Genomic DNA, 59,315 nt, shown 5'->3' on the forward strand with positions numbered 1-59,315 from the left:
GAACGCCGGTCCTTTAATTGTGGCAGCATATATTAAAGGGTTAGATCCAGATATTGCAAAGGGGATTACAAGAGTAGTTTTGGGATGGGAAAACAAGCCCATTAGTGAGATCATTGCCGCCGCAATGCATTTTGAGAGAAACAAAGTGGACAGCAGAGAGAAAGCAGAATTTTCACATGTTAAAGAGCAAAAATTACTGATGAAAGCTCAAACTGCATTCTTCCAAGGAGCAGAGACCAGGGAAGAGGGAAATCAAGGTGGAGAGGATTACAGGAGAGGTTATCAGACAAAGGACAAGGGTAATCAAAGACGAGTGGAGGAGAATATTAATCAAAGAAATGGTTACGCAAGAGGTTACCAAGGAGGCAGGAATGAGGGAGGAAGAGATAATGGGAGACAGGGACAGGATTGGAGACGGGATTGGAGACAGGTGGACTGCTATAATTGTGGGAAATTGGGACACATAGCTAGAACTTGCAAAGCAATTAACAAAGATTATCACAACAGATACATTCAGCAGAGAAACAGAGACCACCCTAGGCAGAATCACCACAACAATTCACAGGAACAAAGACACCAAATTTACACATTAGACAATTCTGATGATCAGGAATACCTGGATTACAACCAAGGGTATTCTAACTGACATGAGGATACAGGGCACGAGGACTTTATAATACAGCTACCTTCTATACTAGTTGACAGTGACGGACCATATATTACAGTAGATTTGAACGGCAGAAAAGAAGAATTTCTTTTAGATACGGGAGCGAGTCGCTCTGCGATATCTAAAGAGACCTCAAAATATTTTAAGATTAGCACAAACAAACCCGTAATGGTCCGAGGTGTTGGAAACACGGTGATACCTCATTTGTTATCCATTCCCTTATCTCTTACTATCGGAGACACTAAATTAACACATGAATTTCTCATGAGCCCTACATGTCCTGTCAACTTATTAGGAAAAGACCTTATGTGCAAAATGCAGTTTTCAATAGATTGTAAACCAAACGGAAATGTTTTTTTAGAAATTCCAGGACACATACAGCCAATTGTAATGTTTTGCTGCCCTCTAGAGGAAGATGCCTGTGTGTACAATTTAACTACAGAGAATCATGAATACATTTTGGAAGATCTGCCTTCCGATGTGTGGGCATCACCAGGCCATAGCACAGGTTTTATTAAGTCAGCGGAACCAGTGCAAGTTAAATTAATCCCAAATGCTGTATTACCACGTATCAGTCAGTATCCTCTTAGTAGGAGTGCATTAGAAGGAATCACCCCTGTGATAGCAGAACTTCTTCAAGAAGGAGTTATAATCCCAACAACCAGTGTTTGTAACACTCCAATTTTACCAATTATTAAGCCCCATTCAAATCCTCCCAAGTATAGGTTTGTACAAGATTTAAGAGCAATCAACAAAATAGTACAACCAATATTTCCAGTGGTTCCTAATCCAGCAACCATTTTATCATCCATTCCTCCAACAGCATGTTATTTCACTGCAATTGACCTATCTTCAGCATATTTCAGTTTACCAGTACATAAAAATAGTCAATTTCTCTTCGCTTTCACTTTCAAAGGTAGACAATATAAATGGTCAAGATTACCACAAGGTTATACCGAAGCGCCAAGTTTATTCTCACAGATTTTGCAACGAGATTTACAGGACATTTGTCTGCCAGAGGGCTCAGTCCTAATCCAGTATGTGGATGATTTGTTATTAGCTTCTCAATCACTGGAAGCATGTAAAACAGACTCTGTAGCTTTGCTGAGAGTATTGGCTACAAAGGGACATAAAGTTAATAGACAAAAGCTACAATTATGTCAAACTAAAGTGCTTTATCTAGGCCAGATTGTATCACTAGGCCAAAGATCCATTAACCCTGATAGGATCACACCTATTCAAAATACACCCAGACCACAGACACAGAAACAAGTAAGAGGATTTCTGGGAATGGCAGGATACTGCAGACAATGGATTCCCAATTTTTCACACATTGCAGAACCCCTACAGCAATTAACCCGCAAAGGGGTTACTGAACCAGTCCCTTGGACTGAAGAGACAGAACTAGCTTTCTGTACTCTAAAACAGTGCTTAATGTCAGCTCCTTCACTAGGGCTGCCTAACTATGCATTACCCTTTGCACTGTACTGCCACGAGAACAAAGGACATGCCTCAGGAGTTTTAACTCAAACTCATGGCAGCAGACAGCGTCCTGTAGCTTATTTCAGCACTAAGCTTGATGCTGTTGCACAGGCATTCCCGCCTTGCCTTTGTGCCGTAGCAGCTGCTGCAGTTCTTGTTGACACAGCTCAACCTCTTGTCCAGGGTCATACTTTACAAGTGTATGTCCCACATTCAGTATCTACATTACTTCTACGCAGATCCACACAAATAACAAACAGCAGACTTACCAGATATGAAGTTATATTACAGGGCTCTGAAAATATAACTGTTCACCGATGCATTACACTCAATCCAGCTACACTTCTTCCACTGCCAGAGGAGGGTGACTCACACCACGACTGTATAGTTCAGACGGACACAATCACTATGATTAGAAATAATCTTTTTGAAATTCCCATTGAAAATCCAGACATGGAAATTTTCGTGGATGGTTCATCTTATATTAATGTTGAAGGAAAAAGATGCACAGGTTATTCTGTAGTTTCCAACAAAGAGATCTTGCTCAGTAATCCTCTTCCGTCTCATTATTCTGCTCAAATAGCTGAGTTATGTGCCTTAACTGAAGCTTGTGTCTTATCAGTGGGAAAGAATGTAAATATTTATACTGACTCACGCTATGCTTTTGGTGTTGTACATGATTTTGGCGCTCTCTGGCGACTCAGAGGATTTATTACGGCTACTGGTTCACCAATTCATAATGCGAAACATATTGCAAATCTATTAGATGCTCTTTAACTTCCACAGTCATTAGCTGTCATCAAGGTGGCTGCTCATACAAATAAGAAAGATGAGATATCCAAAGGCAATGCCTTTGCTGATGCAACTGCAAAGCAAGCAGCCAGACGTCCATATGTGCAGGCATATGTTCTTAAAACACCTGACCCAGACACACCCATTACCATACCACTTGATTTAGCTTCTTTTTACAAGCAGTTAACCGCAGATGTTGTCCAGGACTGGACAAACAAGGGATATCAACAAAAAGGGGAATTTTGGTTTGGAGGCCCTGATGACAAACCAGTTTTACCTCCTTCTTTAGAGCCATATATAATTCGCATGGCTCATGGGTTATCACACATTCACGCAGGAGGGATGTTGCTTTCCATCAGAAATGATTGGTTTGCACCACATATAGGCCCCAAGATAAAAGATTTTTGTTCTTCATGCCACATCTGCCAATTACATAACATTGGAAAACATGTTTCTGTTGGCCCAGGAAAAATCTTATGCCCTCAAGGTCCATTTCGCAACTTACAAATTGATTTCATTGAAATGCCACGTAGCCTACACTATCACTATGTTTTGGTTGTTGTTTGCATGTTCTCAGGATGGACTGAAGCATATCCTTGTCAACACGCAGATGCTCGCTCAGTGGCTAAGAAGCTACTACATGAGTTCATTCCTAGATATGGAATTCCTCAGCATATTTTTTCAGATCAAGGCACACATTTCACTGCCGCAATAGTTCAGGATCTTGCTAAGGTCCTAGGTATTATCTATCATCTGCACTGCCCCTATCATCCGCAGAGCGCTGGCAAAGTTGAGAGGACCAATGGGGTCCTAAAGAATAAAATCAGTAAAATTTGTGCAGAAACAAAATTGCAATGGCCAGATGCTCTTCCATTAGCACTAATGGCAATCAGAAGTACTCCTCAGGCCAAGACTAGATTAACTCCTCATGAAATAATAATGGGTAGGCCAATGGTTTGTGCCGGCACTTTAGAATTAATGAAGCATGATCATGCACTCACTGATGACTTAATCAGCGTGTATTGTATAAGATTAATGAAATTTCTTAAGTCTCTTCACTCACAGGTACAAGCAGTGCAGCAGTCTACCAAAGAAAACACAAAGCAGCATCATCTCCAGGAAGGCGATTGGGTAATGGTTAAGCATTTCCTACGTAAGCACGCTCTTCATCCCAGATGGAAAGGCCCTTTTCAAATTCTTCTCACCACCAATACAGCAATTAAAGTGGCAGAAATTTCTTCCTGGATCCACGTAACACACGTGAAACTCATTCCAGCTCCACCAAAAAGCAAAGACATCTAAAGCACAGCCACATCAAGTTAACATTTTGACGAGTCAAAACTCTGACTGTTAACCAACGAGTAAAATAAAATACCAGGCCTGGTTTTATCAAAACATTTCAGTTTTTCAAAGACTAAAAAACATTCTATTTTTTCAGAGACTCAATATTCCTGATTTCTATCAGAACATTTCATTTTTCAGAGACTGAATATTTGTATTCTTTTATAGTGTGTATAAGTTAGAATTTTAAGATGTACAGACCATTGGGTTTGCGAAAGTATAACCCACAGAGAGATGACAGGATTGTCATGATAATGCTCTGCGGAGCTTTGTCAACAATACTCATCTGCCTGTGTTCCTTATACATCGCAGATATCTATCACCATGGTCAAGGTAACACTACACAAAGCATTTCACCCACAAACATCACAAAGTCCACTGGTACATCCAGAAACAAACGAGACTTACATTTAACCCCTTGGGAAAGAGATAATAAATTTATGGACACATGCAGAACAATATACCAGAAATCTGGTATTAACGAATCATGCTGGGTATGTGGTTATGTACCTCATAATCAGGAGTCACCCTGGATTGGCATTCCTTATACCCAGGAAGAATTAACTCCTGCAGCAAATGACACACCAAGATTACCAGATATGTTGACTGGACAATTCTCCAAAGAATTTAACAGGGTGCCATTAATGAATAATATTCCAGTGGGAGGTTGTTACATAAGCAGTACAAATGGAAATGTTTCCATAGGTGAAGTCCTCCCTCCCACATATGACACTTGTTTTCAACTACAAATATATGTAAACAAAGACCGAAGATCAATTTCCTATTGGTACAAATGTATAGATAACAGTACACTGAATCAGACGCAGTATAGAGCAAAACAAATAGCAGCAACAAAATACATAGCTGCAAACACATCTTTATCAGTAGATGCAATTTTTCGTGGATGCAGAAACTTTACTCTACCACGTGGAATTTATTGGCTCTGTGGAAAGTGGGCATATAGAATCTTACCTTGCAATTGGATAGGATCTTGTTATTTAGGGAAAGTGGTCCCCGCATTTACAATCACCAAAGAATTACCTGCAGGGCGTCTCAGAAACAAGAGAAAAACACCAAACACTGCCGGACTGAAAAGTAGTTTATGGAGAGAACAATTTTGGGCTAGTTTATTTCCAAATGTAGGAGTTGGGTTACTATATGACAGGCTTAATACATTAACAGATGTGTTAGATGATGTCCTCAATCACACCACTACAGCTATTGCATCACTAAACCAAGAACAGGTTCAGATCAGGCTTATGGCCTTACAAAACAGAATGGCTTTAGATTACATTTTAGCATCAAAAGGAGGTGTATGTGCCCTAATTAAAGAACAATGTTGTGTTTTCATCCAAGATCAGAGTGGCAAGGTACAGCATGAGCTAGACAAGATAGGAGAAATTCAAGAAAGACTTAGGAAGGAAGGTGACACAGACTGGGACCCTTTGGGGCTGACTGGATTGGTAGGATCACTAGGAGCGAAATTTTTGAATGCGGTAATGTGTGTGATTGTGATACTCGTTGTCTTCTATGTTTGTGTTATGTTTGTCAAAGGCATGATCCACAAATGTGCCACCCCCTCTGCAGACATGATGCCATTGTTTGCTGAACCAATCTACAGCAGTCCCTTGAAGAAAGAAGATGCCAAGTACAATGTTCTAACTCTGGAAAAGAATTTGGCTATAACGCCATACTACGAGACTCTGACTACATTTGGCAGGCACCCTCGTGCACTGTCCTACACCCTCAAGCAGCATTATGAGATGATGGAGCACCCTTGTGCCTCCCAACGTGTTTCTGGACTAAAATCATACCAATAATTCTCAAAAACAATGTTTTAAAGAATCAGAGGAGGGACTGACAAAGTTGAGACATTAGGGGGTCTGGCATAACAACATAACAGCATTTAGGATGAAGTCATTTTGTGTGAATATTGCAATCCTCCATTTTGTCTTGTCTTTGTGAGTCTAATTTCTGTGTTTCGTTTCTGTATAAACAAATGTGTAAAGCAGACAGGAATGTTTTCGCTCCTAGCAAAATTTTATTGATTCTTCCTCATCCAATCAGCTTCAAATTAAAAGAGTAAACAGGCTAAAAGTTATGAGAACCCATGAGATAAGCTTAGATTCTTGCAGTAGACTTATTCTCATAACATATTGCTAGGCAACAGAATAGGCACATCCCATTTAACCCCAGAATGGTTTCTAGCTGACAGGTAGTTATACAATATTGTTATGTATTACAAAATGACATCAACTTTAATATTGTTATGTATTACAAAATGAGGTAATATTAATGACGCGCAAGCCCCCATTGAGGGAGGACACTTTTTAGGATTTAGGGTATAAATATATGGCATACCATGTTTATTATTTAGAGAGCTTTTTTTCAAAAGCTGTCTCCGTTGTGCACTTGACTTGAATAAATTCACGTGTTATTCTGTTTCAAAATAACCCTCAGATTCTGTTTCTTATTTATGCTTTTCACAAAGGTTACTATAGGATTCACACATGATATAGTACATACCCTTTTACAGAGAGTTCACAGTGAATTACTACGTATTGATTTGCACCCAGGTGATTTTCCCCAGTGGTTAACTACACTAGGTGAATCATTGAAAACTTTTTGGCCAATGACAGGTAATTTTTTGACGAAAATAGGCACTAGCCTACAATCTACTGGTAAAAGTATTTTTAGTGGACTAGGAAATGCGTTTGGAATCCTAGGTTATTTGAAACCACTATTGTTTTTTATTTTAGGGATAATAATCCTTGTTATTTTGCTTCGTATTTTCTCATTTCTTCCGAAGATGAAGATGAAGAGGCGTTCAGCTTAATCACATTTTGCTTTATAGCATATATTCTTATATTTTTACCTAGATACTAATATACTGTTTTAAGCACACAGGTCAAATCTAACCTGCTGCAGTATGCTTTGTTGCAAGGACACAGACGAAAAGAAAGATGCTTCACAAATCTTGCGTCTACCACGTTCCTATCAAACTTCCATGAGGATGTACTTAGATGAACTGGTTTTGCCACATCGGAAACCCCGCAAAGTGCATGCAGTTCACGATACAATGAAAGACTTTATGTATCAGGACTCTCTTGCTTCCTCTGGACCGTTTTCTGTTTTGACACCTAATGGGACATTGCTACCGCGTAGCTTGCTAATGTTATGTAATTTTTGGCAAGTGAAATCTTTGCTATCTCTTGGTGATCAACCCAACTTCAAGTGTAGAGACATTCACCGTCAAATATTTCAAATGTCTTTTTATACAATTGAAGAAGGTCATATCAGCATTGTTAGCCACGGGTCATATAATTGTACCACTTTGTTTGCATGTTCAGGTAATAAACATCAACATTGTTTTGGTGCCCGTTGGAATACTACGCTCTTGAGTGTGTATGAAAGCCAACATCAACCCGCTTTACAATTGGGTGATTTTTACAAATTGATACCTTCCCATCGTGGAATAACTTGTGCACATATGCGCAGTTGTGGGTGTTTTGGCGATCAGACACATACTCCTGTGAGTTCAAGCTCATCAACATCAGAGAGCTGTGACACTGTCTTCCAAAAGTACACATAATTAATATTTTCTGCTTTGATAGTTTTTTTTCTGTATTTGCTAAAATATGATAATTATGTGTAGGAGAGGGTGTTATGGATTACAGGTATTTTCTGGCATATAATGCATAATGAATACAGGTCACAGGTACATATATATATAGTATCATTGTAAGGCCTAGTATAGCTTAGAGTATACTGTTAAAATCCTGGTTTTCTTGTAATAGAAATAATAGCTTGTTTTGCTCAGAAGTGGCAGGATATTGGGACAGGTTACATAGACATAAAAGGGGAACTTACGTCGGTAAACACGCCGTGGTTTCAACAGTAACTTATGAAATATCATGGGTCACTAACTGTAAGTCCTGAGATCGTAAACATCATACGTCACTAACTGTAAGTCTTCTGACTCGTAAACATCATACGTCACAAACCACAGAGTATGGACACATGACACGTGACACACGTACGCAGTAAACAATACACTCTATAATAGGTTGGCCCGACTCCATGTTAGATCAGAGAGAGAGAACCGAACTTAAGTGTGAAGTCACACAGATGAGACTGGGACTGGCTGACCTGACGTAATATCTTTTGGTTTGTGAGTATTGACAATGCATATCTAGTTATAATCTCTGCATAGTTAGAAATGGATTGGTAACATACTGTAACTGCTAGCCATTAGCTTATAAGAAGCTTGTTCTGATATTTTTGATATTTCTGATATTTCTGAATATTGTTGTGATACAATAAATGATAAACCTTTTCTTATACAAACTCTGAGTACCCTTTCTTTATAAATAATAATCTCACAATACCCTCCATATCTTAATATGTGAGAGTGTGGCCGAGACTTTTTCAAGTGCAACATTTTGGTTTGTGTTCTCTGCTTAGCGCAGGATATAACTCACCATAAGGCGACACTTGATAAAGGAAGGTAGGATTGAACCCAGATTACCTTCTCCTTCTGATAGGCTCTGGCTCTTGAGCCCCACCCTCTCCCTAGCAGTTCACCAATTGTATCTACTGTAGTAACTGCTCAGTCAATCACAATGCAGGAATACATTTGTTTTTTTTAAACAGCAGCTTGAACTGCAGCTTTAAACGTAATGGATTAAACCCGACCTTTCTCGTTTTGCAGTTGCCAAATCTGGGATCATACACCAATACCCTCTTCTATCTTCGGGAGGAGGGACAATGCGAAAAAAGCAATGGTCGGTAAATAAGGTTTGCCTTACCGAACGCTTCCACCCATGAACGTCAGGTGAACATTTGTAAAAATCATAGTTCGAAATGAAAAATTCATATATTTCTGATAAAGTCGCCAGCTTATCTGTTGCAGCATTAATTGCAGAACATATTAAAAATGCATAACTACAGTCAGGTTTCTTATACGTGTACGGTGTACACATGGTGTCTAGTTCAGTCAGCAATTGTGCAGGGATAAGAATGTAGAAAAAAGCCCACAGCATTGTGTTGTAGAGGTTTTTATTATGCAACGCCTAAGTTTGATAACGTCTTCAGCGTCTTTAAGGACCAAGATCGATTCACAATGGACCACTGTGGTTCTGTAGACTTGGCTTTTATTTGTTTTTTAAACACCTGCAAATTGACACAGTAGCACAGTACTGTACACATTAGTATTCATTCATTTCTGCCACCTGGCAGATACGCGAGGAATTGCACCCAAAGAAATCAGAATCCAGGTAATTAAAGGAAATCAACCGCGGTAAACAAAGGTGTGACTGGTGTGATTGGTGGCAATATTCATACAAAATACCAAATATTTACTACCATAAAGGCAAATGTGAACAAAAAATAAATATATTTGACCATCCCATCTGGTGTCGCGCATGCACCACTTATTAGCCTTTTAATGTTTTCTTCGTCCACTTCTTTTCTGGATGTTAATTAATTGTACAAAAAAATAGTTGAAGTCCAAAAAGATTTATGTTACACTTCATAACTCTGGAGTTTTGATGCTTACAAAATTAGCCTTTATATAGGTATGTCGTCCTTGCCAAAAAGTTAAAATGATTCCGAGTTGAGTCACTAGGAAGTCATCAAAAAGAGATAAAACAAGCACAAACCACATACATATATCAGCACGCAAAGATGATTTCATAATAATGTTTTAGTATTTAAAAATAGCAACACCTGCGTTGGTCGGGAATCAAACCCGGGTCAACTGCTTGGACTGCAGCTATGCTCACCACTATACCACCAACACTGTATAAAGATAGCATAAATGGCAGTTATAAAAAAGAATTAAGACTGGAAAAATTAGGTGCATGTGTGCATGTTTGCATGTGGAGAGCAAAGACGCCACCAGTGAAATGGTGTCTGTCTAAGTATTAGAAAAAGGAAGTTATGAGTGCATTTATATATTGAGGCAAGATTTTCAGGAAGAGAGCGGAGCCTCTGTAAGCTCCGTACCCCCCATAAATACTCAAGGGCCCCAAGTTTGTGCACCCCTGCCTTAATAAACCATTTTTATAGGAATAATAGTATATAAAAAACAACACATTTCCAAAGCTCTAGTGCTGTATTAAATTATTCTTCTCGCTAAATAAGAGAAATCTAATGGGGAATCAGAATCTGATCAAAGTAAAAACGCTCGTTCTCTGCCACATGACATGAAACACTAAATGATCTAGTACTCCTCTTTGGTACGGATATAGTGCAGACGTGTGATTACATCCCGTGGCTTTGCTAGGTCAAGATTTTTAGGTCTAGGAAGCCTGTGAGCTCTGTCCATCATGAGTTTATCTACCAGTGTTTCTGGTAGAAGGGACGTGAAAATCCAGGTAAGATATGTGTCTAATTTGGCATTGTCCACTTCTTCAGGCATCCTCTGATCAGCAGATTGTTGTGTCTTGACCAGTTCTCTGTGTTCTCCAGTTTCTCAAAGATTATTTTTACTTGGGGTTATGGCTCATGGACTTCCTGGGCCTGGGTTTCTTGAGCATGAGCGGTTGTAGCTACCTTCTCTTCCAAGTCCGCAATATGGTCTCCTATAGACGCTATTTTGTCTTTGAGACTGCGGTGGATGCTGTGTATCTCAGAGTGACAAGAGCTCTTGATATCCTGAACAAATACCAGCATTTCTTTATGAGTGAGTGGGGTATCTACTTCCTCCTTGGAGTCTGGTTCTGGGTCTGCGTCTTCACCCGCGACCAACGCTTCTTGATCTTTAGTTCCCATACTGTGTTTTTAAAAGACAAAGGAGGCATCCCGTGGGGTCGTCGCATTTTGTTGTTGTTTGTTGGATGGCATGAGCGTACTGTAATTGGTCAATGAGTTTTTATTAATATTTACAAATATTTATAAAAAACAATACTTACATAAAAATGATACAACAATATTCATACAAAATACAAAATATTAACTACCGTACAGTAAATGCAAATGTGAACAAAAGGAAATACATTTGTATTAAAAAGTAAATGAAAAGTAATGCCCCATGTGAGGATCGAACTCACGACCTTCAGATTATGAGACTGACGCGCTACCTACTGTGCTAACAAGGCATATACTTTTAGCTATGAAAAAGAAATTAACAAATTGCCAGAATCAATAGTACATTAAAAAAGCTGTTTTTACGCACACTGTAACTATGTCCTATATCAGCACGCAAACATGATTTGCTAAATAATGGTTTAGTATTTAAAAATAATAACACCTGCGTTGGCCAGGAACCCGAACCCAGGTCAACTGCTTGGAAGGCAGCTATGCTCACAATTATACCACCAATTAGCTTTCTTTTCCTCGTTTTGAAATATTTGAGCATTCACTGGTATTTTATTGGTAGTAAAGCAGTAAGAAAGATTGCACAATTGAAATTATAATGAAATATCATAAGAAACTATGGCATCCTAACCCAGGGATTGTAGGTTCGAGTCCCATCTGGGTTTTTTTTCCCCAATAGTAATAGAAATAACATTTTTAAATAAATTGGTTCTGTACTATGAGAACAAACTTGTAGCATACATTTTTTTTTTAAATGTTTGAAAGACATTTTTAATGTTTCTATTGTACTGTAGGAAGCGTTTCCAAAGAGACAGCCCCCTTCTCCTTCTGATAGGCTCTGGCTCTTGAGCCCCGCCCTCTCCCTAGCAGTTCACCAATTGTATCTACTGTAGCAACTGCTCAGTCAATCACAATGCAGGAATACATTTGTTTTTTTTAAACAGCAGCTTGAACTGCAGCTTTAAACGTAATGGATTAAACCCGACCTTTCTCATTTTGCAGTTGCCAAATCTGGGATCATACACCAATACCCTCTTCTATCTTCGGGAGGAGGGACAATGCGAAAAAAGCAATGGTCGTTAGTTAAGGTTTGCCTTACCGAACGCTTCCACCCATGAACGTCAGGTGAACATTTGTAAAAATCATAGTTCGAAATGAAATATTCATATATTTCTGATAAAGTCGCCAGCTTATCTGTTGCAGCATTAATTGCAGAACATATTAAAAATGCATAACTACAGTCAGGTTTCTTATACGTTTACGGTGTACACATGGTGTCTAGTTCAGTCAGCAATTGTGCAGGGATAAGAATGTAGAAAAAAGCCCACAACATTGTGTTTTAGAGGTTTTTATTATGCAACGCCTAAGTTTGATAACGTCTTCAGCGTCTTTAAGGACCAAGATCGATTCACAATGGACCACTGTGGTTCTGTAGACTTGGCTTTTATTTGTTTTTTAAACACCTGCAAATTGACGCAGTTGCACAGTACTGTACACATTAGTGTTCATTCATTTCTGCCACCTGGCAGATACGCGAAGAATTGCACCCAAAGAAATCAGAATCCAGGTAATTCAAGGAAATCAACCGCGGTAAACAAAGGTGTGACTGGTGTGATTGGTGGCAATATTCATACAAAATACAAAATATTTACTACCATAAATGCAAATGTGAACAAAAAATAAATATATTTGACCATCCCATCTGGTGTCGCGCATGCACCACTTATTAGCCTTTTAATGTTTTCTTCGTCCACTTCTTTTCTGGATGTTAATTAATTGTACAAAAAAATAGTTGAAGTCCCAAAAGATTTATGTTACACTTCATAACTCTGGAGTTTTGATGCTTACAAAATTAGCCTTTATATAGGTATGTCGTCCTTGCCAAAAAGTTAAAATGATTCCGAGTTGAGTCACTAGGAAGTCATCAAAAAGAGATAAAACTAGCACAAACCACATACATATATCAGCACGCAAATATGATTTCATAATAATGTTTTAGTATTTAAAAATAGCAACACCTGCGTTGGCCGGGAATCGAACCCGGGTCAACTGCTTGGAAGGCAGCTATGCTCACCACTATACCACCAACGCTGTATAAAGATAGCATAAATGGCAGTTATAAAAAAGAATTAAGACTGGAAAAATTAGGTGCATGTGTGCATGTTTGCATGTGGAGAGCAAAGACGCCACCAGTGAAATGGTGTCTGTCTAAGTATTAGAAAAAGGAAGTTATGAGTGCATTTATATATTGAGGCAAGATTTTCAGGAAGAGAGCGGAGCCTCTGTAAGCTCCGTACCCCCCATAAATAATCAAGGGCCCCAAGTTTGTGCACCCCTGCCTTAATAAACCATTTTTATAGGAATAATAGTATATAAAAAACAACACATTTCCAAAGCTCTAGTGCTGTATTAAATTATTCTTCTCTCTAAATAAGAGAAATCTAATGGGGAATCAGAATCTGATCAAAGTAAAAACACTCGTTCTCTGCCACATGACTTGAAACACTAAATGATCTAGTACTCCTCTTTGGTACGGATATAGTGCAGACGTGTGATCACATCCCGTGGATTTGCTAGGTCAAGATTTTTAGGTCTAGGAAGCCTGTGAGCTATGTCCATCATGAGTTTATCTACCAATGTTTCTGGTAGAAGGGACGTGAAAATCCAGGTAAGAAATGTGTCTAATTTGGCTTTGTCCACTTCTTCCGGCACTCCTCTGATCTGCAGATTGTTGTGTCTTGACCGGTTCTCTGTGTTCTCCAGTTTCTCAAAGATTATTTTAACTTGGGGTTTTAGCTCATGGACTTCCTGGGCCTGGGTTTCTTGAGCATGAGCGTTTGTAGCTACCTTCTCTTCCAAGTCCGCAATATGGTCTCCTATAGACGCTATTTTGTCTTTGAGACTGCGGTGGATGCTGTGTATCTCAGAGTGAAAAGAGCTCTTGATATCCTGAACAAATACCAGCATTTCTTTATGAGTGAGTGGGGTGTCTACTTCCTCCTTGGAGTCTGGTTCTGGGTCTGCGTCTTCACCCGCGACCAACGCTTCTTGATCTTTAGTCCCCATACTGTGTTTTTAAAAGACAAAGGAGGCATCCCGTGGGGTCGTCGCATTTTTTTTTGTTTGTTGGATGGCATGAGCGTACTGTAAATGGTCAATGAGTTTTTATTAATATTTACAAATATTTATAAAAAACAATAGTTACATAAAAGTGATACAACAATATTCATACAAAATACAAAATATTTACTACCGTACAGTAAATGAAAATGTGAACAAAAAGGAAATACATTTGTATTAAAAAGTAAATGAAAAGTAATGCCCCATGTGAGGATCGAACTCACGACCTTCAGATTATGAGACTGACGCGCTACCTACTGCGCTAACGAGGCATATACTTTTAGCAATGAAAAAGAAATTAACAAATTGCCAGAATCAATATTACTTTAAAAAAGCTGTTTTTACGCACACTGTAAATATGTCCTATATCTGCACGCAAACATGATTTGCTAAATAATGGTTTAGTATTTAAAAATAATAACACCTGCGTTGGCCAGGAACCCGAACCCAGGTCAACTGCTTGGAAGGCAGCTATGCTCACAATTATACCACCAATTAGCTTTCTTTTCCTCGTTTTGAAATATTTGAGCATTCACTGGTATTTTATTGGTAGTAAAGCAGTAAGAAAGATTGCACAATTGAAATTATAATGAAATATCATAAGAAACTATGGCCTCTTAAGCCAGGGATTGTGGGTTCGAGTTCTATCTGGTTTTTTTTTTCCAATAGTAATAGAAATAACATTTTTAAATAAATTAGTTTTGTACTATGAGAACAAACTTGTAGCATACATTTTTTTTAAATGTTTGAAAGACATTTTTAATGTTTCTATTGTACTGTAGGAAGCGTTTCCAAAGAGACAGCCCCCTTCTCCTTCTGATAGGCTCTGGCTCTTGAGCCCCGCCCACTCCCTAGCAGTTCACCAATTGTATCTACTGTAGTAACTGCTCAGTCAATTACAATGCAGGAATACATTTGTTTTTTTTAAACAGCAGCTTGAACTGCAGCTTTAAACGTAATGGATTAAACCCGACCTTTCTCATTTTGCAGTTGCCAAATCTGGGATCATACACCAATACCCTCTTCTATCTTCAGGAGGAGGGACAATGCGAAAAAAGCAATGGTCGTTAGTTAAGGTTTGCCTTACCGATTGCTTCCACCCATGAACGTCAGGTGAACATTTGTAAAAATCATAGTTCGAAATGAAATATTCATATATTTCTGATAAAGTCACCAGCTTATCTGTTGCAGCATTAATTGCAGAACATATTAAAAATGCATAACTACAGTCAGGTTTCTTATACGTGTACGGTGTACACATGGTGTCTAGTTCAGTCAGCAATTGTGCAGGGATAAGAATGAAGAAAAAAGCCCACAACATTGTGTTTTAGAGGTTTTTATTATGCAACGCCTAAGTTTGATAACGTCTTCAGCGTCTTTAAGGACCAAGATCGATTCACAATGGACCACTGTGGTTCTGTAGACTTGGCTTTTATTTGTTTTTTAAACACCTGCAAATTGACGCAGTTGCACAGTACTGTACACATTAGTGTTCATTCATTTCTGCCACCTGGCAGATACGCGAAGAATTGCACCCAAAGAAATCAGAATCCAGGTAATTCAAGGAAATCAACCGCGGTAAATAAAGGTGTGACTGGTGTGATTGGTGGCAATATTCATACAAAATACCAAATATTTACTACCATAAATGCAAATGTGAACAAAAAATAAATATATTTGACCATCCCATCTGGTGTCGCGCATGCACCACTTATTAGCCTTTTAATGTTTTCTTCGTCCACTTCTTTTCTGGATGTTAATTAATTGTACAAAAAAATAGTTGAAGTCCCAAAAGATTTATGTTACACTTCATAACTCTGGAGTTTTGATGCTTACAAAATTAGCCTTTATATAGGTATGTCGTCCTTGCCAAAAAGTTAAAATGATTCCGAGTTGAGTCACTAGGAAGTCATCAAAAAGAGATAAAACTAGCACAAACCACATACATATATCAGCACGCAAATATGATTTCATAATAATGTTTTAGTATTTAAAAATAGCAACACCTGCGTTGGCCGGGAATCGAACCCGGGTCAACTGCTTGGAAGGCAGCTATGCTCACCACTATACCACCAACGCTGTATAAAGATAGCATAAATGGCAGTTATAAAAAAGAATTAAGACTGGAAAAATTAGGTGCATGTGTGCATGTTTGCATGTGGAGAGCAAAGACGCCACCAGTGAAATGGTGTCTGTCTAAGTATTAGAAAAAGGAAGTTATGAGTGCATTTATATATTGAGGCAAGATTTTCAGGAAGAGAGCGGAGCCTCTGTAAGCTCCGTACCCCCCATAAATAATCAAGGGCCCCAAGTTTGTGCACCCCTGCCTTAATAAACCATTTTTATAGGAATAATAGTATATAAAAAACAACACATTTCCAAAGCTCTAGTGCTGTATTAAATTATTCTTCTCTCTAAATAAGAGAAATCTAATGGGGAATCAGAATCTGATCAAAGTAAAAACACTCGTTCTCTGCCACATGACTTGAAACACTAAATGATCTAGTACTCCTCTTTGGTACGGATATAGTGCAGACGTGTGATCACATCCCGTGGATTTGCTAGGTCAAGATTTTTAGGTCTAGGAAGCCTGTGAGCTATGTCCATCATGAGTTTATCTACCAATGTTTCTGGTAGAAGGGACGTGAAAATCCAGGTAAGAAATGTGTCTAATTTGGCTTTGTCCACTTCTTCCGGCACTCCTCTGATCTGCAGATTGTTGTGTCTTGACCGGTTCTCTGTGTTCTCCAGTTTCTCAAAGATTATTTTAACTTGGGGTTTTAGCTCATGGACTTCCTGGGCCTGGGTTTCTTGAGCATGAGCGTTTGTAGCTACCTTCTCTTCCAAGTCCGCAATATGGTCTCCTATAGACGCTATTTTGTCTTTGAGACTGCGGTGGATGCTGTGTATCTCAGAGTGAAAAGAGCTCTTGATATCCTGAACAAATACCAGCATTTCTTTATGAGTGAGTGGGGTGTCTACTTCCTCCTTGGAGTCTGGTTCTGGGTCTGCGTCTTCACCCGCGACCAACGCTTCTTGATCTTTAGTCCCCATACTGTGTTTTTAAAAGACAAAGGAGGCATCCCGTGGGGTCGTCGCATTTTTTTTTGTTTGTTGGATGGCATGAGCGTACTGTAAATGGTCAATGAGTTTTTATTAATATTTACAAATATTTATAAAAAACAATAGTTACATAAAAGTGATACAACAATATTCATACAAAATACAAAATATTTACTACCGTACAGTAAATGAAAAGTGAACAAAAAGGAAATACATTTGTATTAAAAAGTAAATGAAAAGTAATGCCCCATGTGAGGATTGAACTCACGACCTTCAGATTATGAGACTGACGCGCTACCAACTGCGCTAACGAGGCATATACTTCTAGCTATGAAAAAGAAATTAACAAATTGCCAGAATCAATATTACATTAAAAAAGCTGTTTTTACGCACACTGTAACTATGTCCTATATCTGCACGCAAACATGATTTGCTAAATAATGGTTTAGTATTTAAAAATAATAACACCTGCGTTGGCCAGGAACCCGAACCCAGGTCAACTGCTTGGAAGGCAGCTATGCTCACAATTATACCACCAATTAGCTTTCTTTTCCTCGTTTTGAAATATTTGAGCATTCACTGGTATTTTATTGGTAGTAAAGCAGTAAGAATGATTGCACAATTGAAATTATAATGAAATATCATAAGAAACTATGGCCTCCTAAGCCAGGGATTGTGGGTTCGAGTCCCATCTGAGTTTTTTTTTACCAATTGTAATAGAAATAAAAATTTTAAATAAATTAGTTCTGTACTATGAGAACAAACTTGTAGCATACATTTTTTTTAAATGTTTGAAAGACATTTTTAATGTTTCTATTGTACTGTAGGAAGCGTTTCCAAAGAGACAGCCCCCTTCTCCTTCTGATAGGCTCTGGCTCTTGAGCCCCGCCCACTCCCTAGCAGTTCACCAATTGTATCTACTGTAGTAACTGCTCAGTCAATTACAATGCAGGAATACATTTGTTTTTTTTAAACAGCAGCTTGAACTGCAGCTTTAAACGTAATGGAATAAACCCGACCTTTCTCATTTTGCAGTTGCCAAATCTGGGATCATACACCAATACCCTCTTCTATCTTCGGGAGGAGGGACAATGCGAAAAAAGCAATGGTCGTTAGTTAAGGTTTGCCTTACCGAACGCTTCCACCCATGAACGTCAGGTGAACATTTGTAAAAATCATAGTTCGAAATGAAATATTCATATATTTCTGATAAAGTCACCAGCTTATCTGTTGCAGCATTAATTGCAGAGCATATTAAAAATGCATAACTACAGTCAGGTTTCTTATACGTGTACGGTGTACACATGGTGTCTAGTTCAGTCAGCAATTGTGCAGGGATAAGAATGAAGAAAAAAGCCCACAACATTGTGTTTTAGAGGTTTTTATTATGCAACGCCTAAGTTTGATAACGTCTTCCCATTTATATATTGAGGCAAGATTTTCAGGAAGAGAGCGGAGCCTCTGTAAGCTCCGTACCCCCCATAAATAATCAAGGGCCCCAAGTTTGTGCACCCCTGCCTTAATAAACCATTTTTATAGGAATAATAGTATATAAAAAACAACACATTTCCAAAGCTCTAGTGCTGTATTAAATTATTCTTCTCTCTAAATAAGAGAAATCTAATGGGGAATCAGAATCTGATCAAAGTAAAAACGCTCGTTCTCTGCCACATGACTTGAAACACTAAATGATCTAGTACTCCTCTTTGGTACGGATATAGTGCAGACGTGTGATCACATCCCGTGGCTTTGCTAGGTCAAGATTTTTAGGTCTAGGAAGCCTGTGAGCTCTGTCCATCATGAGTTTATCTACCAATGTTTCTGGTAGAAGGGACGTGAAAATCCAGGTAAGATATGTGTCTAATTTGGCATTGTCCACTTCTTCCGGCACTCCTCTGATCTGCAGATTGTTGTGTCTTGACCGGTTCTCTGTGTTCTCCAGTTTCTCAAAGATTATTTTAACTTGGGGTTTTAGCTCATGGACTTCCTGGGCCTGGGTTTCTTGAGCATGAGCGTTTGTAGCTACCTTCTCTTCCAAGTCCGCAATATGGTCTCCTATCGACGCTATTTTGTCTTTGAAACTGCGGTGGATGCTGTGTATCTCAGAGTGAAAAGAGCTCTTGATATCCTGAACAAATACCAGCATTTCTTTATGAGTGAGTGGGGTGTCTACTTCCTCCTTGGAGTCTGGTTCTGGGTCTGCGTCTTCACCCGCGACCAACGCTTCTTGATCTTTAGTTCCCATACTGTGTTTTTAAAAGACAAAGGAGGCATCCCGTGGGGTCGTCGCATTTTTTTGTTGTTTGTTGGATGGCATGAGCGTACTGTAATTGGTCAATGAGTTTTTATTAATATTTACAAATATTTATAAAAAACAATAGTTACATAAAAGTGATACAACAATATTCATACAAAATACAAAATATTTACTACCGTACAGTAAATGCAAATGTGAACAAAAAGGAAATACATTTGTATTAAAAAGTAAATGAAAAGTAATGCCCCATGTGAGGATCAAACTCGCGACATTCAGATTATGAGACTGACGCGCTACCTACTGCGCTAACGAGGCATATACTTTTAGATATGAAAAAGAAATTAACAAATTGCCAGAATCAATATTACATTAAAAAAGCTGTTTTTACGCACACTGTAACTATGTCCTATATCTGCACGCAAACATGATTTGCTAAATAATGGTTTAGTATATAAAAATAATAACACCTGCGTTGGCCAGGAACCCGAACCCAGGTCAACTGCTTGGAAGGCAGCTATGCTCACAATTATACCACCAATTAGCTTTCTTTTCCTCGTTTTGAAATATTTGAGCATTCACTGGTATTTTATTGGTAGTAAAGCAGTAAGAATGATTGCACAATTGAAATTATAATGAAATATCATAAGAAACTATGGCCTCCTAAGCCAGGGATTGTGGGTTCGAGTCTCATTTGGGTTTTTTTTCCCCAATAGTAATAGAAATAACATTTTTAAATAAATTAGTTCTGTACTATGAGAACAAACGTGTAGCATACATTTTTTTTAAAAATGTTTGAAAGACATTTTTAATGTTTCTATTGTACTGTAGGAAGCGTTTCCAAAGTGACAGCCCCCTTCTCCTTCTGATAGGCTCTGGCTCTTGAGCCCCGCCCTCTCCCTAGCAGTTCACCAATTGTATCTACTGTAGTAACTGCTCAGTCAATCACAATGCAGGAATACATTTGTTTTTTTTAAACAGCAGCTTGAACTGCAGCTTTAAACGTAATGGATTAAACCCGACCTTTCTCATTTTGCAGTTGCCAAATCTGGGATCATACACCAATACCCTCTTCTATCTTCGGGAGGAGGGACAATGCGAAAAAAGCAATGGTCGTTAGTTAAGGTTTGCCTTACCGAACGCTTCCACCCATGAACGTCAGGTGAACATTTGTAAAAATCATAGTTCGAAATGAAATATTCATATATTTCTGATAAAGTCGCCAGCTTATCTGTTGCAGCATTAATTGCAGAACATATTAAAAATGCATAACTACAGTCAGGTTTCTTATACGTGTACGGTGTACGCATGGTGTCTAGTTCAGTCAGCAATTGTGCAGGGATAAGAATGTAGAAAAAAGCCCACAACATTGTGTTTTAGAGGTTTTTATTATGCAACGCCTAAGTTTGATAACGTCTTCAGCGTCTTTAAGGACCAAGATCGATTCACAATGGACCACTGTGGTTCTGTAGACTTGGCTTTTATTTGTTTTTTAAACACCTGTAAATTGACGCAGTAGCACAGTACTGTACACATTAGTATTCATTCATTTCTGCCACCTGGCAGATACGCGAAGAATTGCACCCAAAGAAATCGGAATCCAGGTAATTCAAGGAAATCAACCGCGGTAAACAAAGGTGTGACTGGTGTGATTGGTGGCAATATTCATACAAAATACCAAATATTTACTACCATAAATGCAAATGTGAACAAAAAATAAATATATTTGACCATCCCATCTGGTGTCGCGCATGCACCACTTATTAGCATTTTAATGTTTTCTTCGTCCACTTCTTTTCTGGATGTTAATTAATTGTACAAAAAAATAGTTGAAGTCCAAAAAGATTTATGTTACACTTCATAACTCTGGAGTTTTGAGGCTTACAAAATTAGCCTTTATATAGGTATGTCGTCCTTGCCAAAAAGTTAAAATGTTTCCGAGTTGAGTCACTAGGAAGTCATCAAAAAGAGATAAAACTAGCACAAACCACATACATATATCAGCACGCAAAGATGATTTCATAATAATGTTTTAGTATTTAAAAATAGCAACACCTGCGTTGGCCGGGAATCGAACCCGGGTCAACTGCTTGGAAGGCAGCTATGCTCACCACTATACCACCAACGCTGTATAAAGATAGCATAAATGGCAGTTATAAAAAAGAATTAAGACTGGAAAAATTAGGTGCATGTGTGCATGTTTGCATGTGGAGAGCAAAGACGCCACCAGTGAAATGGCGTCTGTCTAAGTATTAGAAAAAGGAAGTTATGAGTGCATTTATATATTGAGGCAAGATTTTCAGGAAGAGAGTGAAGCCTCTGTAAGCTCCGTACCCCCCATAAATAATCAAGGGCCCCAAGTTTGTGCACCCCTGCCTTAATAAACCATTTTTATAGGAATAATAGTATATAAAAAACAACACATTTCCAAAGCTCTAGTGCTGTATTAAATTCTTCTTCTCTCTAAATAAGAGAAATCTAATGGGGAATCAGAATCTGATCAAAGTAAAAACGCTCGTTCTCTGCCACATGACTTGAAACACTAAATGATCTAGTACTCCTCTTTGGTACGGATATAGTGCAGACGTGTGATCACATCTCGTGGCTTTGCTAGGTCACGATTTTTAGGACTAGGAAGCCTGTGAGCTATGTCTATCATGAGTTTATCTACAGTACCAATGTTTCTGGTAGAAGGGACGTGAAAATCCAGGTAAGATATGTGTCTAATTTGGCATTGTCCACATCTTCCGGCACTCCTCTGATCTGCAGATTGTTGTGTCTTGACCGGTTCTCTATGTTCTCCAGTTTCTCAAAGATTATTTTAACTTGGGGTTTTAGCTCATGGACTTCCTGGGCCTGGGTTTCTTGAGCATGAGCGTTTGTAGCTACCTTCTCTTCCAAGTCCGCAATATGGTCTCCTATAGACGCTATTTTGTCTTTGAGACTGCGGTGGATGCTGTGTATCTCAGAGTGAAAAGAGCTCTTGATATCCTGAACAAATACCAGCATTTCTTTATGAGTGAGTGGGGTGTCTACTTCCTCCTTGAAGTCTGGTTCTGGGTCTGCGTCTTCACCCGCGACCAACGCTTCTTGATCTTTAGTCCCCATACTGTGTTTTCAAAAGACAAAGGAGGCATCCCGTGGGGTCGTCGCATTTTTTTGTTGTTTGTTGGATGGCATGAGCGTACTGTAATTGGTCAATGAGTTTTTATTAATATTTACAAATATTTATAAAAAACAATAGTTACATAAAAGTGATACAACAATATTCATACAAAATACAAAATATTTACTACCGTACAGTAAAGGCAAATGTGAACAAAAAGGAAATACATTTGTATTAAAAAGTAAATGAAAAGTAATGCCCCATGTGAGGATCGAACTCACGACCTTCAGATTATGAGACTGACACGCTACCTACTGCGCTAACGAGGCATATACTTTTAGCAATGAAAAAGAAATTAACAAATTGCCAGAATCAATATTACTTTAAAAAAGCTGTTTATACGCACACTGTAAATATGTCCTATATCTGCACGCAAACATGATTTGCTAAATAATGGTTTAGTATTTAAAAATAATAACACCTGCGTTGGCCAGGAACCCGAACCCAGGTCAACTGCTTGGAAGGCAGCTATGCTCACAATTATACCACCAATTAGCTTTCTTTTCCTCGTTTTGAAATATTTGAGCATTCACTGGTATTTTATTGGTAGTAAAGCAGTAAGAATGATTGCACAATTGAAATTATAATGAAATATCATAAGAAACTATGGCCTCCTAAGCCAGGTATTGTGGGTTCGAGTCCCATCTGTTTTTTTCCCCCAATAGTAATAGAAATAAAATTTTTAAATAAATTAGTTCTGTACTATGAGAACAAACTTGTAGCATACATTTTTTTTTAAAAATGTTTGAAAGACATTTTTAATGTTTCTATTGTACTGTAGGAAGCGTTTCCAAAGTGACAGCCCCCTTCTCCTTCTGATAGGCTCTGGCTCTTGAGCCCCGCCCTCTCCCTAGAAGTTCACCAATTGTATCTACTGTAGTAACTGCTCAGTCAATCACAATGCAGGAATACATTTGTTTTTTTTAAACAGCAGCTTGAACTGCAGCTTTAAACGTAATGGATTAAACCCGACCTTTCTCCTTTTGCAGTTGCCAAATCTGGGATCATACACCAATACCCTCTTCTATCTTCGGGAGGAGGGACAATGCGAAAAAAGCAATGGTCGTTAGTTAAGGTTTGCCTTACCGAACGCTTCCACCCATGAACGTCAGGTGAACATTTGTAAAAATCATAGTTCGAAATTAAATATTCATATATTTCTGATAAAGTCGCCAGCTTATCTGTTGCAGCATTAATTGCAGAACATATTAAAAATGCATAACTACAGTCAGGTTTCTTATACGTGTACGGTGTACACATGGTGTCTAGTTCAGTCAGCAATTGTGCAGGGATAAGAATGTAGAAAAAAGCCCACAACATTGTGTTTTAGAGGTTTTTATTATGCAACGCCTAAGTTTGATAACGTCTTCAGCGTCTTTAAGGACCAAGATCGATTCACAATGGACCACTGTGGTTCTGTAGACTTGGCTTTTATTTGTTTTTTAAACACCTGTAAATTGACGCAGTAGCACAGTACTGTACACATTAGTATTCATTCATTTCTGCCACCTGGCAGATACGCGAAGAATTGCACCCAAAGAAATCGGAATCCAGGTAATTCAAGGAAATCAACCGCGGTAAACAAAGGTGTGACTGGTGTGATTGGTGGCAATATTCATACAAAATACCAAATATTTACTACCATAAATGCAAATGTGAACAAAAAATAAATATATTTGACCATCCCATCTGGTGTCGCGCATGCACCACTTATTAGCCTTTTAATGTTTTCTTCGTCCACTTCTTTTCTGGATGTTAATTAATTGTACAAAAAAATAGTTGAAGTCCAAAAAGATTTATGTTACACTTCATAACTCTGGAGTTTTGATGCTTACAAAATTAGCCTTTATATAGGTATGTCGTCCTTGCCAAAAAGTTAAAATGATTCTGAGTTGAGTCACTAGGAAGTCATCAAAAAGAGATAAAACTAGCACAAACCACATACATATATCAGCACGCAAAGATGATTTCATAATAATGTTTTAGTATTTAAAAATAGCAACACCTGCGTTGGCCGGGAATCGAACCCGGGTCAACTGCTTGGAAGGCAGCTATGCTCACCACTATACCACCAACGCTGTATAAAGATAGCAGAAATGGCAGTTATAAAAAAGAATTAAGACTGGAAAAATTAGGTGCATGTGTGCATGTTTGCATGTGGAGAGCAAAGACGCCACCAGTGAAATGGCGTCTGTCTAAGTATTAGAAAAAGGAAGTTATGAGTGCATTTATATATTGAGGCAAGATTTTCAGGAAGAGAGCGGAGCCTCTGTAAGCTCCGTACCCCCCATAAATAATCAAGGGCCCCAAGTTTGTGCACCCCTGCCTTAATAAACCATTTTTATAGGAATAATAGTATATAAAAAACAACACATTTCCAAAGCTCTAGTGCTGTATTAAATTCTTCTTCTCTCTAAATAAGAGAAATCTAATGGGGAATCAGAATCTGATCAAAGTAAAAACGCTCGTTCTCTGCCACATGACTTGAAACACTAAATGATCTAGTACTCCTCTTTGGTACGGATATAGTGCAGACGTGTGATCACATCTCGTGGCTTTGCTAGGTCACGATTTTTAGGACTAGGAAGCCTGTGAGCTATGTCTATCATGAGTTTATCTACCAATGTTTCTGGTAGAAGGGACGTGAAAATCCAGGTAAGATATGTGTCTAATTTGGCATTGTCCACATCTTCCGGCACTCCTCTGATCTGCAGATTGTTGTGTCTTGACCGGTTCTCTGTGTTCTCCAGTTTCTCAAAGATTATTTTAACTTGGGGTTTTAGCTCATGGACTTCCTGGGCCTGGGTTTCTTGAGCATGAGCGTTTGTAGCTACCTTCTCTTCCAAGTCCGCAATATGGTCTCCTATCGACGCTATTTTGTCTTTGAGACTGCGGTGGATGCTGTGTATCTCAGAGTGAAAAGAGCTCTTGATATCCTGAACAAATACCAGCATTTCTTTATGAGTGAGTGGGGTGTCTACTTCCTCCTTGGAGTCTGGTTCTGGGTCTGCGTCTTCACCTGCGACCAACGCTTCTTGATCTTTAGTTCCCATACTGTGTTTTTAAAAGACAAAGGAGGCATCCCGTGGGGTCGTCACATTTTTTTGTTGTTTGTTGGATGGCATGAGCGTACTGTAATTGGTCAATGAGTTTTTATTAATATTTACAAATATTTATAAAAAACAATAGTTACATAAAAGTGATACAACAATATTCATACAAAATACAAAATATTTACTACCGTACAGTAAATGCAAATGTGAACAAAAAGGAAATACATTTGTATTAAAAAGTAAATGAAAAGTAATGCCCCATGTGAGGATCAAACTCACGACCTTCAGATTATGAGACTGACGCGCTACCTACTGCGCTAACGAGGCATATACTTTTAGCTATGAAAAAGAAATTAACAAAATGCCAGAATCAATATTACATTAAAAAAGCTGTTTTTACGCACACTGTAACTATGTCCTATATCTGCACGCAAACATGATTTGCTAAATAATGGTTTAGTATTTAAAAATAATAACACCTGCGTTGGCCAGGAACCCGAACCCAGGTCAACTGCTTGGAAGGCTGCTATGCTCACAATTATACCACCAATTAGCTTTCTTTTCCTCGTTTTGAAATATTTGAGCATTCACTGGTATTTTATTGGTAGTAAAGCAGTAAGAATGATTGCACAATTGAAATTATAATGAAATATCATAAGAAACTATGGCCTCCTAAGCCAGGGATTGTGGGTTCGAGTCTCATTTGGGTTTTTTTTTCCCAATAGTAATAGAAATAACATTTTTAAATAAATTGGTTCTGTACTATGAGAACAAACTTGTAGCATACATTTTTTTTTAAAATGTTTGAAAGACATTTTTAATGTTTCTATTGTACTGTAGGAAGCGTTTCCAAAGTGACAGCCCCCTTCTCCTTCTGATAGGCTCTGGCTCTTGAGCCCCGCCCTCTCCCTAGCAGTTCACCAATTGTATCTACTGTAGTAACTGCTCAGTCAATCACAATGCAGGAATACATTTGTTTTTTTTAAACAGCAGCTTGAACTGCAGCTTTAAACGTAATGGATTAAACCCGACCTTTCTCATTTTGCAGTTGCCAAATCTGGGATCATACACCAATACCCTCTTCTATCTTCGGGAGGAGGGACAATGCGAAAAAAGCAATGGTCGTTAGTTAAGGTTTGCCTTACCGAACGCTTCCACCCATGAACGTCAGGTGAACATTTGTAAAAATCATAGTTCGAAATGAAATATTCATATATTTCTGATAAAGTCGCCAGCTTATCTGTTGCAGCATTAATTGCAGAACATATTAAAAATGCATAACTACAGTCAGGTTTCTTATACGTGTACGGTGTACGCATGGTGTCTAGTTCAGTCAGCAATTGTGCAGGGATAAGAATGTAGAAAAAAGCCCACAACATTGTGTTTTAGAGGTTTTTATTATGCAACGCCTAAGTTTGATAACGTCTTCAGCGTCTTTAAGGACCAAGATCGATTCACAATGGACCACTGTGGTTCTGTAGACTTGGCTTTTATTTGTTTTTTAAACACCTGTAAATTGACGCAGTAACACAGTACTGTACACATTAGTATTCATTCATTTCTGCCACCTGGCAGATACGCGAAGAATTGCACCCAAAGAAATCGGAATCCAGGTAATTCAAGGAAATCAACCGCGGTAAACAAAGGTGTGACTGGTGTGATTGGTGGCAATATTCATACAAAATACCAAATATTTACTACCATAAATGCAAATGTGAACAAAAAATAAATATATTTGACCATCCCATCTGGTGTCACGCATGCACCACTTATTAGCCTTTTAATGTTTTCTTCGTCCACTTCTTTTCTGGATGTTAATTAATTGTACAAAAAAATAGTTGAAGTCCAAAAAGATTTATGTTACACTTCATAACTCTGGAGTTTTGATGCTTACAAAATTAGCCTTTATATAGGTATGTCGTCCTTGCCAAAAAGTTAAAATGATTCCGAGTTGAGTCACTAGGAAGTCATCAAAAAGAGATAAAACTAGCACAAACCACATACATATATCAGCACGCAAAGATGATTTCATAATAATGTTTTAGTATTTAAAAATAGCAACACCTGCGTTGGCTGGGAATTGAACCCGGGTCAACTGCTTGGAAGGCAGCTATGCTCACCACTATACCACCAACGCTGTATAAAGATAGCATAAATGGCAGTTATAAAAAAGAATTAAGACTGGAAAAATTAGGTGCATGTGTGCATGTTTGCATGTTTGCATGTGGAGAGCAAAGACGCCACCAGTGAAATGGCGTCTGTCTAAGTATTAGAAAAAGGAAGTTATGAGTGCATTTATATATTGAGGCAAGATTTTCAGGAAGAGAGCGGAGCCTCTGTAAGCTCCGTATCCCCCATAAATAATCAAGGGCCCCAAGTTTGTGCACCCCTGCCTTAATAAACCATTTTTATAGGAATAATAGTATATAAAAAACAACACATTTCCAAAGCTCTAGTGCTGTATTAAATTATTCTTCTCTCTAAATAAGAGAAATCTAATGGGGAATCAGAATCTGATCAAAGTAAAAACACTCGTTCTCTGCCACATGACTTGAAACACTAAATGATCTAGTACTCCTCTTTGGTACGGATATAGTGCAGACGTGTGATCACATCCCGTGGCTTTGCTAGGTCAAGATTTTTAGGTCTAGGAAGCCTGTGAGCTCTGTCCATCATGAGTTTATCTACCAATGTTTCTGGTAGAAGGGACGTGAAAATCCAGGTAAGATATGTGTCTAATTTGGCATTGTCCACTTCTTCCGGCACTCCTCTGATCTGCAGTTTGTTGTGTCTTGACCGGTTCTCTGTGTTCTCCAGTTTCTCAAAGATTATTTTAACTTGGGGTTTTAGCTCATGGACTTCCTGGGCCTGGGTTTCTTGAGCATGAGCGTTTGTAGCTACCTTCTCTTCCAAGTCCGCAATATGGTCTCCTATCGACGCTATTTTGTCTTTGAGACTGCGGTGGATGCTGTGTATCTCAGAGTGAAAAGAGCTCTTGATATCCTGAACAAATACCAGCATTTCTTTATGAGTGAGTGGGGTGTCTACTTCCTCCTTGGAGTCTGGTTCTGGGTCTGCGTCTTCACCTGCGACCAACGCTTCTTGATCTTTAGTTCCCATACTGTGTTTTTAAAAGACAAAGGAGGCATCCCGTGGGGTCGTCGCATTTTTTTGTTGTTTGTTGGATGGCATGAGCGTACTGCAATTGGTCAATGAGTTTTTATTAATATTTACAAATATTTATAAAAAACAATAGTTACATAAAAGTGATACAACAATATTCATACAAAATACAAAATATTTACTACCGTACAGTAAATGCAAATGTGAACAAAAAGGAAATACATTTGTATTAAAAAGTAAATGAAAAGTAATGCCCCATGTGAGGATCAAACTCACGACCTTCAGATTATGAGACTGACGCGCTACCTACTGCGCTAACGAGGCATATACTTTTTGCTATGAAAAAGAAATTAACAAAATGCCAGAATCAATATTACATTAAAAAAGCTGTTTTTACGCACACTGTAACTATGTCCTATATCTGCACGCAAACATGATTTGCTAAATAATGGTTTAGTATTTAAAAATAATAACACCTGCGTTGGCCAGGAACCCGAACCCAGGTCAACTGCTTGGAAGGCTGCTATGCTCACAATTATACCACCAATTAGCTTTCTTTTCCTCGTTTTGAAATATTTGAGCATTCACTGGTATTTTATTGGTAGTAAAGCAGTAAGAATGATTGCACAATTGAAATTATAATGAAATATCATAAGAAACTATGGCCTCCTAAGCCAGGGATTGTGGGTTCGAGTCTCATTTGGGTTTTTTTTTCCCAATAGTAATAGAAATAACATTTTTAAATAAATTAGTTCTGTACTATGAGAACAAACTTGTAGCATACATTTTTTTTTAAAATGTTTGAAAGACATTTTTAATGTTTCTATTGTACTGTAGGAAGCGTTTCCAAAGTGACAGCCCCCTTCTCCTTCTGATAGGCTCTGGCTCTTGAGCCCCGCCCTCTCCCTAGCAGTTCACCAATTGTATCTACTGTAGTAACTGCTCAGTCAATCACAATGCAGGAATACATTTGTTTTTTTTAAACAGCAGCTTGAACTGCAGCTTTAAACGTAATGGATTAAACCCGACCTTTCTCATTTTGCAGTTGCCAAATCTGGGATCATACACCAATACCCTCTTCTATCTTCGGGAGGAGGGACAATGCGAAAAAAGCAATGGTCGTTAGTTAAGGTTTGCCTTACCGAACGCTTCCACCCATGAACGTCAGGTGAACATTTGTAAAAATCATAGTTCGAAATGAAATATTCATATATTTCTGATAAAGTCGCCAGCTTATCTGTTGCAGCATTAATTGCAGAACATATTAAAAATGCATAACTACAGTCAGGTTTCTTATACGTGTACGGTGTACGCATGGTGTCTAGTTCAGTCAGCAATTGTGCAGGGATAAGAATGTAGAAAAAAGCCCACAACATTGTGTTTTAGAGGTTTTTATTATGCAACGCCTAAGTTTGATAATGTCTTCAGCGTCTTTAAGGACCAAGATCGATTCACAATGGACCACTGTGGTTCTGTAGACTTGGCTTTTATTTGTTTTTTAAACACCTGTAAATTGACGCAGTAGCACAGTACTGTACACATTAGTATTCATTCATTTCTGCCACCTGGCAGATACGCGAAGAATTGCACCCAAAGAAATCGGAATCCAGGTAATTCAAGGAAATCAACCGCGGTAAACAAAGGTGTGACTGGTGTGATTGGTGGCAATATTCATACAAAATACCAAATATTTACTACCATAAATGCAAATGTGAACAAAAAATAAATATATTTGACCATCCCATCTGGTGTCGCGCATGCACCACTTATTAGCCTTTTAATGTTTTCTTCGTCCACTTCTTTTCTGGATGTTAATTAATTGTACAAAAAAATAGTTGAAGTCCAAAAAGATTTATGTTACACTTCATAACTCTGGAGTTTTGATGCTTACAAAATTAGCCTTTATATAGGTATGTCGTCCTTGCCAAAAAGTTAAAATGATTCCGAGTTGAGTCACTAGGAAGTCATCAAAAAGAGATAAAACTAGCACAAACCACATACATATATCAGCACGCAAATATGATTTCATAATAATGTTTTAGTATTTAAAATTAGCAACACCTGCGTTGGCCGGGAATCAAACCCGGGTCAACTGCTTGGAAGGCAGCTATGCTCACCACTATACCATCAACGCTGTATAAAGATAGCATAAATGGCAGTTATAAAAAAGAATTAAGACTGGAAAAATTAGGTGCATGTGTGCATGTTTGCATGTGGAGAGCAAAGACGCCACCAGTGAAATGGCGTCTGTCTAAGTATTAGAAAAAGGAAGTTATGAGTGCATTTATATATTGAGGCAAGATTTTCAGGAAGAGAGCGAAGCCTCTGTAAGCTCCGTACCCCCCATAAATAATCAAGGGCCCCAAGTTTGTGCACCCCTGCCTTAATAAACCATTTTTATAGGAATAATAGTATATAAAAAACAACACATTTCCAAAGCTCTAGTGCTGTATTAAATTATTCTTCTCTCTAAATAAGAGAAATCTAATGGGGAATCAGAATCTGATCAAAGTAAAAACGCTCGTTCTCTGCCACATGACTTGAAACACTAAATGATCTAGTACTCCTCTTTGGTACGGATATAGTGCAGACGTGTGATCACATCTCGTGGCTTTGCTAGGTCATGATTTTTAGGACTAGGAAGCCTGTGAGCTATGTCTATCATGAGTTTATATACCAATGTTTCTGGTAGAAGGGACGTGAAAATCCAGGTAAGATATGTGTCTAATTTGGCATTGTCCACATCTTCCGGCACTCCTCTGATCTGCAGATTGTTGTGTCTTGACCGGTTCTCTATGTTCTCCAGTTTCTCAAAGATTATTTTAACTTGGGGTTTTAGCTCATGGACTTCCTGGGCCTGGGTTTCTTGAGCATGAGCGTTTGTAGCTACCTTCTCTTCCAAGTCCGCAATATGGTCTCCTATAGACGCTATTTTGTCTTTGAGACTGCGGTGGATGCTGTGTATCTCAGAGTGAAAAGAGCTCTTGATATCCTGAACAAATACCAGCCTTTCTTTATGAGTGAGTGGGGTGTCTACTTCCTCCTTGGAGTCTGGTTCTGGGTCTGCGTCTTCACCCGCGACCAACGCTTCTTGATCTTTAGTCCCCATACTGTGTTTTCAAAAGACAAAGGAGGCATTCCGTGGGGTTGTCGCATTTTTTTTTTGTTTGTTGGATGGCATGAGCGTACTGTAATTGGTCAATGAGTTTTTATTAATATTTACAAATATTTATAAAAAACAATAGTTACATAAAAGTGATACAACAATATTCATACAAAATACAAAATATTTACTACCGTACAGTAAAGGCAAATGTGAACAAAAAGGAAATACATTTGTATTAAAAAGTAAATGAAAAGTAATGCCCCATGTGAGGATCGAACTCACGACCTTCAGATTATGAGACTGACGCGCTACCTACTGCGCTAACGAGGCATATACTTTTAGCAATGAAAAAGAAATTAACAAATTGCCAGAATCAATATTACATTAAAAAAGCTGTTTTTACGCACACTGTAAATATGTCCTATATCTGCACGCAAACATGATTTGCTAAATAATGGTTTAGTATTTAAAAATAATAACACCTGCGTTGGCCAGGAACCCGAACCCAGGTCAACTGCTTGGAAGGCAGCTATGCTCACAATTATACCACCAATTAGCTTTCTTTTCCTCGTTTTGAAATATTTGAGCATTCACTGGTATTTTATTGGTAGTAAAGCAGTAAGAATGATTGCACAATTGAAATTATAATGAAATATCATAAGAAACTATGGCCTCCTAAGCCAGGGATTGTGGGTTCGAGTCTCATTTGGGTTTTTTTTCCCCAATAGTAATAGAAATAACATTTTTAAATAAATGAGTTCTGTACTATGAGAACAAACTTGTAGCATACATTTTTTTTTAAAATGTTTGAAAGACATTTTTAATGTTTCTATTGTACTGTAGGAAGCGTTTCCAAAGAGACAGCCCCCTTCTCCTTCTGATAGGCTCTGGCTCTTGAGCCCCGCCCTCTCCCTAGCAGTTCACCAATTGTATCTACTGTAGTAACTGCTCAGTCAATCACAATGCAGGAATACATTTGTTTTTTTTAAACAGCAGCTTGAACTGCAGCTTTAAACGTAATGGATTAAACCCGACCTTTCTCATTTTGCAGTTGCCAAATCTGGGATCATACACCAATACCCTCTTCTATCTTCGGGAGGAGGGACAATGCGAAAAAAGCAATGGTCGTTAGTTAAGGTTTGCCTTACCGAACGCTTCCACCCATGAACGTCAGGTGAACATTTGTAAAAATCATAGTTCGAAATGAAATATTCATATATTTCTGATAAAGTCGCCAACTTATCTGTTGCAGCATTAATTGCAGAACATATTAAAAATGCATAACTACAGTCAGGTTTCTTATACGTGTACGGTGTACACATGGTGTCTAGTTCAGTCAGCAATTGTGCAGGGATAAGAATGTAGAAAAAAGCCCACAACATTGTGTTTTAGAGGTTTTTATTATGCAACGCCTAAGTTTGATAACGTCTTCAGCGTCTTTAAGGACCAAGATCGATTCACAAAGGACCACTGTGGTTCTGTAGACTTGGCTTTTATTTGTTTTTTAAACACCTGCAAATTGACGCAGTAGCACAGTACTGTACACATTAGTATTCATTCATTTCTGCCACCTGGCAGATACGCGAAGAATTGCACCCAAAGAAATCGGAATCCAGGTAATTCAAGGAAATCAACCGCGGTAAACAAAGGTGTGACTGGTGTGATTGGTGGCAATATTCATACAAAATACCAAATATTTACTACCATAAATGCAAACGTGAACAAAAAATAAATATATTTGACCATCCCATCTGGTGTCGCGCATGCACCACTTATTAGCCTTTTAATGTTTTCTTCGTCCACTTCTTTTCTGGATGTTAATTAATTGTACAAAAAAATAGTTGAAGTCCAAAAAGATTTATGTTACACTTCATAACTCTGGAGCTTTGATGCTTACAAAATTAGCCTTTATATAGGTATGTCGTCCTTGCCAAAAAGTTAAAATGATTCCGAGTTGAGTCACTAGGAAGTCATCAAAAAAAGATTAAACTAGCATAAACCACATACATATATCAGCACGCAAATATGATTTCATAATAATGTTTTAGTATTTAAAAATAGCAACACCTGCGTTGGCCGGGAATCGAACACAGGTCAACTGCTTGGAAGGCAGCTATGCTCACCACTATACCACCAACGCTGTATAAAGATAGCATAAATGGCAGTTATAAAAATGAATTAAGACTGGAAAAATTAGGTGCATGTGTGCATGTTTGCATGTGGAGAGCAAAGACGCCACCAGTGAAAATGGCGTCTGTCTAAGTATTAGAAAAAGGAAGTTATGAGTGCATTTATATATTGAGGCAAGATTTTCAGGAAGAGAGCGGAGCCTCTGTAAGCTCCGTACCCCCCATACATAATCAAGGGCCCCAAGTTTGTGCACCCCTGCCTTAATAAACCATTTTTATAGGAATAATAGTATATAAAAAACAACACATTTCCAAAGCTCTAGTGCTGTATTAAATAATTCTTCTCTCTAAATAAGAGAAATCTAATGCGGAATCAGAATCTGATCAAAGTAAAAACGCTCGTTCTCTGCCACATGACTTGAAACACTAAATGATCTAGTACTCCTCTTTGGTATGGATATAGTGCAGACGTGTGATCACATCCCGTGGCTTTGCTAGGTCAAGATTTTTAGGTCTAGGAAGCCTGTGAGCTCTGTCCATCATGAGTTTATCTACCAATGTTTCTGGTAGAAGGGACGTGAAAATCCAGGTAAGATATGTGTCTAATTTGGCATTGTCCACTTCTTCCGGCACTCCTCTGATCTGCAGATTGTTGTGTCTTGACCGGTTCTCTGTGTTCTCCAGTTTCTCAAAGATTATTTTAACTTGGGGTTTTAGCTCATGGACTTCCTGGGCCTGGGTTTCTTGAGCATGAGCGTTTGTAGCTACCTTCTCTTCCAAGTCCGCAATATGGTCTCCTATCGACGCTATTTTGTCTTTGAGACTGCGGTGGATGCTGTGTATCTCAGAGTGAAAAGAGCTCTTGATATCCTGAACAAATACCAGCATTTCTTTATGAGTGAGTGGGGTGTCTACTTCCTCCTTGGAGTCTGGTTCTGGGTCTGCGTCTTCACCCGCGACCAACGCTTCTTGATCTTTAGTTCCCATACTGTGTTTTTAAAAGACAAAGGAGGCATCCCATGGGGTCGTCGCATTTTTTTGTTGTTTGTTGGATGGCATGAGCGTACTGTAAATGGTCAATGAGTTTTTATTAATATTTACAAATATTTATAAAAAACAATACTTACATAAAAGTGATACAACAATATTCATACAAAATACAAAATATTTGCTACCGTACAGTAAATGCAAATGTGAACAAAAAGGAAATACATTTGTATTAAAAAGTAAATGAAAAGTAATGCCCCATGTGAGGATCGAACTCACGACCTTCAGATTATGAGACTGACGCGCTACCTACTGCGCTAACGAGGCATATACTTTTAGCTATGAAAAAGAAATTAACAAATTGCCAGAATCAATATTACATTAAAAAAGCTGTTTTTACGCACACTGTTACTATGTCCTATATCTGCACGCAAACATGATTTGCTAAATAATGGTTTAGTATTTAAAAATAATAACACCTGCGTTGGCCAGGAACCCAAACCCAGGTCAACTGCTTGGAAGGCAGCTATGCTCACAATTATACCACCAATTAGCTTTCTTTTCCTCGTTTTGAAATATTTGAGCATTCACTGGTATTTTATTGGTAGTAAAGCAGTAAGAAAGATTGCACAATTTAAATTATAATGAAATATCATAAGAAACTATGGCCTCCTAACCCAGGGATTTTGGGTTCGAGTCCCATCTGGGTTTTTTTCCCCAATAGTAATAGAAATAACATTTTAAAATAAATTGGTTCTGTACTATGAGAACAAACTTGTAGCATACATTTTTTTTTAAAAATGTTTGAAAGACATTTTTAATGTTTCTATTGTACTGTAGGAAGCGTTTCCAAAGTGACAGCCCCCTTCTCCTTCTGATAGGCTCTGGCTCTTGAGCCCCACCCTCTCCCTAGCAGTTCACCAATTGTATCTACTGTAGTAACTGCTCAGTCAATCACAATGCAGGAATACATTTGTTTTTTTTAAACACCAGCTTGAACTGCAGCTTTAAACTTAATGGATTAAACCCGACCTTTCTCATTTTGCAGTTGCCAAATCTGGGATCATACACCAATACCCTCTTCTATCTTTGGGAGGAGGGACAATGCGAAAAAAGCAATGGTCGTTAAATAAGTTTTGCCTTACCGAACGCTTCCACCCATGAACGTCAGGTGAACATTTGTAAAAATCATAGTTCGAAATGAAATATTCATATATTTCTGATAAAGTCGCCAGCTTATCTGTTGCAGCATTAATTGCAGAACATATTAAAAATGCATAACTACAGTCAGGTTTCTTATACGTGTACGGTGTACACATGGTGTCTAGTTCAGTCAGCAATTGTGCAGGGATAAGAATGTAGAAAAAAGCCCACAGCATTGTGTTTTAGAGGTTTTTATTATACAACGCCTAAGTTTATAACATCTTCAGCGTCTTTAAGGACCAAGATCGATTCACAATGGACCACTGTGGTTCTGTAGACTTGGCTTTTATTTGTTTTTTAAACACCTGCAAATTGACACAGTAGCACAGTACTGTACACATTAGTATTCATTCATTTCTGCCACCTGGCAGATACGCGAAGAATTGCACCCAAAGAAATCAGAATCCAGGTAATTCAAGGAAATCAACCGCGGTAAACAAAGGTGTGACTGGTGTGATTGGTGGCAATATTCATACATAATACCAAATATTTACTACATAAATGCAAATGTGAACAAAAAATAAATATATTTGACCATCCCATCTGGTGTCGCGCATGCACCACTTATTAGCCTTTTAATGTTTTCTTCGTCCACTTCTTTTCTGGATGTTAATTAATTGTACAAAAAAATAGTTGAAGTCCAAAAAGATTTATGTTACACTTCATAACTCTGGAGCTTTGATGCTTACAAAATTAGCCTTTATATAGGTATGTCGTCCTTGCCAAAAAGTTAAAATGATTCCGAGTTGAGTCACTAGGAAGTCATCAAAAAAAGATAAAACTAGCACAAACCACATACATATATCAGCACGCAAAGATGATTTCATAATAATGTTTTAGTATTTAAAAATAGCAACACCTGCGTTGGCCGGGAATCGAACCCAGGTCAACTGCTTGGAAGGCAGCTATGCTCATCACTATACCACCAACGCTGTATAAAGATAGCATAAATGGCAGTTATAAAAAAGAATTAAGACTGGAAAAATTAGGTGCATGTGTGCATGTTTGCATGTGGAGAGCAAAGACGCCACCAGTGAAAATGGCGTCTGTCTAAGTATTAGAAAAAGGAAGTTATGAGTGCATTTATATATTGAGGCAAGATTTTCAGGAAGAGAGCGGAGCCTCTGTAAGCTCCGTACCCCCCATAAATAATCAAGGGCCCCAAGTTTGTGCACCCCTGCCTTAATAAACCATTTTTATAGGAATAATAGTATATAAAAAACAACACATTTCCAAAGCTCTAGTGCTGTATTAAATTCTTCTTCTCTCTAAATAAGAGAAATCTAATGGGGAATCAGAATCTGATCAAAGTAAAAACGCTCGTTCTCTGCCACATGACTTGAAACACTAAATGATCTAGTACTCCTTTTTGGTACGGATATAGTGCAGACGTGTGATCACATCCCGTGGCTTTGCTAGGTCAAGATTTTTAGGTCTAGGAAGCCTGTGAGCTCTGTCCATCATGAGTTTATCTACCAATGTTTCTGGTAGAAGGGACGTGAAAATCCAGGTAAGATATGTGTCTAATTTGTCATTGTCCAAATCTTCGGGCACTCCTTTGATCTGCAGATTGTTGTGTCTTGACCGGTTCTCTGTGTTCTCCAGTTTCTCAAAGATTATTTTAACTTGGGGTTTTAGCTCATGGACTTCCTGGGCCTGGGTTTCTTGAGCATGAGCGGTTGTAGCTACCTTCGCTTCCAAGTCCGCAATATGGTCTCCTATAGACGCTATTTTGTCTTTGAGACTGCGGTGGATGCTGTGTATCTCAGAGTGAAAAGAGCTCTTGATATCCTGAACAAATACCAGCATTTCATTATGAGTGAGTGGGGTGTCTACTTCCTCCTTGGAGTCTGGTTCTGGGTCTGCGTCTTCACCCGCGACCAACGCTTCTTGATCTTTAGTTCCCATACTGTGTTTTCAAAAGACAAAGGAGGCATCCCGTGGGGTCGTCGCATTATTTTGTTGTTTGTTGGATGGCATGAGCGTACTGTAATTGGTCAATGAGTTTTTATTAATATTTACAAATATTTATAAAAAACAAGAGTTACATAAAAGTGATACAACAATATTCATACAAAATACAAAATATTTGCTACCGTACAGTAAATGCAAATGTGAACAAAAAGGAAATACATTTGTATTAAAAAGTAAATGAAAAGTAATGCCCCATGTGAGGATCGAACTCACGACCTTCAGATTATGAGACTGACGCGCTACCTACTGTGCTAACGAGGCATATACTTTTAGCTATGAAAAAGAAATTAACAAATTGCCAGAATCAATATTACTTTAAAAAAGCTGTTTTTACGCACACTGTAACTATGTCCTATATCTGCACGCAAACATGATTTGCTAAATAATGGTTTAGTATTTAAAAATAATAACACCTGCGTTGGCCAGGAACCCGAACCCAGGTCAACTGCTTGGAAGGCAGCTATGCTCACAATTATACCACCAATTAGCTTTCTTTTCCTCGTTTTGAAATATTTGAGCATTCACTGGTATTTTATTGGTAGTAAAGCAGTAAGAAAGATTGAACAATTGAAATTATAATGAAATATCATAAGAAACTATGGCCTCCTAAGCCAGGGATTGTGGGTTCTAGTCCCATCTGGGGGTTTTTTCCCCAATAGTAATAGAAATGACATTTTTAAATAAATTAGTTCTGTACTATGAGAACAAACTTGTAGCATACATTTTTTTTAAAATGTTTGAAAGACATTTTTAATGTTTCTATTGTACTGTAGGAAGCGTTTCCAAAGAGACAGCCCCCTTCTCCTTCTGATAGGCTCTGGCTCATGAGCCCCACCCTTTCCCTAGCAGTTCACCAATTGTATCTACTGTAGTAACTGCTCAGTCAATCACAATGCAGGAATACATTTGTTTTTTTTAAACAGCAGCTTGAACTGCAGCTTTAAACGTAATGGATTAAACCCGACCTTTCTCATTTTGCAGTTGCCAAATCTGGGATCATACACCAATACCCTCTTCTATCTTCGGGAGGAGGGACAATGCGAAAAAGCAATGGTCGTTAGTTAAGGTTTGCCTTACCAAATGCTTCCACCCATGAACGTCAGGTGAACATTTGTAAAAATCAAAGTTCGAAATGAAATATTCATATATTTCTGATAAAGTCGCCAGCTTATCTGTTGCAGCATTAATTGCAGAACATATTAAAAATGCATAACTACAGTCAGGTTTCTTATACGTGTACGGTGTACACATGGTGTCTAGTTCAGTCAGCAATTGTGCAGGGATAAGAATGTAGAAAAAATCCCACAGTATTGTGTTTTAGAGGTTTTTATTATGCAACGCCTAAGTTTGATAACGTCTTCAGCGTCTTTAAGGACCAAGATCGATTCACAATGGACCACTGTGGTTCTGTAGACTTGGCTTTCATTTGTTTTTTAAGCACCTGCAAATTGACACAGTAGCACAGTACTGTACACATTAGTATTCATTCATTTCTGCCACCTGGCAGATACGTGAAGAATTGCACCCAAAGAAATCAGAATCCAGGTAATTCAAGGAAATCAACCGTGGTAAACAAAGGTGTGACTGGTGTGATTGGTGGCAATATTCATACAAAATACCAAATATTTACTACCATAAATGCAAATGTGAACAAATAATAAATATATTTGACCATCCCATCTGGTGTCGCGCATGCACCACTTATTAGCCTTTTAATGTTTTCTTCGTCCACTTCTTTTCTGGATGTTAATTAATTGTACAAAAAAATAGTTCAAGTCCAAAAAGATTTATGTTACACTTCATAACTCTGGAGTTTTGATGTTTACAAAATAAGCCTTTGTATAGGTATGTCGTCCTTGTCAAAAAGTTAAAATGATTCCGAGTTGAGTCACTAGGAAGTCATCAAAAAGAGATAAAACTAGCACAAACCACATACATATATCAGCACGCAAAGATGATTTCATAATAATGTTTTAGTATTTAAAAATAGCAACACGTGCGTTGGCCAGGAATCGAACCCGGGTCAACTGCTTGGAAGGCAGCTATGCTCAGTACTATACCACCAACTCTGTATAAAGATAGCATAAATGGCAGTTATAAAAAAGAATTAAGACTGGAAAAATTAGGTGCATGTGTGCATGTTTGCATGTGGAGAGCAAAGACGCCACCAGTGAAAATGGCGTCTGTATAAGTATTAGAAAAAGGAAGTTATGAGTGCATTTATATATTGAGGCAAGATTTTCAGGAAGAGAGCGGAGCCTCTGTAAGCTCCGTACCCCCCATAAATAATCAAGGGCCCCAAGTTTGTGCACCCCTGCCTTAATAAACCATTTTTATAGGAATAATAGTATATAAAAAACAACACATTTCCAAAGCTCTAGTGCTGTATTAAATTATTCTTCTCTCTAAATAAGAGAAATCTAATGGGGAATCAGAATCTGATCAAAGTAAAAACGCTCGTTCTCTGCCACATGACTTGAAACACTAAATGATCTAGTACCCCTCTTTGGTGGTACGGATATAGTGCAGACGTGTGATCACATCCCGTGGCTTTGCTAGGTCAAGATTTTTAGGTCTAGGAAGCCTGTGAGCCCTGTCCATCATGAGTTTATCTACCAATGTTTCTGGTAGAAGGGACGTGAAAATCCAGGTAAGATATGTGTCTAATTTGGCATTATCCACTTCTTCCGGCACTCCTCTGATCTGCAGATTGTTGTGTCTTGACCGGTTCTCTGTGTTCTCCAGTTTCTCAAAGATTATTTTAACTTGGGGTTTTAGCTCATGGACTTCCTGGGCCTGGGTTTCTTGAGCATGAGCGGTTGTAGCTACCTTCTCTTCCAAGTCCGCAATATGGTCTCCTATAGATGCTATTTTGGCTTGGAAGACTGCGGTGGATGCTGTGTATCTCAGAGTGAAAAGAGCTCTTGATATCCTGAACAAATACCAGCATTTCTTTATGAGTGAGTGGGGTGTCTACTTCCTCCTTGGAGTCTGGTTCTGGGTCTGCGTCTTCACCCACGACCAACGCTTCTTGATCTTTAGTCCCCATACTGTGTTTTTAAAAGACAAAGGAGGCATCCCGTGGGGTCGTCGCATTTTTTTGTTTTTGTTGGATGGCATGAGCGTACTGTAATTGGTCAATGAGTTTTTATTAATATTTACAAATATTTATAAAAAACAATAGTTACATAAAAGTGATACAACAATATTCATACAAAATACAAAATATTTACTACCGTACAGTAAATGCAAATGTGAACAAAAAGGAAATACATTTGTATTAAAAAGTAAATGAAAAGTAATGCCCCATGTGAGGATCGAACTCACGACCTTCAGATTATGAGACTGACGCGCTACCAACTGCGCTAACGAGGCATATACTTCTAGCTATGAAAAAGAAATTAACAAATTGCCAGAATCAATATTACATTAAAAAAGCTGTTTTTACGCACACTGTAACTATGTCCTATATCTGCACGCAAACATGATTTGCTAAATAATGGTTTAGTATTTAAAAATAATAACACCTGCGTTGGCCAGGAACCCGAACCCAGGTCAACTGCTTGGAAGGCAGCTATGCTCACAATTATACCACCAATTAGCTTTCTTTTCCTTGTTTTGAAATATTTGAGCATTCACTGGTATTTTATTGGAAGTAAAGCAGTAAGAAAGATTGCACAATTGAAATTATAATGAAATAACATAAGAAACTATGGCCTCCTAACCCAGGGATTGTGGGTTCGAGTCCCATCTGGTTTTTTCCCCCCATTAGTAATAGAAATAACATTTTTAAATAAATTAGTTCTGTACTATGAGAACAACCTTGTACCATACATTTTTTTTAAAATGTTTGAAAGACATTTTTAATGTTTCTATTGTACTGTAGGAAGCGTTTCCAAAGTGACAGTCCCCTTCTCCTTCTGATAGGCTCTGGCTCTTGAGCCCCGCCCTCTCCCTAGCAGTTCACCAATTGTATCTACTGTAGTAACTGCTCAGTCAATCACAATGCAGGAATACATTTGTTTTTTTTAAACAGCAGCTTGAACTGCAGCTTTAAACTTAATGGATTAAACCCGACCTTTCTCATTTTGCAGTTGCCAAATCTGGGATCATACACCAATACCCTCTTCTATCTTCGGGAGGAGGGACAATGCGAAAAAAGCAATGGTCGTTAGTTAAGGTTTGCCTTACCGAACGCTTCCACCCATGAACGTCAGGTGAACATTTGTAAAAATCATAGTTCGAAATGAAATATTCATATATTTCTGATAAAGTCGCCAGCTTATCTGTTGCAGCATTAATTGCAGAACATATTAAAAATGCATAACTACAGTCAGGTTTCTTATACGTGTACGGTGTACACATGGTGTCTAGTTCAGTCAGCAATTGTGCAGGGATAAGAATGTAGAAAAAGCCACAGCATTGTGTTTTAGAGGTTTTTATTATGCAACGCCTAAGTTTGATAACGTCTTCAGCGTCTTTAAGGACCAAGATCGATTCACAATGGACCACTGTGGTTCTGTAGACTTGGCTTTTATTTGTTTTTAAATACCTGCAAATTGACACAGTAGCACAGTACTGTACACATTAGTATTCATTCATTTCTGCCACCTGGCAGATACGCGAAGAATTGCACCCAAAGAAATCAGAATCCAGGTAATTCAAGGAAATCAACCGCGGTAAACAAAGGTGTGACTGGTGGGATTGGTAGCAATATTCATACAAAATACCAAATATTTACTACCATAAATGCAAATGTGAACAAAAAATAAATATATTTGACCATCCCATCTGGTGTCGCGCATGCTCCACTTATTAGCCTTTTAATGTTTTCTTCGTCCACTTCTTTTCTGGATGTTAATTAATTGTACAAAAAAATAGTTGAAGTCCAAAAAGATTTATGTTACACTTCATAACTCTGGAGTTTTGATGCTTACAAAATTAGCCTTTATATAGGTATGTCGTCCTTGCCAAAAAGTTAAAATGATTCTGAGTTGAGTCACTAGGAAGTCATCAAAAAGAGATAAAACTAGCACAAACCACATACATATATCAGCACGCAAATATGATTTCATAATAATGTTTTAGTATTTAAAAATAGCAACACCTGCGTTGGCCGGGAATCGAACCCGGGTCAACTGCTTGGAAGGCAGCTATGCTCACCACTATACCACCAACGCTGTATAAAGATAGCATAAATGGCAGTTATAAAAAAGAATTAAGACTGGAAAAATTAGGTGCATGTTTGCATGTGGAGAGCAAAGACGCCACCAGTGAAATGGCGTCTGTCTAAGTATTAGAAAAAGGAAGTTATGAGTGCATTTATATATTGAGGCAAGATTTTCAGGAAGAGAGCGGAGCCTCTGTAAGCTCCGTACCCCCCATAAATAATCAAGGGCCCCAAGTTTGTGCACCCCTGCCTTAATAAACCATTTTTATAGGAATAATAGTATATAAAAAACAACACATTTCCAAAGCTCTAGTGCTGTATTAAATTATTCTTCTCTCTAAATAAGAGAAATCTAATGCGGAATCAGAATCTGATCAAAGTGAAAACGCTCGTTCTCTGCCACATGACTTGAAACACTAAATGATCTAGTACTTCTCTTTGGTACGGATATAGTGCAGACGTGTGATCACATCCCGTGGCTTTGCTAGGTCACGATTTTTAGGACTAGGAAGCCTGTGAGCTATGTCTATCATGAGTTTATCTACCAATGTTTCTGGTAGAAGGGACGTGAAAATCCAGGTAAGATATGTGTCTAATTTGGCATTGTCCACTTCTTCCGGCACTCCTCTGATCTGCAGATTGTTGTGTCTTGACCGGTTCTCTATGTTATCCAGTTTCTCAAAGATTATTTTAACTTGGGGTTTTAGCTCATGGACTTCCTGGACCTGGGTTTCTTGAGCATGAGCGTTTGTAGCTACCTTCTCTTCCAAGTCCGCAATATGGTCTCCTATTGACGCTATTTTGTCTTTGAGACTGCGGTGGATGCTGTGTATCTCAGAGTGAAAAGAGTTCTTGATATCCTGAACAAATACCAGCATTTCTTTATGAGTGAGTGGGGTGTCTACTTCCTCCTTGGAGTCTGGTTCTGGGTCTGCGTCTTCACCCGCGACCAACGCTTCTTGATCTTTAGTCCCCATACTGTGTTTTTAAAAGACAAAGGAGGCATCCCGTGGGGTCGTCGCATTTTTTTGTTGTTTGTTGGATGGCATGAGCGTACTGTAATTGGTCAATGAGTTTTTATTAATATTTACAAATATTTATAAAAAACAATAGTTACATAAAAGTGATACAACAATATTCATACAAAATACAAAATATTTACTACCGTACAGTAAATGCAAATGTGAACAAAAAGGAAATACATTTGTATTAAAAAGTAAATGAAAAGTAATGCCCCATGTGAGGATTGAACTCACGACCTTCAGATTATGAGACTGACGCGCTACCTACTGCGCTAATGAGGCATATACTTTTAGTTAAGAAAAAGAAATTAACAAATTGCCAGAATCAATATTACATTATAAAAGCTGTTTTTACGCACACTGTAACTATGTCCTATATCTGCACGCAAACATAATTTGCTAAATAATGGTTTAGTATTTAAAAATAATAACACCTGCATTGGCCAGGAACCCGAACCCAGGTCAACTGCTTGGAAGGCTGCTATGCTCACAATTATACCACCAATTAGCTTTCTTTTCCTCGTTTTGAAATATTTGAGCATTCACTGGTATTTTATTGGTAGTAAAGCAGTAAGAATGATTGCACAATTGAAATTATAATGAAATATCATAAGAAACTATGGCCTCCTAAGCCAGGTATTGTGGGTTCGAGTCCCATCTGTTTTTTTCCCCCAATAGTAATAGAAATAACATTTTTAAATAAATTAGTTCTGTACTATGAGAACAAACTTGTAGCATACATTTTTTTTTTTAAATGTTTGAAAGACATTTTTAATGTTTCTATTGTACTGTAGGAAGCGTTTCCAAAGAGACAGCCCCCTTCTCCTTCTGATAGGCTCTGGCTCTTGAGCCCCGTCCTCTCCCTAGCAGTTCACCAATTGTATCTACTGTAGTAACTGCTCAGTCAATCACAATGCAGGAATACATTTGTTTTTTTAAACAGCAGCTTGAACTGCAGCTTTAAACGTAATGGATTAAACCCGACCTTTCTCATTTTGCAGTTGCCAAATCTGGGATCATACACCAATACCCTCTTCTATCTTCGGGAGGAGGGACAATGCGAAAAAAGCAATGGTCGTTAGTTAAGGTTTGCCTTACCGAACGCTTCCACCCATGAACGTCAGGTGAACATTTGTAAAAATCATAGTTCGAAATGAAATATTCATATATTTCTGATAAAGTCGCCAGCTTATCTGTTGCAGCATTAATTGCAGAACATATTAAAAATGCATAACTACAGTCAGGTTTCTTATACGTGTACGGTGTACACATGGTGTCTAGTTCAGTCAGCAATTGTGCAGGGATAAGAATGTAGAAAAAAGCCCACAACATTGTGTTTTAGAGGTTTTTATTATGCAACGCCTAAGTTTGATAACGTCTTCAGCGTCTTTAAGGACCAAGATCGATTCACAATGGACCACTGTGGTTCTGTAGACTTGGCTTTTATTTGTTTTTTAAACACCTGCAAATTGACGCAGTAGCACAGTACTGTACACATTAGTATTCATTCATTTCTGCCACCTGGCAGATATGCGAAGAATTGCACCCAAAGAAATCAGAATCTAGGTAATTCAAGGAAATCAACCGCGGTAAACAAACGTGTGACTGGTGTGATTGTGTCACATCTGCAGCAACTCCGGTCAGAGACCGCCCCGCTGACGCGTCACACGGCGGACCCATGCGCACACGCACGGCCAGGGCACGCACGCTCGGAAAGGAGCTGCCAGCGCCTCCCACAGGGAGGGAACTCGGTCAAACGCCCGCGTGACGTCAGCGCTCCGCGACGCGCATCGCGCATGCGCGCGGGTTGCTCGGCAACCAAGGCAATCACCAGGAAAGCCTGACCTGCAGGCTATTTCAGATTACTGCCGCCCGGACATCATTGGAGGACCGGATCACACCCCTGCAAGGTAATTGGATCCTTCCCACATATATACCTGCTCCTGTTTGGCATTCCTTGCTGAGCATAAACTCCTGTTTATGCATTGTGCTCACCGCTGCTGTTTATTTTTCTTGAACTTTGCTTGGTCTGACCTGTCTGTTCTCTGATATCCTGATCCTGGCTGTTCTCTGGATTCCTACACTCTCCTGTACTTTGACCTCGGCTTCGCGCTCGACCATTCTACCTTCTATTACCCTGGACCTTGGCTACGGAAATCTACCATCCTCTACTCTCCAACCCCGGAACACGGCAAGTACCCTGATTACCCTGACCTCTCCAACCCTACGACGCGGTACGACTTGGACTACGCATTCTGGACAGGACTGCGTGGTTGTAGGTCGGTGTCTTTCTATCCCCACCTCAGCCCCGCGGTCTTCCGTCCTGTTTGTGGTGAGCGCAGCGTGACAATATGCTCAGCCCAACAAACATGGACACCGCTGAGGTGGCCCGACGCCTAGACACACATGAGGAGTGCTTCCGGCAACTTACCGGATCATTCACACTTAAGGAACAACTAGTCTCCCAACTCAAACAAGACGTGGATACCCTTACTGAGCAAGTTAGATGCCTGACCTTATCTACAACCAACACCGCCCCACTTGCAACCACTCCCGCACTCACGACACATACCACTGAGCCAAGACTACCAACGTCCAACCGGTATGCAGGGGATCCCAACGGTTGCCGAGGGTTTCTGAACCAGTGCTCCATACAGTTTGAGTTGCTTCCCTCTCACTTCCCTTCCTCACGATCAAAGGTCGCATACATACTCTCCTTGCTGACTGACGCCGCTCTAGCCTGGGCATCTCCTATCTGGGAGCAACGTCCCGATCTGACTTCAAACCTCGCCCTCTTCATCACCGAGTTCAGAAGGTTGTTTGACACCCCAGGGCGTAAGGTTACCGCCGCATCTACTCTGCTTAATATTTCCCAGGGAGACCGTACTGTGGCTCGTTATGCCCTGGATTTTCGGACGGTGGCTACGGAGACCGGCTGGAACGATGAGGCCCTATCTGCAGTCTTCTGGCAGGGTCTGTCCGAATGCCTGAAGGACGAACTGGCCTCTCTTGATCGCCCCGCTGGATTGGAAAATCTGATAAACCTGTGCATCCGTATGGATCAGCGTCTCCAAGAGAGAAAGATGGAGAGAAACAAACACCCTCGAGGTATACAATCGTCCTCTTTTTCCACCATAGGGCCTCTACTCTCCACAACTCCCGTTCTAGACGAACCCATGCAGCTGGGAGGGACTAGTCTTTCGCCTATCGAGAGGCAACGGAGAAGACGAGCGGGGTTGTGCCTCTACTGTGGCAATAACGGACACCTTGTGATCAACTGTCCACTTAAACCGGGAAACGCCAAAGCCCAGTGAGTATAAGGAGGATCACGCTGGGCACTGCAACCTTTCCCCCTCCTCAACCCTCTACTAGGATTTACCTACCCATCTCCATATTCGGTGAGACCTTCACAGTACAGACACGGGCCTTTCTGGATTCTGGGTCAGGGGGAAACTTCGTTGATCAAGAGTTCGCAATCAAGAATAAGATACCGTTGGTACCCAAATATCGACCGGTAGCCCTTGAAGCCATCGACGGACGACCCTTGCAGCCCGCGTTCATTTCCTTGCAAACTGTGCCCCTTAAGATCTCGACCGGTGACTGCCACTCCGAGACCATAACACTGGATATTATCCACACTCCCTCCACGGACGTTATTCTGGAACTCCCGTGGCTCCGGATCCACAATCCAGTCGTTGACTGGACAGAGTCCACGCCTCTACGTTGGAGTTCCTATTGCTTGGAACATTGCATGTCTACTCCTAAGGCAGTGGCAGGTCTGGAGGTCACAGATCCTGACAGGATACACCTACCGGGCATATATGAAGAGTTTTGCGATGTCTTTGACAAACGCCAGGCAGAGGATCTTCCGCCACATCGTGCGTACGATTGCCCAATCGATCTTCTACCCGGTACCATTCCCCCGAGAGGAGGATCATACCCATTATCCATACCTGAGACCCAGGCTATGAGACAATATATCCAGGAGAATCTCCAGAGGGGGTTCATTCGAAAATCCTCATCACCTGCGGGGGCAGGTTTTTTCTTCGTCAAAAAAAAGGACGGAACCCTCAGACCCTGCATAGACTATCGCGGTCTCAACAAACTCACCATAAAGAACCGCTACCCCCTTCCGTTGAAGCAGAATTATTTGACAAACTCCAAGGAGCTAGGATCTTCACCAAACTGGATCTCAGAGGCGCTTATAATCTGGTTAGAATCAGACAAGGAGACGAATGGAAGACAGCATTCAATACTCGCGACGGGCACTACGAGTACCGAGTCATGCCGTTTGGGTTGTGTAATGCCCCTGCAGTCTTCCAAGACTTTGTAAATGACATCTTTAGAGACCTTCTGGACCGTCATGTGATAGTATACCTGGACGATATACTAATTTTTTCCAGATCCATGCCTGAACATACTACTCACGTCAAACAAGTCTTGCGGCGCTTAAGAGAGAACCACTTGTTTGCTAAGCTCGAGAAATGCCATTTTCACCAAAAATCTACCTCCTTTCTCGGCTACATCATATTGGACACCGGTCTCGCTATGGACCCTAGCAAGGTCAAAGCTGTACTCGAATGGCCCTGTCCTCTCTCTCAAGGCTATCCAAAGGTTCCTCGGCTTCGCCAACTATTACCGGAGGTTCATTCAAGGATTCTCATCGGTAGTAGCACCCATCACGGCGCTCACTCAGAAAGGAGCTGACCCTACTAATTGGTCTGACGAAGCTCTCCAGGCCTTTGAGAGGATAAAAACGGCATTCGCCTCAGCACCCATCTTAGTACACCCAGACCCTTCATTACCCTTTTCCTTAGAGGTTGACGCCTCCGATGTAGGAGCAGGTGCTATACTCTCCCAGAGAAAGAACCCTCAAGCTCCACTTCACCCCTGTGCGTATTTTTCTAAAAAAAATTCCTCCGCCCAAAGGAATTATGACGTGGGTAACCGTGAGCTCCTCGCGATCAAACTGGCCTTAGAGGAGTGGAGACACCTACTGGAGGGCACGGAAACGCCTGTCACGATATTAACAGACCATAAAAACCTACTTTACATTGAGGGAGCACGGCGACTCGGGTCTCGCCAGGCAAGATGGTCCTTATTCTTTACGCGCTTCAATTTCCTTATTTCATATATCCCAGGCTCTAAGAACATTAAAGCCGACGCCTTGTCTCGACAGTTCCTGGTAGAGGATAACAAGGTGGAACAGCAGGAGACCATTCTTCCATCCACTTGCATTGTGGCAGCCAATACTTTCAGCGCCTTGTCTGATATTACCAAGGCGCAGAACAACATCCCAGCAGGACTCAAGGTTCCGGAGGATCGTTTGTTCACTCCACTTCTTTACCAGAGGAGAGTCATGGAGTGGGGGCATTCATCCAAGACAGCTGGTTATCCTGGCACCAAAAGAACTACTGAGCTCATCGAACGCACGTTCTGGTGGCCCAACATGCGGAGAGACATACAAGCTTTTGTAGCTACGTGCTCTACTTGTGCATGGAACAAGATGCCACACAACCTGCGGGTCTCCTTCATCCATTACCTATCCCGGAACGTCCATGGACACACATATCTATGGACTTTATCGTTGAGTTGCCTAAATCTAGAGGCATGGACACCATACTTGTGGTGGTGGACAGGTTTTCTAAACAGGCACACTTCATTCCTATGAAAGGTCTACCCACCGCACCGATGTTGTCCGACGTTTTCATCAGGGAGATCTTCAGGTTATATGGGACTCCCCTGGTCATAGTATCTGACAGAGGATCCCAATTAATTTCCCGGTTCTGGAGGGCGTTTTGTAAGAGTCTGGACGTCACACTACACTTTTCGTCAGGCTATCACCTCCAGACCAATGGGCAAACAGAACGCACCAATCAGTCTCTGGAACAATTCTTAAGGTGTTTTGTTGCTGATACTCAAGACGACTGGGCAGAACTTCTCCCGTGGGCAGAACTTCTCCCATAACAATCTTCAGAATGAATCATCTCAACAGTCACCATTCATGATCAACTATGGCTTCCATCCTTCTGCACTCCCTTCTCTTATCTCGAAGTCTGGAGTCCCGGCAGAAAATCCACCTAAACCTACAGCATGCTGGTAAACTACAGAAGAGACAAGCGGACCGTCACCGAAGAGAGGTCCCAGGGTACTCTGTAGGACAAAGGGTCTGGTTATCCACCAAAAACATTCGTTTAAAGGTAACTTCACCCAAACTGGCACCGCGCTTCATTGGTCCCTTCCGCATCACTAAAAGATCAACCCAGTAGCCTACCGGCTAGAACTGCCTAAGACTATGAGAATTCCCTCCGTCTTTCACTCCTCCCTTCTAAAACCATGTCTACAAGACTCATCCTCCAAAGGGCAACCTAAACCTCCGCAAACCATACTGGTAGAGGGTCAACAAGAATACGAGGTACAGACCATCCTCAACTCTAGAATGTCCAGAGGAGGATTGCAATATCTCGTACACTGGAGAGGCTATGGCCCGGAAGAGAGAGAGTGGATCCCTCATCGGCAGGTACATGCCAACCGTCTCATTTATGCCTTCCACCGAAGGTACCCTGAAAAACCATCCCTGGGTCGCCCGGAGGTCTCCCCTCAAGGGGGGGATACTGTCACATCTGCAGCAACTCCGGTCAGAGACCACCCCGCTGACGCGTCACACGGCGGACCCATGCGCACACGCACGGCCAGGGCAGTACACGCACGCTCGGAAAGGAGGGAACTCGGCCGTACGCCCGCGTGACGTCAGCGCTCCGCGACGCGCATCGCGCACGCGAGCGGGTTGCTCGGCAACCAAGGCAATCACCAGGAAAGCCTGACATGCAGGCTGTTTCAGATTACTGCCGCCCGGACATCATTGGAGGACCGGATCACACCCCTGCAAGGTAATTGGATTCTTCCCACATATATACCTGCTCCTGTCTGGCATTCCTTGCTGAGCATAAACTCCTGTTTATGCATTATGCTCACCGCTGCTGTTTAGTTTGCTTGAACTTTGCTTGGTCTGACCTGTCTGTTCTCTGATATCCTGATCCTGGCTGTTCTCTGGATTCCTACACTCTCCTGTACTTTGACCCCGGCTTCGCCCTCGACCCTTCTACATTCTATTACCCTGGACCTTGGCTACGGAAATCTACCATCCTCTACTCTCCAACCCCGGAACACGGCAAGTACCCTGATTACCCTGACCTCTCCAACCCTACGACGCGGTACGACTTGGACTACGCATTCCGGACAGTACTGCGTGGTTGTAGGTCGGTGTCTTTCTATCCCCACCTCAGCCCCGCGGTCTTCCGTCCTGTTTGTGGTGAGCGCAGCGTGACAGATTGGTGGCAATATTCATACAAAATACCAAATATTTACTACCATAAATGCAAATGTGAACAAAAAATAAATATATTTAACCATCCCATCTGGTGTCGCGCATGCACCACTTATTAGCCTTTTAATGTTTTCTTCGTCCACTTCTTTTCTGGATGTTAATTAAATGTACAAAAAAATAGTTGAAGTCCAAAAAGATTTATGTTACACTTCATAACTCTGGAGTTTTGATGCTTACAAAATTAGCCTTTATATAGGTATGTCGTCCTTGCCAAAAAGTTAAAATGATTCCGAGTTGAGTCACTAGGAAGTCATCAAAAAGAGATAAAACTAGCACAAACCACATACATATATCAGCACGCAAATATGATTTCATAATAATGTTTTAGTATTTAAAAATAGCAACACCTGCGTTGGCCGGGAATCGAACCCGGGTCAACTGCTTGGAAGGCAGCTATGCTCACCACTATACCACCAACGCTGTATAAAGATAGCATAAATGGCAGTTATAAAAAAGAATTAAGACTGGAAAAATTAGGTGCATGTGTGCATGTTTGCATGTGGAGAGCAAAGACGCCACCAGTGAAAATGGCGTCTGTCTAAGTATTAGAAAAAGGAAGTTATGAGTGCATTTATATATTGAGGCAAGATTTTCAGGAAGAGAGCAGAGCCTCTGTAAGCTCCGTACCCCCCATAAATAATCAAGGGCCCCAAGTTTGTGCACCCCTGCCTTAATAAACCATTTTTATAGGAATAATAGTATATAAAAAACAACACATTTCCAAAGCTCTAGTGCTGTATTAAATTATTCTTCTCTCTAAATAAGAGAAATCTAATGGGGAATCAGAATCTGATCAAAGTAAAAATGCTCGTTCTCTGCCACATGACTTGAAACACTAAATGATCTAGTACTCCTCTTTGGTACGGATATAGTGCAGACGTGTGATCACATCCCGTGTCTTTGCTAGGTCAAGATTTTTAGGTCTTGGAAGCCTGTGAGCTCTGTCCATCATGAGTTTATCTACCAATGTTTCTGGTAGAAGGGACGTGAAAATCCAGGTAAGATATGTGTCTAATTTGGCATTGTCCACTTCTTCCGGCACTCCTTTGATCTGCAGATTGTTGTGTCTTGACCGGTTCTCTGTGTTCTCCAGTTTCTCAAAGATTATTTTAAATGGGGTTTTAGCTCATGGACTTCCTGGGCCTGGGTTTCTTGAGCATGAGCGGTTGTAGCTACCTTCTCTTCCAAGTCCGCAATATGGTCTCCTATAGACGCTATTTTGTCTTTGAAACTGCGGTGGATGCTGTGTATCTCAGAGTGAAAAGAGCTCTTGATATCCTGAACAAATACCAGCATTTCTTTATGAGTGAGTGGGGTGTCTACTTCCTCCTTGGAGTCTGGTTCTGGGTCTGCGTCTTCACCCGCGACCAACGCTTCTTGATCTTTAGTTCCCATACTGTGTTTTCAAAAGACAAAGGAGGCATCCCGTGGGGTCGTCGCATTATTTTGTTGTTTGTTGGATGCCATGAGCGTACTGTAATTGGTCAATGAGTTTTTATTAATATTTACAAATATTTATAAAAAACAATAGATACATAAAAGTGATACAACAATATTCATACAAAATACAAAATATTTGCTACCGTACAGTAAATGCAAAAGTGAACAAAAAGGAAATACATTTGTATTAAAAAGTAAATGAAAAGTAATGCCCCATGTGAGGATCGAACTCACGATCTTCAGATTATGAGACTGAGACACACCCTCTCTCCCTCCCTCCTCCCTCCCTCCTCCCTCCCTCCTCCCTCCCTCCTCCCTCCCTCCTCCCTCCCTCCTCCCTCCCTCCTCCCTCCCTCCTCCCTCCCTCCTCCCTCCTCCCTCCCTCCTCCCTCCCTCCTCCCTCCCTCCTCCCTCCCTCCTCCCTCCTCCCTCCCTCCTCCCTCCCTCCTCCCTCCCTCCTCCCTCCCTCCTCCCTCCCTCCTCCCTCCCTCCTCCCTCCCTCCTCCCTCCCTCCTCCCTCCCTCCTCCCTCCCTCCTCCCTCCCTCCTCCCTCCTCTCTCCCTCCTCTCTCCCTCCTCTCTCCCTCCTAACACAAATCTCATCCTTCACACCTGTGTGATCAATAATCTGCTGCAAGAGTGAAAAATGATTCAAATTGCATTGTGGAATACAGCTAGAAATAGTGTATAAGCACTTTCTTCAGTTTGCAATTTTTTGATTTGAATATTGGATAAAGTTCAATTTTTTAAACTTTTTTGCAAGATTTTTTTTATTGCAAGCTTTTAGCAACTTTTGTTCGGAATACATTGACAATGCAACGTTTTGACATTGAATCCAATTATCGTTCAGGAGTAAAAGTCATGCAATCTTAAACATTTGTTTTGGAAAATGATATTGAAAGTATGAAAGTGAAACCTGCTCAATGGTCACGTAAACTCGCAATTATTGTTTTTGCAAAAGTTGCTCTTTTGTTCATGAAACAAGTAAATTATTTTGTCATTGAACAATTATGGAAAGTTCATACTTCTGTTAGTACATTAATACATCCTCAGCAACACAGAAACATTGGATTATTAGTAAAGAGCACAAGAATGTTGAGAAGAAAAGAAAAAGGATCACTCCTTCGAGCTGGAATTGAACCAGCGAGCTAAGGATTACCGCATTTTCACTACAGTCCTCCGCTCTACCAGCGGAGCTATCGAAGGCCTCACGTGCCATTTTTGGTCATATATTTTTTAGCATTCATGAAATATATAAACTGGCCAGTAAACCACATCTAAAATCATCCACTGAGTTCCTTGTATTTTGATTTACAGAATGGTCTTGCCAGGTCTAATCGTAGGTTTATTCTCTATGGATTCTAACCGTTTGTAACTATTTACAAGGAAAGAAAAGTGTGCATTTAATCTGTACATTTTGTAACAGCTACTAATTAAATGAAAATGTTAGTTTAGAAAAAAACAGCATCTTGAAAGTGGTGTTTAAACATGTTACCAATGTTACATCCTTAGAAATAGAAATATACCCCCCTCGCCTGAGCAGGCCGACTATAGGCCCTCAAAGACTGTCACAGAAGCCATACCCCCTACTTTAAAAAACTGCACTCCCGTGCACATCATCTCACCCAAAAATGTGAGCAGGGTCTCAGCTAGTGGGAAAGCTGAGACCTCAAGCCCACGCACCATAAATTTAAAGCATTAAAATGGCAACGTCAGCCCCGATTAGAGTCAGATCTCTAAACGTAAAAGGACTGCAAAATCATAGAAAGCGACGATTGGCCCTCCAGGACATGAAAAAAACAGGGGGGGACATTATATTCCTACAGGAGACCCACTTCACATCCCAGGACCCCCCAAATTTATTCAAAAAAATGTTCCCAACAAGCTATTTTGCTTCATTCAGCAGTAAGAAAAGGGTGTAGCTATCCTGATCAGACAAGTCACCCCATTCAATCATATCAAAACAACAGCGGACCCAGAGGGTAGATTTCTAGTGGTGTATGGCTCTTTAGCGGGCTCGACAATTGCCCTGATCAATGTATACGCCCCAAACGAAAACCAAATTGAATTCCTACAGACTGTTCTCGAGGGCGTCGCCCCGGGATATCTATCCTCGATGATAGTGGGAGGAGACCTAAATATGGTGCTAAACCCCACCGAGGATAGATCAACCACGATGGGACCCCCCCGCACAACCCCCTCCCAGATCAAGGGGAAAAGGTTTAGGGGAATTCTAAACGAATTTTCATTAGTGGACATATGGAGATCCCAGCAACAGGGCCAGAGAGACTATACTTTTTACTCAGCTCCTCACCAGACTTATTCTCGAATAGATTATTTCCTGACCACAAAAAACGTACTGGCGGCAACCACTGATTCAGACATTGGCTCTATCACCTGGTCGGATCACGCCCCAATCACCTTGACATTTTCACTCCCCTTTGAAAAAACAACAAATTACTCTTGGAGACTTAACGATTCGCTATTAAATCACCCAGAGATAGAAAGGGAAATAAGAGCCTCACTTAAGGACTATTTCTTTTTCAACACAGGTACAGTTTCCTCTCCAGCAATCCTATGGGAAGCCCATAAGGCAAACATCAGAGGAAAATCATCTCCATCGCCTCCCATAGGAAAAAAGCCCGCCTAATACAAATCAAGGAACTAACCGATAACATTAAAACAATAGAGCAAGCCCATAAGGCAGACCCTACAAAAAAAACTATATAAACAATTGCTTGCAGCTAGATCAAAACTTAGGCAAATTCAGCTGGAGGATGTGGAAAGGCCCTTAAATGGACAAAACCAACTGTACTACGACAAAGGGAACAAGGCTGACAGACTCTTAGCAAGTAAACTAAGAGGGGTCCAAAAGCGATCCCAAATAACAGCTATCAAAAGTAAATCTATTGAGATACAATATAGAGAGAATAAAATCGCAGAAGAATTCACTAAATACTACACGGAGTTATATAACCTCAGATCCAAAAATAACCGCTCTCCACCAATAACCATAGAAAATATAACACAATATCTGAATAAATGCCAACTCCCCACCTTAACGGAGGAGGAAAACACAGTCCTCAATGCTGAGATTACAAAAGAGGAACTGGAAATGGCGGTCAAATCATTAAAGATCACCAAGTCTCCCGGCCCTGACGGTTTCACCAATGTTTACTATAAAAGATTCCTGCCCACACTATCCAAACATCTTCTAGCTACATTTAACCATTTCTTGGAAGGGAATCAGATTCCCGCATCAATGTCTCTAGCTAATCTGGCCATTATTCACAAGGACGGCAGAGACCCGATGCAGTGTGGAAGCTATCGTCCAATCTCCCTACTTAACAGTGATCTCAAACTATATAGTAAAATTCTGGCTAACAGATTAAATCCCATCTTACCGAAGCTCATAAATATAGATCAAGTCGGATTCGTAATGGGCAGACAAGCCTCAGATAATACTCGGAAGATAATCAACATAATTGAGCATGTCCACCTCTCGGGACCAAAGCACTTTTATTAAGCTTAGACGCAGAGAAGGCGTTCGATAGGATAAACTGGCAATTCCTGGACCAAACTATGCGTAAATTCGGCTTCAAAGACGCATACCTAGAGGGGGTCCGTAGATTATACCACAACCCATCAGCAACGGTAAAACTACCTGGCGGCAATAACCAGAGGTTCGAGATTACAAATGGTACTCGACCATAAGGTGCCCCTTATCTCCTCTCCTCTTTGCACTAACCATAGAACCGCTGGCATCAGCAATAAGGCTCAATAGAGACATCCAGGGAATAGAAATTGGACAAAGGCAGCACAAAATATCCCTATTTGCTGATGATGTCATACTAACCCTCTCCAAATCTCAAATCTCCCTACCCAACCTTCATAAAGAACTCCATGAATTTGGACAAATTTCAGGATATAAAATAAACCAAGACAAATCAGAGGCCCTGAATCTAAGCCTGCCAGAGCCAGAGGTGAAACTCCTCAAATTAAATTTTGACTATCGTTGGAGCTCCTCCTGTATCAAATACTTGGGAGTTAAGATATCGAGGACTTACCAAACTCTTTACCAACATAACTATCCGGCACTGTTCAAAAAAATCAAACAAGATCTAAATAAATGGGGAGGATACCAAATATCATGGATCGGGAGGATGGTCTCGGTTAAAATGAACATACTCCCTAGATTGCTATATTACTTCCAGACACTCCCGGTCCCCATCCCTGGCTCAGAATTAAAGAATATTCAAAATCAATTTTCCACTTTATTTGGCAAGGTAAAAAACCTAGAGTCGCCAAAACGGTTCTTCTGGCCCCAAGGGGGAGAGGAGGACTAGGAGTCCAGACGTGTCAAGATACTACCTGGCCGCACAACTGCGACAGGCGGTGGTCTGGAACACTTGCCCGAAAACAATGCTGTTGGCTAGGTATAGAAACACATTATGCCGGGACGCCCTCACTGCCAGCTTGCCTTTGGTCCATGAGTAAGGAAGGACATGCCAAGTAACAAATTCCTATTAGGCCCAATGAGACACACCTGGGAAATTTGGACGAAATGCAGATATAAATTTAAGCTCATGTCACCTCACTCCCAACTTACACCAATCCACAAAAACCCAAAATTCCCACCTGGATGTGAGCCCAGACAATTGACCAATTTGAAACCAAAAATATCAGGGCAATTGTTGACCTCCTGAGCTTTGGGCAGTTCCTGAGTTTTCAAAATCTACGGACCAAATATGAACTAAGAGACTTAAACGTCTTCAAATACCTACAAATTCGGCACTTCACTCAAACACTATCCCCAAAGTTGGAATTTCCCCCTCTCACAGGCTTTGAAAGGCTCTGCAGAGAGCCCAGCCATCAGAAAGGTCTTATAATGCAAATATGTGCAGAGCTTGAGAAAGCCTCAGAAGCTCCGACGCACAACTATATGCTGCATTGGGCAGCAGAATTGGACATTGTTATAGACCGAGAGGATTGGGAAAGTATTTGGGAAACAGCCTCAGGAACTTCCATATGCACCACAGTAAAAGAGAATATTTATAAAATCCTGTTTCGCTGGTATCTTACCCCAGCCAAAATTAGCCAAATCTACCCACTGGCCTCCGACCTATGCTGGAGAGGCTGCGGTCAACGGGGGGACATGGCCCACATCTGGTGGTCATGTCCAGAAATTCAAAAATACTGGGAAACTATACATAATCTTATAAAAGAGGTCACAGACCTCACAATCCCAATTGACCGCTGACCTACCTTTTGGCCAGGCCCTTAGAGACACTAGACCGACCAACAGGCAAATTAATCTCCCTTATTCTCACGGTGGCCAGATGTGCGGTGGCAGCCGCCTGGAAGAAGGTGTCTCCCCCCTCCAGACAGACGGTGATAAACAGAATCAATGATGTAAAAGACATGGAGAGACTGTCTGCATTTGTGAAAAGGTCCACTACCACCTTCAACAAAATTTGGGATCCGTGGTACACACGTATGACCCAGACCAATAGAACTAATACATAAATACAGCCCTGGAGGCCATCATAGGAGATGGCAAGTGTTTGGGCGGATCAGGACGAGGGGGTGATACACCCGCTCCCCCCCTCCCCCCTCCTCCCCCTCTCTTCTTTCTCTTTCATCTTCTTTCTGTTTCAACTCCATGCTACCCCGATTGACCCCGGAGGAACAGGGGGACGTGGAGTCTCTTTCTTTCAAAATGTTAAAAACTGTATTAGGCCACATATGATCTGTTTTAACAAATTTGTTAACAATTATTATTGCCTAATAAAAAAAATTTGGTAAAAAAAAAAGAAATAGAAATATAGATGAAAACACAATGATCAATAAACTCAGTGGATAATTTCACTGTATAGCATAGAGTGGGCTACAAATTCGGCGGTATATTTTTCTCCAATTATCGTTCAAGAGTAAAAGTCATGCAACTTTATTTTAACACAAATCTCATCTCTCTCTCTCTCTCTCTCTCTCTCTCTCTCTCTCTCTCTCTCTCTCTCT

The 59,315-nt window shown here is 40.0% G+C and overlaps 19 non-coding genes across 19 annotated transcripts; all 19 read right to left on the reverse strand.

Annotated features, from left to right (window-relative positions):
* Positions 1–11,309: 11,309 nt before the first annotated feature.
* Positions 11,310–11,382, reverse strand: TRNAM-CAU (transfer RNA methionine (anticodon CAU)). Its single transcript has one exon. It is a non-coding gene; the product is annotated as a tRNA-Met (tRNA).
* A 1,738-nt stretch (positions 11,383–13,120) lies between these two features.
* TRNAG-UCC (transfer RNA glycine (anticodon UCC)) lies at positions 13,121–13,192 on the reverse strand. The gene has a single exon. It is a non-coding gene; the product is annotated as a tRNA-Gly (tRNA).
* A 1,228-nt stretch (positions 13,193–14,420) lies between these two features.
* On the reverse strand, positions 14,421–14,493 carry TRNAM-CAU (transfer RNA methionine (anticodon CAU)). The gene has a single exon. It is a non-coding gene; the product is annotated as a tRNA-Met (tRNA).
* Positions 14,494–16,228: 1,735 nt separating this feature from the next.
* On the reverse strand, positions 16,229–16,300 carry TRNAG-UCC (transfer RNA glycine (anticodon UCC)). Its single transcript has one exon. It is a non-coding gene; the product is annotated as a tRNA-Gly (tRNA).
* Positions 16,301–17,527: 1,227 nt separating this feature from the next.
* On the reverse strand, positions 17,528–17,600 carry TRNAM-CAU (transfer RNA methionine (anticodon CAU)). Its single transcript has one exon. It is a non-coding gene; the product is annotated as a tRNA-Met (tRNA).
* Positions 17,601–19,783: 2,183 nt separating this feature from the next.
* On the reverse strand, positions 19,784–19,856 carry TRNAM-CAU (transfer RNA methionine (anticodon CAU)). Its single transcript has one exon. It is a non-coding gene; the product is annotated as a tRNA-Met (tRNA).
* Positions 19,857–21,594: 1,738 nt separating this feature from the next.
* On the reverse strand, positions 21,595–21,666 carry TRNAG-UCC (transfer RNA glycine (anticodon UCC)). Its single transcript has one exon. It is a non-coding gene; the product is annotated as a tRNA-Gly (tRNA).
* Positions 21,667–22,900: 1,234 nt separating this feature from the next.
* TRNAM-CAU (transfer RNA methionine (anticodon CAU)) lies at positions 22,901–22,973 on the reverse strand. Its single transcript has one exon. It is a non-coding gene; the product is annotated as a tRNA-Met (tRNA).
* Positions 22,974–24,710: 1,737 nt separating this feature from the next.
* Positions 24,711–24,782, reverse strand: TRNAG-UCC (transfer RNA glycine (anticodon UCC)). Its single transcript has one exon. It is a non-coding gene; the product is annotated as a tRNA-Gly (tRNA).
* A 1,229-nt stretch (positions 24,783–26,011) lies between these two features.
* TRNAM-CAU (transfer RNA methionine (anticodon CAU)) lies at positions 26,012–26,084 on the reverse strand. The gene has a single exon. It is a non-coding gene; the product is annotated as a tRNA-Met (tRNA).
* A 3,047-nt stretch (positions 26,085–29,131) lies between these two features.
* On the reverse strand, positions 29,132–29,204 carry TRNAM-CAU (transfer RNA methionine (anticodon CAU)). The gene has a single exon. It is a non-coding gene; the product is annotated as a tRNA-Met (tRNA).
* A 3,039-nt stretch (positions 29,205–32,243) lies between these two features.
* TRNAM-CAU (transfer RNA methionine (anticodon CAU)) lies at positions 32,244–32,316 on the reverse strand. The gene has a single exon. It is a non-coding gene; the product is annotated as a tRNA-Met (tRNA).
* Positions 32,317–35,356: 3,040 nt separating this feature from the next.
* Positions 35,357–35,429, reverse strand: TRNAM-CAU (transfer RNA methionine (anticodon CAU)). The gene has a single exon. It is a non-coding gene; the product is annotated as a tRNA-Met (tRNA).
* Positions 35,430–38,467: 3,038 nt separating this feature from the next.
* On the reverse strand, positions 38,468–38,540 carry TRNAM-CAU (transfer RNA methionine (anticodon CAU)). Its single transcript has one exon. It is a non-coding gene; the product is annotated as a tRNA-Met (tRNA).
* Positions 38,541–41,581: 3,041 nt separating this feature from the next.
* Positions 41,582–41,654, reverse strand: TRNAM-CAU (transfer RNA methionine (anticodon CAU)). The gene has a single exon. It is a non-coding gene; the product is annotated as a tRNA-Met (tRNA).
* Positions 41,655–43,387: 1,733 nt separating this feature from the next.
* On the reverse strand, positions 43,388–43,459 carry TRNAG-UCC (transfer RNA glycine (anticodon UCC)). Its single transcript has one exon. It is a non-coding gene; the product is annotated as a tRNA-Gly (tRNA).
* A 1,221-nt stretch (positions 43,460–44,680) lies between these two features.
* TRNAM-CAU (transfer RNA methionine (anticodon CAU)) lies at positions 44,681–44,753 on the reverse strand. Its single transcript has one exon. It is a non-coding gene; the product is annotated as a tRNA-Met (tRNA).
* A 7,453-nt stretch (positions 44,754–52,206) lies between these two features.
* TRNAG-UCC (transfer RNA glycine (anticodon UCC)) lies at positions 52,207–52,278 on the reverse strand. Its single transcript has one exon. It is a non-coding gene; the product is annotated as a tRNA-Gly (tRNA).
* A 2,139-nt stretch (positions 52,279–54,417) lies between these two features.
* Positions 54,418–54,503, reverse strand: TRNAY-GUA (transfer RNA tyrosine (anticodon GUA)). The gene is given in 2 exon segments: positions 54,418–54,453; positions 54,467–54,503. It is a non-coding gene; the product is annotated as a tRNA-Tyr (tRNA).
* Between the last annotated feature and the right edge of the window lie 4,812 nt (positions 54,504–59,315).

This window comes from Ascaphus truei, chromosome 20 (assembly GCF_040206685.1).
Source record: "Ascaphus truei isolate aAscTru1 chromosome 20, aAscTru1.hap1, whole genome shotgun sequence".
Taxonomy (NCBI): Eukaryota; Metazoa; Chordata; class Amphibia; order Anura; family Ascaphidae; genus Ascaphus; species Ascaphus truei.